This window comes from Notamacropus eugenii, chromosome 1, assembly GCF_028372415.1.
Source record: "Notamacropus eugenii isolate mMacEug1 chromosome 1, mMacEug1.pri_v2, whole genome shotgun sequence".
Lineage (NCBI taxonomy): Eukaryota > Metazoa > Chordata > Mammalia > Diprotodontia > Macropodidae > Notamacropus > Notamacropus eugenii.
This window is the reverse complement of record NC_092872.1, coordinates 749,014,396-749,086,484: the sequence shown is the minus strand read 5'-3', so window position 1 is coordinate 749,086,484 and position 72,089 is coordinate 749,014,396. Positions and strand designations below refer to the sequence as shown.

General features: G+C 36.6%; 3 pseudogenes; 1 reads left to right on the top strand and 2 right to left on the bottom strand.

The window, feature by feature from the left end:
* Positions 1–9,113: 9,113 nt before the first annotated feature.
* On the bottom strand, positions 9,114–16,293 carry LOC140520524 (outer kinetochore KNL1 complex subunit ZWINT-like; annotated as a pseudogene).
* Positions 16,294–38,478: 22,185 nt separating this feature from the next.
* Positions 38,479–39,152, top strand: LOC140520519 (ARL14 effector protein-like pseudogene; annotated as a pseudogene).
* A 338-nt stretch (positions 39,153–39,490) lies between these two features.
* On the bottom strand, positions 39,491–41,428 carry LOC140528815 (heat shock cognate 71 kDa protein-like; annotated as a pseudogene).
* Positions 41,429–72,089: the final 30,661 nt, after the last annotated feature.

The window sequence follows — 72,089 nt, the reverse complement described above, 5'->3', positions numbered from 1 at the left end:
AAATTTAAGGAATGGTTAGGACTTGACATCCTAAGGACCAACGGCAATATTTTTTGTTCTCTAAACACCAGAGAGTTAATTAATCTAATGACATTCATGGAGTACCTACTATACTTGATAGTATTGTGCTAGACAACAGGAAAGAAAATAAAATATTTCTGAACTTGAGTAGTTTACAATCTACAGCAGGAAAGATGAAAGTACAATGAGACTGTCACCTTCCATTTTTCCTTCCCTTTCTTTACTCATTCGATTATGCTCTCCTTGAGGTATGGACTATCTTTTGCCTTTCTATGTGTCACTAGGACTTAGTAAAATGCTGGACACATAGTAGATGCTTAATAAATGTTTCTTGATGGATATTTTTGCTACATATGTTGTTTGAAAATGACGTAACATTACTAACGAATATGCTGGTATTCCCAATTGAAATATTACTAAGCAGAAATTCAGGCACCACTTTTTTGGAAGAATCTTGGAGATCTATAGTTAAATGACCATAGTTTTAAGGGCCTGACTGATTAGACTCTTTGTATAGATGCATCCTCATTCAGTAATAATGAAGGCAAAAATGGAACTTAAACAATGGGAGAAAAGTGCCATTGATACTGTTTCTCTATATCCTTCTCCCTAAGTGGGTGATGTTGCTGAATTACTCAACAACATCATGCTACCAAAGCCTCACTTTCACCAAAGGCAAAGATGAATTGCACATCTAGGGCTGGATGCCCTGGAACCCTTGAAATACTTTGAGGAAACTCAATATGGAAGTATGACTTCGACACAGCCTAGAAGTCTCACTCAGTTTGAAGTCTCACTCAGTTTGAAATCTCAAGATTTCCTTGTTCTGTAAATAGATTCTACCAAGATAGGAGAGGTAGAAGGAATGACTCTAGTAATGAATGAATCCTTCAGGCCAGAGTTCCCTTCAATGGTGTTTTCTCTGAGAATTTTCTATGTCCTAGGCGACTTTTTACCACCTTCCAATTTTGGGGAAATTGGAGATCCCTAAGTAAATGGAAATTGTTGTTGCCCAGTCATTTCAGTTATATCTGATTCTTTGTGAACCCAATTGAGGTTTTTTTGGCAAGGATATGGAATTTGCTATTTCCTTCTCAAAATCATTTTACAGATGAAGAAGCTGAGGCAGGGTTAAGTGACTTCTAGGTCACCCAGTTTTGAATTCAGGTCTTCCTGACTTCATGCCTGGTGTTCTATCCACTGCAGCACCTAGTTGCTTCAAGAGAGGAATAGAGATAATTAACTGTGAATTACACAAAGATTCAGTAATCATGTCACACCAATAAAGCTTAGGGATATAGAGCTAATAGTATCCAGCAAAAAGTCTTGAATGGAGACCTTCCAAGGTCGGCTTTGTTGCCAGAGAACTCAACAGGTATCACATAAGCAGCCCTGAGTGAAACAAAGTTGGCAAATGAAGGCCAGCTTATTGAAGTTGGAGCTGGGTACACCTTTTTCTGGAGTGGGAGCAGTGAAGGGGAATGCCATGAATCTGGTGTGAGTTTTGCAATTAAAACTAACCTAATCAGCAAGCTGGTATGTCTGCCAAAAGGAGTGAATGACAGACTCATGACAATGTGATTGACACTCACAGGAAAACTCCATGCCACCATCATCAGTGCCTATGCTTCCACCATGACAAACACTGATGAAGTCAAAGAAAATTTTGTGAAGACCTAGAGACCCTTATCGTCAATGTGCCAAAAGAGGACAAACTTATGATTCTGGGTGACTTTAATGCTACAGTACGCTCAGACTACCAGACTTGGCAGGGAGTACTGGGGAGGAATGGAGTTGGAAGCAGCAACAGCAATGGTCATTTACTGCTGAAGACTTGAGCATCGCATGGTCTTCTCACCAGCAACACTGCCTTCTGCTTACCTAAATGCAATAAAACTTGCTGGTAATGAAAGTAAGAGCTAAATTCAAGGCTAATTTTTCTAGCTAAAGGAGCTGGATTCAAATGGAGACTCCTCCACCACTTGCTTCTTATTTAACTTTGAGCCTGTTAGTTTACATGTACAGACCTTGGCTTCCTAAATTGTTAAAGGAAGCAATTGGCTTCAATACCCTCTGACATTCCTTTTCACTTTACATTGATGATTCCATCATTTATAATCCCAAATTAAAAATAAAAAAGGAGTTTGAGTACCATTTCCTGAAGGAAAATCATCAGGGATGAGGAGGAACCATTCAATATTATTTCAGTTTAATGGAGGGATATGACTTAAAAATACATTAGTGAAGAATGACACAGAATTTCCTATTTTCTCTTTGAGGATAAAGATTGCCCACACATATGCGCATTCAATAACTTCAACCTTAAGATTGTTTTATTGGATCATTAATGAAACTCGTATTGTCCAACAGTTATTTTTGTGTGTGAAGAAAACACTAACAATCACAGAAGGAATACATTGCCCATCAGATGTGGATAAAAAAATAATAACTTCTTGGAATGGAATATTGCCTATGTAGAGAACATTAATCATATTCTTCAAACAATTTGAATTTTCATCAATTATGATTCAACTTAAGGCAATTATGGAAAAATCGGTGTAAAGAATATGCTATTATAATTCCTTGAAAGGGAAATAAGTGACCTTTGTCAGTTTCACAGGGAAAATTCACCACATATAAATGAATTCCACATGTCAATGCTTTCAAATAAAGCAGAGTCCTCTTGTGATGGTAATTAAGGGAAATTAACAGAATTGGCTGGGGATGGGCAAGGTTGATAGGAAAGGAAGAAGAAAAGGTTAGAGGGATGATCCCAAGGGGAAAAAAAAAGATATCTTTTTGGCAAAGTCATATTTAAGATTCGTGGGAAAGGGTGTAGGAAAGTTTAATTAGACCACGAGTTTGCTTCTGAGTCCTTGGACTGAGTTCGTAAGTCCTTAGTCCTAAAGAGGAATGCACTATCTGTCAAACTCAGGATTATAATACATCATGTTTAATCTAACATTACATGAGACTACATAGTAAACTAATATGCTATCTTGCATGTTGGACCAATGCTGATGCATGACTGAATTTATCTAATGCTTATGTTATAAAATCTTAACCTACAATCTATTATTATTGGAAAAGAATCAAGGAAACAGAGAGCAGCAGAGAACATAATGGAATCATGTACTACAGTGTTAGGACCAATGGACAGCTCATTTATTCTGTCCATCTCTCAGGGATCCTTTCCATGAAAATGTGAAGAGATAGTCAGCAAATATATGAAAAGGGGCAGGAGTTAACTCTTGTGGGCCCATGGCAGAGAATGGAAGTAATAAGGGTTATAAGAGAAAATGTTTAGAAAGCATCATGGGCCACAAGGATCATGACTGAACTTTGAGTCTCAGGACAAATAAAAATTCTAGTTCTCTTTAGTACCTGTCTGATATTGGGCAAATCATTTGGGTCTCAGTTTCTCAATCTGAAAAAGAAGTTGCACTTGATGCATTAAAATCCCTTATAACCATAGGTCTTTGATCTTATGATAGTACGGCAAGGTTATGTTCCCTTTGGAAGGAGAAAGGGAATAATTTATATGTGGTGAATTTTCCCTGTGAAACTGACAAAGGTCACTTATTTCCCTTTCAAGGAATTATAATAGCATATTCTTTACACCGATTTTTCCATAATTGCCTTAAGTTGAATCATAATTGATGAAAATTCAAATTGTTTGAAGAATATGATTAATGTTCTCTACATAGGCAATATTCCATTCCAAGAAGTTATTATTTTTTTATCCACATCTGATGGGCAATGTATTCCTTCTGTGATTGTTAGTGTTTTCTTCACACACAAAAATAACTGTTGGACAATACGAGTTTCATTAATGATCCAATAAAACAATCTTAAGGTTGAAGTTATTGAATGCGCATATGTGTGGGCAATCTTTATCCTCAAAGAGAAAATAGGAAATTCTGTGTCATTCTTCACTAATGTATTTTTAAGTCATATCCCTCCATTAAACTGAAATAATATTGAATGGTTCCTCCTCATCCCTGATGATTTTCCTTCAGGAAATGGTACTCAAACTCCTTTTTTATTTTTAATTTGGGATTATAAATGATGGAATCATCAATGTAAAGTGAAAAGGAATGTCAGAGGGTATTGAAGCCAATTGCTTCCTTTAACAATTTAGGAAGCCAAGGTCTGTACATGTAAACTAACAGGCTCAAAGTTAAATAAGAAGCAAGTGGTGGAGGAGTCTCCATTTGAATCCAGCTCCTTTAGCTAGAAAAATTAGCCTTGAATTTAGCTCTTACTTTCATTACCAGCAAGTTTTATTGCATTTAGGTAAGCAGAAGGCAGTGTTGCTGGTGAGAAGACCATGCGATGCTCAAGTCTTCAGCAGTAAATGACCATTGCTGTTGCTGCTTCCAACTCCATTCCTCCCCAGTACTCCCTGCCAAGTCTGGTAGTCTGAGCGTACTGTAGCATTAAAGTCACCCAGAATCATAAGTTTGTCCTCTTTTGGCACATTGACGATAAGGGTCTCTAGGTCTTCACAAAATTTTCTTTGACTTCATCAGTGTTTGTCATGGTGGAAGCATAGGCACTGATGATGGTGGCATGGAGTTTTCCTGTGAGTGTCAATCACATTGTCATGAGTCTGTCATTCACTCCTTTTGGCAGACATACCAGCTTGCTGATTAGGTTAGTTTTAATTGCAAAACTCACACCAGATTCATGGCATTCCCCTTCACTGCTCCCACTCCAGAAAAAGGTGTACCCAGCTCCAACTTCAATAAGCTGGCCTTCATTTGCCAACTTTGTTTCACTCAGGGCTGCTTATGTGATACCTGTTGAGTTCTCTGGCAACAAAGCCGTCCTTCTTTCAGGTCTACTGGATGTTGTATTGTCTATTAGTGTGCACACGTTCCATGTGCCAATGGTGAGTGGAATCATCTTTGCAGATGTCTTCATACACTTTGCACATTTTTTTGTGTGTGTGTTTTGACCACATAGTGGGATTCCCCACCTGCCACAGTAATCAGGCCAGGGTTGGGTAAGCAGACACTGCTTAGGGCACCTTTTCTAGCTTCTTCCTCATACAAGGAGGTGAACAGTGTGATCCTTAAAAGACTGGTCAGACACCTAAGGGCTTGCAAAGTCCCACTGCTGTTTCCAGTGAGAAAGGACTCTATAACCTGGGTCATCTGTGTTTTTTAGCATGCTGTTTTCAGCCATGTTGACAAATGCTTTTAATGAATATGAGCACAGCATCAAGGTCAACTACCATATTGATTGCAAGTTCTTCAATATGAAAAGGATACAAGAGAAGACCAAAGTGGAGGGAGTGTTGGTGCATGATTTTCTGTTTGCAGATGATTGTGCACTCAAGGAAACCTCTGTAGCTGAGATGCAACAAAGTATGGATCAATTCTCTACTGCCTGTGTGCTAATTTTGGCCTAATAATTTACACCAAAAAAAAAACACAGGTGCTCCCTCAGCCACCACCACACCATCCATACGTGGAACCGTTGGATACAACAAATGGGAGAAGTTTGGAATGCTGTGGATAAGTTCACTTACCTTGGTAGTATACTTTCCAGGGATGTACACATTGACAATGAGGTTGATGCCTTCATTATCAGAGCTAGCTCAGTGTTTGGGAGTCTCCGAGGAAGTTTGGGAGAGAAGAGGTATTAGACTGACTACCAAACTGAAGGTCTACAGGACTGTTGTGCTGACCTCATTATTATATGCTAAAGAAACATGGACAGTCTACAAGTGCCATGCCAAGAAACTGAATTGCTTCCATTTGAACTGTCTTAAGAAGATTCTGAAGATCACCTGACAGGATAAGGTACCAGACACTGAAGTTCTTGCTTGAACTAAACTGCCAAGGATCCAAGCTGTGCTCAGAGAGCACAACTCTGATCGGCTGGCCATGTTATTCAAATGCAAAATGTACAATTGCCAAAAAGACTAAATTCTGAGGATCATCTGGCAGGATAAGGTACCAGACACTGAAGTCCTTGCTGGAGCTGAATTGCCAAGTATTCAAACTATACTTCAGAGAGCACAACTCCAATTGGCTGGCCACATTGTTCGAATGCCAAATGTATGCTTGTCAAAAAGACTATTTTATGGAGAACTCACATGGGGCAGATGATCACATGGTGGCCAGAAGAAATGGCACAAGGACACTCTCAAGGTCTCTCTCAAGAACTTTGGATTTGACTGTGTAAGATGGGAAAGACTGACACAGGACCACTCAGCATGACAAGACCACTCAGCATGGCATGTCCACATCAAAAAGGGTTTTGGGCTCTTTGCGCAAAGCAGAATTGAGACAGCAGAAAGTAAATGCAGGATGTGCAAATTTGGAATATCCACCTCAAATATTCACATGGAGTATCTGCGTTCAACCTGTGGTAGAGCATTCTGAGCTTGTATTGGTCTGATCAGTCACAGCTGGACACAATGAAATTTCATTTTATCATGGTGATGTCATTTTCAAAGATAAAGGATAACAACTAACCAACTTCCATTAGTTCCTTCGACGAGTATTTTATCAAGTGTCTGCTATGTCCTAATCACTGTGCTAAATTCTGATGCTATAAAGTAAGGGAAAAACAAAGAAACAAACAAAACAGTTACTGCTCTAATAAAGTTCAGGATGAAATGAAGAAGAAAACATTCAAACATCTGTGTACAAACAAACTACAGAAAGAATAGATTTGAAATAATCAACGGAAGGCATGCTAAGAGCTAAGGAAACAAAGAGAAATCTGTTTTGTCATTCTGATCAATTCCTTATTTCTGGGATTAAAAACAAGCTTCTTTTCATTGGAAGTCCTCTGTACCTGTCTCCAACCTTCCTTTTGAGGCTTATGATGAATTATTCCCTGGTTCCCATTCACTCTATAGTGCAACCAAATTGAACTTACACCATCGAATTACTCACCGCTGAACCTTTACACAGACTCTGCCCATTGCAGGCATGTACTCACTCTTCCCCTTAATCTCTTAAAAAAATATTCATTTTCCCTAGAAGTTCATCTCAAAGTCTATATCCTACATGGAGGCTTCTTTGATCATTCTCTATACTAATCCATCCTAATTAAAATGACACTTTTTATATCCTTACATTGTACGTATACATGCCTGTGGACTAAAAAGTCCTCAAAGATACTTTTTTAATTTTTGTCTCTGGGGTGTAATATAGTGTTTAGTACACAGAAGGTACTTAATAAGTTTTTATTTTTTAACCCAACCATTCCTCTGATCTTTTCTACTTCTACTAAAAGCACCACCATGTTCTTGGCCACTCATTTTCACGAAGACTCCTTTCTCATGCTTTATACTCAGTCAATTCATTCTGTTAATTCATTGTTTTGTCTTTTTCTATCTGCTAAATAGTTGGTCTTTATATAGCATTGTAAGTTTCATTTAAAAATGAATCACATGCTATTTATTTTTTTTACTCTTACAACAATTCTATGATGTAGATGCATTTATTACTCCCATTTTGTAGAGAAAGAACTTGAGAATCAGAGACATGAAATAACTTCCCTACTGCCACCCAGTTAGTATATAAGGCAGGGTTGGAAATCAGTTTATTTTCTGATCTTAACTCCAGTGCTCTATCCACTATACTAGTGGTTAACATAAAGAAATGCAGTACAGTGACATTTGCTGTTATTAATTGCTTTTCAATGACTATTTACATTATCACAGTCATAACAATTCATAATATGGAAGATTTCTTTAAATAAGAAAAGCTCTTTTTCCTGAAACTTTGGTGAATGCATGACAGGGTGTGCTTGGAAGATAGTGTGTGCATATATGTGTGTATGTTTGTATGTGTGTATTGTTGTTCTGTCCTGTGTGTCCAAAGAGGACCAAAATAATATCTTGATATCAGGGTCAGTGTACAGTGTGTCTGGTTGTGGCTGGTCAGACCAATATAAGCTAAGGAAGCTTTACTACAGGATGGGCATAAATAACCCATATGAACATTAGAGAGGGAGATGTCTGTAAATTTGCCATCTCACCTTTCTATGGAAAGTGGGCTAAGTGACATGCTCATGGTCACATAGGTAGTAACTGCCTGAGTATGATTTAAACTCAGAAAGATGCTTCTGAGTCCAGGCCTGGCACTGTATCTACTATGCCACTTAGCTATCTGTATTTATACACACACACACACATGTTTATATGTAGATATATGTGGTTATATTTTTTCTTTATTCTGTGAACACTATCATCACCATACTGTATATATATATATATATATATATACATATATATATATATATGTGTGTGTGTGTGTGTGTGTGTGTGTGCTTTTTCAATTATTTTGTTTAAATAATTTACACACATAAAACTCCCCATCAAAACCCTGGGACTTAACAGGTACACATTTATATGGCTCTTTACAGTTTATAAAACACGATAAAAATGTTGTTATCAGGGCAGGCACACATGGTTTTAGGGTGACTCTTCCTGTTTCCAGGCAGTGTAGGGACCCTTCTGATGTTCAATGAGAACAGCGCTATGACATCTCCCAGTACCAAGTGACAAACAGCAGCAGAGCCTACCACTCCATGGGGCAGTGCACTGAATCCTTGAAGCTCAAAGTGAGTGGGGTTTCTGGCTGAGGGAACAGGGCAAGGTGGGCAGGGTGCAGGACTGAGGAACAAGCAGATGGTCTCTCTAGGAATGTCATATTCCAAGTCAGCTCCAGGAGGACATCCTGACATGGCAGGTTTGGTGCCGCCTTTGGGGGATACCTTTGCGGGCCTTACTAAGAAAACTGATGGTGACCTCTTCTTTGTGGAACCAGCAGAAATGGGATGGAGGTGGGGGGTTGGAATCTAAGAAAAGAAGAAAGGGAGACACAGTGAGGATCAGAGAGGAAGGGACTGAGACGATGCAATGATGCATCTCAGAGATTCCAGATCAAGCTGGGCTCTATGAACAGACTTGGGGGGGGGGGGGCAGGGAAGGACAGGAACTTGGATAAGAAAAACATGGCATCTTGATTTTTACTCATCTGTAACACTTCCTTCGATTATTTAAAACAATGATCCTAGGAAGGTGAAGAAAGTGTGTTCGAGATGATTCCCTGTAGCCTCTGCTCTCAGGTAGAAGAACTGGAGTGGTCAGGCAGTCTCTTGCTGCCACCAACTTCCCTCTGCAGCCTCCCATGTAAGCCTTTCTCTCCATCCCCCTCAGCACCATGCAGCATCTCCAGAAGTCCTAGAAAGGTTTCAAGGCTCTGGGCATTCTCCTGCTCTTCATGCCTGTGCCCAGCGTTTGTTGGCGTTCTCCAGGTGCTCACTCTGTACCTGGGCCCCAGCCACTAACCTCAGCCTTCACTTTTCCTGCTATTGCCTTGGCTGGGCCTGGGCGACGTTCCTCCACTCCTCCAAAGCCTGCCTCTTGACCTGGGCCTGCCTCAGAGCAGTTGCCAATAAAGCCTGTTTCCTCTTGCTGGCCTCCAGTTGTTCTGGGGCCTTCTCAAAGCAGCCTCAATGGCTTCCACCTGCTTCTGGTGCTCAGCTTTCAGGTCCTTCCAGAGTTGTTGGACCTCAGTGGCTTCTGCCTGAATTTCTTCTTCCATGTTCACAGTCATGTCCACATGCTCCAGGAAGCCCTGAAAAGAATAGAGCACCTGCAACTGGCCCCACAGCAACTTCTCCTTCTTCCTAGGGTCCTTCAAGAACTCTACCAGCAGAGTCGATAAAACCTGCTCCCGCACCCTGGGGCCTGTGAAGGCCCCTGTGGCTGAAGCCAGAGCCTCACCTGCCACTATTGCCACAGCAGCCACTCCATCAGTGTCCTCAGGTGCTCAATACATTTATAGTATTAAATAAATTTTATATTAAAATGGTATCCACAGAAAAATTAGAAACATACTCAAAGGGCTATAAAACTATGCATACTTTTTGACCTAGACATATTCCTACTTGATCTACATCCCAAGTAGATCAAAATAAAGAGAAAATGATCTATTTGTACAAAATATTTATAGCAGCTCTTCTTCTGTTTCTGTTGCTGGCAAAACAGGAAATTGAGGGAATGCCCGTAAATTGGAGAATGGTTGAATAAATTATACTACATTATTGTGCTATAAGAAATGACAGCAAGATGGTTTCAGAAAAATCTGGGAAGGTTTATATGAACTGAGAGAAAGTGAAGTGAGCGGAACTAGGAGAACATTGTACGCAGTAGTCATGCTACTGTAACAATGATCAGCTGTGGAAGACTTAGAAACTCTGATCAACACCATGTTCAGAGATATTCCAAAGCACCCATGAAGAACAACGCTATTCACCTCTAGAGAGAGAAATGCTAAACTTTGAGTAGAGATTGAAACACTGTTTTTTTTTTATTTCTAGCTTTTGAGTGTGTATTTTCTTTTGCAACATGACTAATGGGGAAACAATGTTTGCATAACTTCATCTGCGTATTCAACATCAGTTTACTTGCCTTCTTAAGAGCTGAGGGAAGGTACGAGGAAGGAGAAAATCTGGAACTCAAAGTCGTCTTTTAAATAAATGGTAAAAACTTTACATGTATTTGGGAAATATTTAATGAAATAAAAATATATTCAAAAGAAAAGGGCATGCATAATTTCATGACATATCCTTGGAGGACCACTGTCCATGCTCATACTGCCTTCATCTCTTATTTTTCAGTAACATTGCTATTCCCCTAATATTTCTCCAAAATATATTTTTGATGAATTCTCTAACTGCAGCCCCTAATTCATATCCTGGCTTCCAGGCTTTCTCAACTCCCATCCATTGTCTACACTATGGGCAGATGGTTCTTCCTAACAAGTCTCCGATTAAGCTCCTAAGTCTTCATTGACTTGCCTTACCTATGAAATAAAACTCACCTCTTCTTGTTGAAATGGTTCCACAGGGGCCAAATTCTTCACACCCTCTCTGATTGTCCCAGGAGGACTTATGTTGTGACCCTTTTTTATTTATCTTCCCACTCTATGTTTGCCCTTTTTTTCTCTTTTGCTTTATCTCTTTTGTGGAGGAAAATCTTAGGAACTTGGAATTTTCGGACTTACTCCCCCATCCTCCCAGAATTCTCTCTCTCCCTTCCAGGTGCCCTTCTGAAATTTGCTTTTTTCTACATCGACTCCTCTCTGCTAGTATGGTCTTCTGGAGCCAGAGAGAATTTATGTCTTCAGTCTGACAGCCTTGTGGAGAGTTGTGATGTCTCTGATAAGCCTTCTTTTCACCAGGATAAAAAAAAAAATTCCAGGTCCTTTCTTGATCACTCTGTGGTATGGCTTCCAGTACCCCTGGCTGCAATTCAGCTTGTGAATATACTTCCTAAGATGGGATATTCATCTATATGGGAACTCAAGACATTCTCCAAACTAACTTCAAAGATTTTAAGTGAGTTCTATCAGAAAAGAAAGTTCTCATTGTTCCTGATAAGAAAAAATGGCAGTTCTCAGGTTCAACTAATTTACTGTGGAAGGAAGAATATAGAGTTTACGTGAGTGGAAAGAGAAAAAAAAATGGGAGGGGTAACAGAAACAAAGACAAGAAAGAAACATAGCAAGAGAGAGATCAGAGAGAAACAGTTGGACAAAGAGATGAAATAATAATGCCTTTTCCCACTAAATTCTGGCTATTCTGTTCAATTGTGCTTTTTTCTAGATGCTGTTACAAATTTATAAAGTTTTCTCATATGAGAAATCTGAATAGTTTAGCTACTTACTTAAAATTGGAAAATTGAAAAGAAAGGAGCGTGCAGACTTGCCACTTATCCCTGTTCGTACTGCTGAAGTTATCCTTGTCCATTAAAACACTAACACGAAACTACCTCCATGAAGGCGTCTGCTCAACAAAATAGCATGATTAAATTTATTCTTCAATTCATCGCCATAATGAGGTTGCCCACAATATGTTCTCAAATGGTAATGGACACGGAATTTTCCAAACCATTGAGACTGTCAGATTTCACTGAGAAACACCAGAGAGGAAAAAGCAGGACCGATTTTGATTCCACTGCCGATTATTCAAATGACTGCATCTGCTGTCAGTGTTATTTGATACCCAATCTGCTAAAAATCAACAAAAATTGAGTTGGGTATTTGCTCACTCAATGACAGCAGATGTTTGATGTGAGGGGAAAGTGGATTTTGCATATTTCATTTCTTCCATTTTACTGGAAGGTTTTCCTCTTCATTTAATTATTTCTTTGATTTAAAAAGAAGGTAATTTGTTCATATTCTGTATTTCCTTGCATACTTACTTTTTGGTCTTCATAACAAATTAATCTTAAATAAGGCCAATGATCCTGTTTTTCCTAATCCCAAATCTGCTCCACTAGAATATAAGCTCTTTGAGAACACTGACTTTTTAAATATTTTTTTGTATCTCCAGCACTTAGCACAATGACTGATGCATAATAGCTACTTCATAAATATTTATTGTCAGAATGACAAATGGTCATAGGCAAACATTAATTGATGGGAGCTTAAGATTAAGTTATTTTCTTTGTCTTTTGCGTGATTGTGTGACGTTAGTAGAATATGTAAACTCTATGAGATTTTTCTTATTTTTAAAGTGAATATGTACTAATACTTAAACCATCCACTTCTTAAGGATGTCATAAAGAAAGTGAATTATGAAGCTGAAAATGCCATGCAGCTGTAAATTGTTATTGTTTTGATCATGGAGTCAGTATGAGAAATCATTTTGTAAGCCTTAAAAATACTTTATAAAACTCATCTGATACCATTATTTTCATCATCCTCAATATCATTATTATTATAACCACCACCCTTCTTAAAGTTCTGATCTATTAATTAATATATGTAAATTATAGCTTAGAAAATCCCTCAGCAGTTGCATGTCAGCAACTTCCATGTTTCACATGGTGCTATTGAACGGTCTAGAGCAATGAAGGATACCTACAGTAGTCCCCCAGGCAGCATATATAAGAGAGTGTATGGAAAATTATGACAAAGTTTGGTTGCCTGGGGAAGTTCATCAGTGTTGTGTATTAGTTCATGCTAGCATGCTTGCCTGGGTTCTGGGTAATGGACAATATTCTTGCTCTTTCCCAGTCACCAATGCAGTAAAACAGAGATGTGTGCTTACTCCCATGCTTTTTAGAATGATATTTTCAGTGGTGCTTTCAGATGTCTTCAATGAGGGCAAAAATGGCATAAAAGTGCACTGACAGTAAATTATTTAACTTGAAAAGGCTACAAGCCAAGATAAAAATAAGAATTGGTCTGTGACTTTTTGTTTATAGATGATTGTGTACTTAATGCAGACTCTGAGCCTGAAATGCAATAAAGTATGGATTGATTCTCTGCTGCTTGTGCTAATTTTGTCTTAATAATTAACAGGAAGAAAAAAAGTTCTCCACCGGTGAGCACCAACCCATCTATATATATGAAACCATTAGTTATAGAAAAATCAATAGATTTAGAATGTTGTGGATAAGCTCACTTACCTTGGTGGTTAGTTGCTTGTGGTCCTTTATTTTTGAAGAGGACCGAAATGATACCACTATGTTAGAGTTAAGTTACAGTGCCTGATCTGGTCAATATGAGCATTGAATTCTCCACCACAGTTTGGCAACAAAGAGTCCATGTGAACATATTGAGTAGATTCTCTAAATTTTCATTTCTAACATTTCTTTGGAGCTACTTCAACTACTCATAGAGCACAGCATCTTCTCTGGTGAGGGCATGCCTTGCTGGGTGGTCCTGTGACAGTGTCTATTTTGTCATAAAATCAATTACAAGTTTCTTAAGACAAACCTTGACAGTATCTTCATATCACCTTTTCTTACCATCATGTGAGTGCTTGTCCTATGTGAGTTATCCATAAAGTAGTCTTTTTGGCAAGCATATGTTGTTGTTCAGATTCATTGTTAGTATGCATCCCACGGGTGTACATATAAATGATGAGGTGGACACACTGCCAGAGTTAGCATGGCATTTGGGAGGCTGCAAAGGAAAGTGTGGGAGAAAAGAGGTACTACACTACCTATCAAACTGGTCTACAGAGGTATTGTGCTGACCTCACACTGAATGCCTATGAAAACCAGAGTACCAGTGTCATGCAAGCAAACTGAATCACTTCCATTTGAATTTCCTTGGGGAGATTCTGAAGATCTCCTGGGAAGATAAGGTACAGGAAAATGAAATCCTTTCTTGAGCTGAATGTCCAAGCATTCAAATTCCAAGGCAGAGAGTGCAACTCCAGTGGGCAGATGATGTTGTTTGAATGGCAAACATATATTTGCCTAAAAGATTATTTTACAGAGAACTCACAAAACAAATGTTCACATGGAGGTCAGAAGAAGAAATACAAGGACATTATCAAAGTCTCTTTGAAGAACTTTAGAATCAATTGTGAGACACTGACACATGGTGTCCCAGCATCAAAGAAGGGGTTGTATTAGATAAACAAAGTAGAATTGCAGTAACTCAAAAGAAAAGTGAGATATACAAATTTAGAGCCATCTACACTCCAAATGTTCATATGAACTATTTATGCCTGACTTGCGATAAAACCTTCTGAGATTGTATTGGTCTGGTGAACCACAGGTAGTTACACTGTATCTTGATCCCAACATAGTGATGTCATTTTGATCCTCTTTAATAATGAAAGACAACAACCAACCATTTATAAAAAGTAGGACTTGAACATTTTCTGATTCCAAAATTATATAGTTTTCCACCAAATCATAGTACTTCTCTATTATTAAACGGATTGGAAAAACAACCCCAACCTCAACAACTAGAACTATATGAGGCATCATGTAATAGTGGGTAGAGAACTGGCCTTGGAAACAAAATGACTTGAATTGAAGTCCTCCTTCTGACATATACTTTTTAGGGGAGCCTAAATATGTTGCTCAATACCCTTATCAGTGGTAGACAAGGTAGGGATCTACATTAATAAAGATTGTTTGCTTATTCGGGATTATCAATTCAAAGAAATTAAAGATCAGCCCCAAACCTACTCTATAAAACACATAATGTAAGGACATAAATATTTCTTTGTATTGTTGTTAAACAGAAAGGGATGCATTTCCATCACTTGTTTCATGCTAAATTCTTCTTTTCTAGAAACAAAAAGGCTCATTGAAAAATAAATAGCAATTCATATTTCATTAGTGCTCCACAACTTTAGGGAGTGCTTTTCCTACACATAAGATTTAGTTTCTGTATTCATAAAATGAGTATACTTATATTAGATATTACGCATGATCATCATCAGAAAAATGCTTGGTTAATTGGTATAATATGTAAATTTGAGCTACTGTATTCTCCATCCATTTTGATATAATTTCTTGATATTTTCTAATAATATATAACAGTAATTTCTAGGACTTCTCCCTCCACACAGACTCCCTTTCTATGAAGAAAAAAAAATATATCTAAAAGAGAACACATCTAATAATACATACAATGGTCTGCCCAACCAGGCCCTGAACTCTGTAAAAGGAGCAATGTTTTATTATCTTTTCTCCAAGACTATCCCTAATTGGCTTCTATTTCTTAATATCTTCTTTGACTTTAATGTAGTAATTTTACAAAACAATCTTTCAGTCTTCTGCATGAATTAATAAGAATCTTCCCAACTGTCTCTGAATTCATCATATTTTCCATTTTTCATTAGAATAGCTTGTATTTTTTTTAAGAATCTTCCAATAGTTGAACATCATTTTTTCCCCTCTCTGTTGCTACAAAGAAGGATTCTGTGGATAGTTCAGTATAGATTGGAGCTCTATTTCCGTCTTTTTATTCTTGAATTACATGCCATAATTTAAGATTTCTCAGTCCAAGGATACAGAGATTTTAGCGAATTTTAAAGCAGAATTCATAATGGCCATATCAAATGGAACATCCACAGTGCAGCATCATGACGTATACATGTTTTTTTTCTTATTTGTTACATTCATTCATTTGTAAGATATGGAACAAGACCTCTATAATGTATATTTTGTCTTTGTCTTTCTCTTTGTATTAGTGATTTGGTGTTTGTTTCCAAATGTCCATTTATAACTTACAATTTCCCTTTTCATACTGTTTGTTTCAACCCTTTGATGACTTAGCTATTTGTAAATATCTTGATATATCTATGACATATCACCATAAATAGTTACGTTGCCATGTTGCATAGAAGAATTAAAATATGAGAGAAACCATGAGAAAAACCAAAACAAAACATAACACAAGAGAAAACACTCTGCTTCATTCTGTGATACAGTTCTGTAGTACCTTCTCTGAATGTGGATGGCGTTTTGCCTCCAGAGTCCATTGGGAATGCTTTAGGTTCTTGCATTGCAGTGAAGGGCTAAGTCTACTAGAAAAATTCCACACTATTCTTCTAGTTCTTCCCCTTTCACTCAGCATCAGTTCATATACATCCTTCCAGACTTCTCAGAAGTCTTTCTGCTCATCATTTCTTATAGCACAATAGTATTCCACTGCATTCATATACCACAACTTGTTTAACCATTTCCCAATTGATGAGCATCCCCTCAATTTTCAGTTTTTGCCCACCATAAAGAGAGCTGCTATAAATATTTTTGTACATGTGGGACACTTTCCCTCTTTTATTATCTCTTTTGGATATGGTCCTAGAAGTGATATTGCTGGGTCAAAGGGTATGCACATTTTTGTAGCCCTTTGAGCATAGTTCCAAATTGCTGTCCAGAATGGGTAGATCAGTTCACAGTTCCAACAGCAATGAATTTGTGTTCCAACTCTTCCATATCTTCTCCAACATTTATCATCTTTCTGTTTTGTCATGTTAGCCAATGTGATGGTAATAATGTGGTACCTCAGAGTTGTTATGATTTGCATCTCTCTAATTAATAATGATTTAGAACATTTTTTCATATGACTATAGATAGCTTTAATTTCTCCCTCTGAAAAGTGCCAGTTTCTACCCTTCAACCATTTATCAATTGGGGAAGACTTGTGTTCTTATACATTGGATTCAGTTCTCTATGTATTTTAGAAATGAGGCCTTTATCACACATACTACTTGCAAGTTCTTTCCTTGTTTTCTGCTTCCCTCCTAATCTGGGTTGCATTGAGTATGTTTATGGAAAAACTTTTAAATTTGATGTGATCAAAATTATCCATTTTGTACTTCATAATGCTCTGTTTCTTGTTTGGTCATAAATTTCTCCCTTCTCTATAAATTTGAAAATATTCTAATCCTTTCTCCCATAATTTCTTTATACTATCAGTCTTTATACCTATATCATTTATTTCTTTGGGCTTTTTTTCTTGTGTATGGTGTCAGGCATTGGTCTATGCCCAGTTTCTGCCACACTATTATCAAATTTTCCCACTCGGTTTTGTCAAATGGTAAGTTCTGATTCCAAAAACTGGGGTCCTTGGGTTTGTCAAACAGTAAATAGATAAAAACATTGACTACTTAGTCTTGAGCACCTAACCTGTTCCACTGGTCTATCCCTCTATTTCTTAACCAGTACAAAGTGCCTTTGATGATTGCTGCTTTATAATACAATTTGAGATCTAGTAGGGCTAGGCCACCTTCCCTAGTATTTCTTTTCATTAATTCCCTTGATATCCTTGACCTTTTGCTTTTCCAGATGAATTTTAATATTATTTTTTCTAGTTCTAGAAAGTAATTTTCTGGTAGTTTGATTGGTATGACACTGAAAAAGTAAAATAATTTAAGTATAATTTTGATTTTATTATATTAGTTTGGTCTACCCATGAAAAACTGATGTTTTTCCACTTATTTAGATCTGATTTTATTTGTGCAAAAAGTGTTTTGTAATTGTGTTCATATAATTCCTGGGTTTGTTTTGGCAGGTAGAATCCCAGATATTTTATAGTGTCTAAAATACCTTTAAATGGGATTTTTCTTTCTATCTCTTGCTGTTATGCTTTGTTACTAATATATAGAAATGCAAATGATTTCTATGGGGTTATTTTGTAGCCTTCCACTTTGCCAAAGTTGTTTATTATTTCAAGTAGTATTTTTACTTGATGATCTAGGATTCTCTAAGTATAGTGTCATATTGTCTGCAAAGACAAATAACTTAATTTCTTCTTTGTCTAGTCTAATTTCTTCAATTTCTTTTTCTTCTCTTGTTACTAAAGTTAACATTTCTGTTACCATACTGAATAGCAGTGGTGATAATGGACATCCTTCCTTCTCCTCTGATCTTATTGGAAATGCATCTAGCTTATCCCCATTGCATAATGCTTGCTGATGGTTTTAGATAGATACTGCTTATTATTTTATGGAAAACTCCATTTATTTCTATGCTGTTCAGTGTTTTTGACAGAAATGGATGTTGTATTTTGTGAAGAACTTTTTCTGCATTTATTGAAATAATCATATGGTTTATGTTACTTGTGTTGTTTATATGATCAATAATGCTGATAGTTTTCCTAATATTGAACCAGCCCTTCATTCCTGGTATTAATCCTGCCTCATTATAATATATTATTTTTGTGATAAGTTGCTGTATTCTTTTATTTAAAAGTTTTGTATTTATTTTCATTAGAGAAATTAGTCTATAATTTTTTTCTTTGTTTTGGTTCTTCCTGGTTTAGGTATCATAACCATATTTATATCATAAAAAACATTGGTAGGACTCCAACAATTTTCCCAAATAATCTACATAGTATTGGAATTAACTGTTCTTTTATTATTTGACAGAATTCACTTGTAAATTTATCTGTCCCTGGAGATTTTTTCCTAAGGGGTTCATTGATTCCTTTTTCAATTTATTTTTCTGAGGTGCACTTATTTAAGCATACAAGCTCCTCTTCTGTTAATCTGGGCAATTTATATTTCTTTTAAATATTCATCCATCTCACTTAGATTGTCATATATATGGACATAGAGTTGGGCAAAGTAATTTCTAACTCTTGTTTTAATAACCTCCTTGTTGGAGGTGAGTTCACACTTTTTATTTTTGATAAGGGTAATGTGATTTTCTTTTTTTAATGAAATTGATTAAATGTTTATAAATTTTATTGTTTTATCATAAAAAAACAACCCTTAGTTTTATTTATTAGTTCAATAGTTTTCTTAATTTAGATTTTTTAATCTCTCATTTGGTTGCCCATATTTCTAACTTCATATTTATTTATTTTCAATTTCCTTTTTTTTAGCTTTTTCAACTGCATGCCCATTTCACTGATCTCCCTTTCTCTATTTTATTCATGTAGGAATTCAATGATATAAAACTTCTCTTAAGACTTGATTTTGCAGCATCCCATAAGTTTTGGTAGGTTGACTCATCATTGTCATTCTCTTGAATGAAGTTATTGATTGTTTCTTTGATTTGTTGTTTAACTCACACATTCTTTACGATTACATTATTTAGTTTCCAATTAACTTTTGGTCTATCTTTCCATGATCTTTTATTGCATATAATTTTTATTGATTCATGACCTGAAAAGTGTGCATTGACTATCTCTGCCTTTCTGCTCTGGACTGTGAAGCTTTTATGCCCCAGTACATAGCTAATTTTTGTATATGTGACATGTACTACTTAGAAAAAGGTATATTGCTTTCTATTCCCATTCAGTTTTCTTCAGGGACCTATCATCTACCTTATCCAGAGTTCTATTCACCTCACTTCTTTCTTGTTTATTTTGAGGTTAGATTTATTTAGTTCAGAGAGGGACAGGTTGAGGCTCCCCACTAGCCTTGTTTTGTTGTCTATTTCTTCCTGTAATTTCCTTAAATTCTCTAAGAATTTGGATACTATACACCTTGGTGAGTATATGCTTAGTAATGATATTGCTTCATTGTCTATGATTCTTTTTAGCAGGATATAATTTCCTTCCTTATTTCTTTTGATTAAATCTATTTCTGCTTTGTCTGAGATTAGGATTGCTACCACTGCTTTTTTCTTTTTTTAACATCGGCTAAAGCATAATATCTTCTGCTCCAAACTTTGACCTTTACTTTGTATGTATCACTCTGTTTCTCATGTGTTTCTTGTAAGCAATATATTGTTGAATTACAGTTTTTAATCCATTCTGCGATCTGCCTACTTTTAGGGGGTAGTTCATCCCATTCACACACATACTTATCATTACTATCTGTGTTTTCCTCCATCCTATTCCACCCCCTGTTTGTGCTTTTGGTTCTCCCCTCTCCCTTCCCCTCCACAATGCAGTTTTAATTTTTGAGTACTGCCTCCCTCAGTCTTTCCTCCCTTCTATCCACCCCCCTCCCTTTTACTCCTCCTTGCCCTTATTATTTCTTCATCCCTTTTATCCTCCCTTCACTTTACTTACCCCTTTCCCTTCCTACTGCCTGTAGAGATAGTTAGATTTCTATGCTTAACTGAGTTTGTTGTTCCCTCCTTGAATCAAATCACAAGAGAGTAAATCTCAAATAGTGCTCATCTGCCTTCCTTGTTTCCCTCTACTGTAATATGTTTTTGTGTCTCTTCCTGTGATGTAAATTACTTTAATTTGCCTCTTTCTTTTCACATCTCCCATTATAATTCCTTTGTACCCTTAAAACACATTTTTATCATCATATCATTTAATTTATACCCATTCTCTCTATGCATGTATATTACTTTTAAGTACTATAATATGCCAGGCCTAGAGGCCTGAGGGCTACCCGAGTCTTACCTTACCTCTATCGGAGGTCTTCGGCTGGCCAAACCGGATGCTCGTATGAGAGAAAGGACGTTCCAGAGTCTAACAAGGGTTGAGCTTTATTTCAGGGTCTAGTTACAAGTGCAGGGGAATTCTTCCTTAGGAGGGAGAGAGAAAGATCTCCCAAGGAGGCAAAGATCTTACAATAAGAGATTGGAAGTAGAAGTATAAGTGGGGAGAGAGGAGGAGGGAAGAGAAGAAAGAGGAAATGCGGAGCCTTCTGTCCACACACATGGCCCCTCCACCCAAGAGTGCTTTCAGGCTTTCCTGATCCTACTTAAGCTCTCCAGCCGCATAGTTTGCATCTGAATACCGTGCTGTTAGATAACAATAGTGTGACCAGATCCGGGACAATCTCGAGGGCGGGGAGAGCTCTCTCCCATCACGTTTCTCACGGGAAGAGGTGGAAATACACGAGATAGTTCGGTTCACTTCGATTCCCAGTGGTTTCCTGGGGGGCCTCGTGAGAACTCTAAGATTTAGAAGTTCCCACCTTTACCTGCCCGAGACTGTCCACATGGAATTGAGCTTCCATCCCCAGCATCAATAAATATACAATTCTTAAGGTTAACAAGTATCATCTTACCTTGTAGGGATGTAAACAGTTTGCCCATATTGAATAGTAAGTTTTTTTCCCCCAGTTGTTCTTTTTATGCCTGTCCTGATACTTGTATTTGAAGGTCAAATTTTCTATTGAGCTCTGGCCATGTCATCAGGAAGCTCTGGAAACCCTTTATTTCATTGAACATCCATTTATTTTCTGGAAATATTATTCTCAATTTTGCTGAGAAATTGATTCTTGGTTGTAGTTCAAGCTCCATTGCCTTATGAAATATCATATTCCAATCCCTCCAGTCTTTTAATTTAGAAGCTGCAAGGTCCTGTGTGATCTTGACTGCACTTCCTCAATATTTGCATAGTTTCTTTCTCCATAATTTGATAGTTCTGCAATCTGGCAACAATATTCATTGGTGTTTTCACTTTGGGATGTCTTTCAGGAGGTGTTAGGTGGATTATTTCAAGAACTATTTTGCACTCTGAATCTCAGTCCTCTGGGCACTTTGCCTTGATGATTTCTTAGACGATATGGTCCAGGCTCTTTTTTTTCATCATGACTTTCCAGTAGACCAATAATTCTTAGATTTTCTTTCCTGGATCTACTTTTCAAGTCAGTTGTTTGTCCAATGAGATATTTTACATTTTCTTCTATTTTTTCATTCTTTAGATTCTGTTTGACTGATTCTTGATGTCTCATAGAGTCATTAGCTTCTACTTGCCCAATTCTAATTTTTAAAAAATTGCTTTCTTCAGTTAACTTTTGTATTTCTTTTTTTCATGTGCCCAGTTGTTCCAGTTAGGTTTTGTATCTCTTTATCTATTTGTCCAATTTTCTTTTTAAATTCTTCCATGAATTCTTTTTTCCGTATTTTTAAAATCATTGGCTAATTTTTTCTTCTACCTCTGCAATTTGTCTTCTAAAATTCTTACTGAGCTATACCAACAATGCTCTTTGGACTTGAGGCCAGTTCATATTCCCTTCTGAGGTTTCAGATGGAAGTACAGTGTCAATGCTGATCTCTTCAGTAATTTTGTTTTGGTTCTAGTAGCCACAGTAAGATTCTATGATCTTTTCATTTTCAATTTACTTCCCGCTCATGATAATTGCCTTTTTCCTGGCTTTTAGAGTGGATCTCTGCTTCTGGGGCACAGAGGACTCTGTCTCACAGTTCTTGCACTTGGAACTTGAGGGTTTGTGGATTTTGACCACTGGTTCTTTCAGCTAGAAGCTAAAATGCTGCAGCTTACCTGCTGCTGAGCTGGCTGGTGTGCCAAAGCAGAGGCTAGTTTAAATTTTTCTGAGTTTCACTGGAGTTAAACGGGAGATCACTGCACAAGGTGTGGGGGAGGGGGTGGCCTGGTCACAGGAGGTGTTCTCTCCTGAGCTAGAGCACAGACAAAATCAGCAGTCAGTGAACCCCCATCTATGTTAGTGTCTTCTGGATTTCCCTGTCTGTGATAAGTCATTTCTGTGGTGCTGGTGTTGATGTTTTGAGGCTCCACCCCCTGGGGCTCAGGATCTCCTCCTGGTTCCCTAAGGTGAGGCTATCTGGAACAACTCTGGTCCTGCACTAGTCCCTTTCAGTCACAGCAATAGGGACCCCCCTTTGCAACTTTTCCTCACCTTTTGAGCTAAGGGATTGTTTACCTCTTTGACTGATCACACTATTTTAGTATTTTTTCCTTGGGAAATATTCTCTGGGTTTTTCAAGGTCAACAAGGGAAGTGGGATGGCAGTTAGAGATCACTCCACCCTCTTGGCTCCTGGAAGTTGATGTAGGTCACTTACAGACATTTAATCTGCGGGCTGATAGTCTCAGGAGTGACTGCTGCTGTTACCAGGGGTCCTGGGCTTTTCTCTTACTCAGTTCCACTGGACACCCTTCCTGGGCTGATACTTTTGAGGATCTGCACTGCTGCTTCTGCTTCAGACTGCCTAATTCTTCCTCCTTGGCTTTGTGGGGTCTGTGGTAGTACAGTCTGTGCTCTCTGTAAGAGTTCAAAAAGGATTTTGAAAATCAAGTAAGAGATTTAGAGGAAAAATTGGAAAGAAAAATGAGAGTTATGCAAGAAAATCATGAAAATCAAGTCAACAGCTTGCTAAAGGAGACCCCAAAAATAATGAATAAAATAGGACTTTAAAAAGTAGACTTACCCAAATATCCAAAGAAGTCCAAAAATTCAAGGAGGAGAAGAATGTCTTAAAAAGCAGAACTGGCCAAATGGAAAAGGAGGTCCAAAAGCTCATTGAAGGAAATAATTTCTTAAAAATTAAAATGGAGCAAATGAAAGTTAATGGCTTTATGAGATATCAAGAGATTATAAAACAAAACCAAAAAATGAAAAAAAAAATAGGAGACAATGTGAAATATATCTTTGGAAAAACAACTGATGTGGAAAATAGATGCAGGAGAATTATTTTGAAAATTATTGGGCTTCCTAAAAGTCATGATCAAAATAAGAGCTTAGACATCATATTTCATGAAATCATCAAGGACAACTGGCCTGATATTCTAGAATGAGATGGTAAAATAGAAATTGAAAAAAATCGATCAATCACTTCTGGAAAGAGATCCTGAAAGTAAAACTCCTAGGAATATTTTAGCTAAATTCCAGATATTCCAGGTCTAGGAGAAAATATTGCAAGCAGCCAGAAATAAACAATTTGAATATTGTGGAAATACAATTGGTATAACACAAGATCTAGCAGCTTCTACCTTAAGGGATCAAAGGCCTTGGAATACAATATTTCAGAGTTCAGTGGAGCTGGGATTAAAAGCAAGAAGCACCTATCCAGCAAAACTGAGTATAATCCTTCAGAGGAAAAATGAACATTGAATGAAATAGAGGACTTTCATCATTCTTGATGAAAAGATCAGAGCTGAAGAGAAAATTTGACTTTCCAATACAAGAATAAAGGGAAGCATAAAAAGATAAATAGGAAAGAGAAATCATAAGAGACATTAAAGGTGAAATGTTGACATTCCTACATGGAGTGATGATATTTAAAAGTCATGAGACCTTTGTCAGTATTAAGGTAGTTGAAGGAAATAGATACATAGAGAGAGAGAGGGGGAGAGAGAGAGAGAGAGAGAGAGAGAGAGAGAGAGAGAGAGAGAGAGAGAGAGAGAGAGAGAGAGAGGACATAGGTTGAGTTGAATGTGAAGGGATGATATCTGAAAACAAATTAAGGGGTGAGAGAGGAATATAACTACAGAAGAAGAAATGGAGATATAGAATAGGGTAAGTTATCTCACATAACAGAGGCAAGACAAGGGTTTCACAATGACGGGGAAGAGGGGTGAGGTGTGAAGGAATGAGGGAACCTTACTCTCATCAGATTTGACTTAAGAAAGGAATAGCATTTACATTCAACTGGATAGCTTACCCTACAGGAAAAGGACATAAGAGGATGGGGGGCAGAGTGATAGAAGGGAGGGCAGATTGGAGGAGGGCATAGTTACAAGCAAAGATTTTCAAAAGGGGGCAGTGTCAGAAGGAAATAGAATATTTGGGGGGGCAGGATAGAATGGAGGGAAATATCTTTTACAACATGATCATTATGAAGGTGTTTTGCATAACTACACAAGGATAACCTATACTGAATTGCTTGCCTTCTCAGTGGGGGTGGGGAGGGAGAGAAGGGAGAGAATATGAAACTCAAAGTTCTAAAAATGAACGTTAAAAATCATTTTTACATGCAATTGATAAATAAGATATACGGCAATGTGGTATAGAAATCTTTCTTGCACTTCAAGAAAGTAAAGGGGAAGGGAGTAAGTGGAGTGATGAAAGGGAGGACAGACTAGGAGAAAGGGTAATCAGAATGCATGCCATTTCATGGTGGAGGGAGGGGAAAGATGGGGAGAAAATTTGGAATTCACAATCTTGTGGAAATGAATGTTAAAAACTAAAAATAAATAAATAAATTTAAATCTTAAAAATAAATAAATTAAAAGATAAGTATTTACCAAAAACCTTCAGCAAGCATATCCTATATTGGGGATAAGACAGAAGTCTTTCCAATAAAATCAGGAGGGCAGTAAGGATGCCCATTATCACAGTTATTAAACACTGTATTAAAAATGCTAGCAAAAACAATAAGATAATAACAAGAAATTGACGTAAACAAAATGCGTAATGAGGAAATAAAACTAAGTTATTTTTGCAGATGACACGATGGTATTCTTGGAAAATCCTAGAGTTTCAATTAAAAAGCTACTTGAAACGATTAATGATTTTAGCATAGTATCAGGATATAACATAAACTCACATAAATCATCAACATTTTTATATATTACTAAAAAATTCCTGCAAAAAGAGAAAATATGAAATAGTTCATTTACAATAACCATAAATAATGTAAAATATCTGGGACTATGTCTGTCAAGATAAACCCAGAAACTACATCAACATAATTATAAAACTATTTTTTTAGAAATAAAGTCAGATTTAAATATTTGGAGATATATTAATTGGTTTTGGGTGGGCTATGCTAATATAATAAAATGACAGTCTTAATTAATCTACTTATTCAGTGCCATCCCAATTAAGTTATCAAAACTTTTTTTTTGAGTTAGAAAAATAATAAAATTAATTTAAATGAACAAAAGGGCAAGAATATCAAAGAAATGAATTGCACTGAAAGTAAAAGAAGGATATCTAGTAGTGCCAAATACTAAAATGTATTATAAAACCATAATTATAAAAATAAATCTGGTATGAGATGAAAAAGTGGACCAGTGAATATAGTTGATCATATATAGTAGTAAGTTTTTAAAGTAAAAGTGATAAATATAAAGATTTAGGTTTGGGGAGTTAGCAAACAATTGCTGGGAAAAATGGAAAGTAGTTTGAAAGAAAATAGGTATAAACCAATATTTTACACCATTTACCAAGACAAATCAAAGACCTTGGAATATGACCCAGACAAAAAGAGAGATATCATAAATTAGGAGAATGTGGAACATATCATTTCTCATATTATAGAAAGGAGAAGAAATTACAAATAAGCAAGAGATAGCATTGAGATATGCAAATGGATAATTTTAATCACATTACTTTTGATCACATTAAATCAAAAAGGATTTGTACGTATAAAAATACCTACAAGATTAGAGGAAAATGTATATTTTTTGGAGGTGGTGGAATTGATACACAGTTTCTTGTACAAAAGACTCATTTCAAATTTCTAGAGAACTTTGTCAAATTTATAAAATCTGATTTATTCCCCTCCCGATAAATTTTAAAACAATTTTGAGATACCTCCTCATACCTATCATACTGGCTAAATGATAGAAGGGGAAAATGAGAAATGTCAGAGAGAATGTGGAGAAATTTGAAAATTAGTGCACTCTTGATGGAATTGTGAACTGATCCAATTATTCTGCAGAGGACCTTTAAGAAGGGTGTGAGGAGTAGGAAGGTAGTGGATAGAACTAAATTAATACACACAGAATGACACACATATGCCCTTATGTTTGAGTAGTCAAGGTTTCTTACTCATTTTTTTGATTTTATTTTCCTTGCTTTTGTATTTGCACAAGTTTTACTTAAACAAAATAATCTTTTAAAAATTAATCATGCTCTTGTTTCATTAATAATTTTACTTTAGCCATAGTTATGAAAAATTTTTACTATTTTTCCTTACATATTTTTGAGTGTTATTATATTACATGAGTAGGGTAGTGTCACAATGGATGAGCACTAGACTTGGAATCATAATGATTTGAGATTCAGTTCTGCCTTAGACACTTAATAACTATATCACCTTGGGAATGTCACTTAAGCTTCCTGAGTTCAAATCTGGCTTCAGACATTAGAAGTTACATTACCTGGACAAATTACTTTATTCTCTTTGCCTCAGTTCCCTCATATGTAAAATGATCTAGAGAAGTAAATGGTGCTATCTTTCACTCCAGTACCAAGATTACTCCAAATGAGGTCATGAGGAGTCAGACATGACTGAATCAACTGCATGATAATGACAACAACACTTGGAACATTATATAAGTGTAATACGTTTAAAGTATGACAGAATGTGATAAAATATGATCATGGTATGCATCTCTATAAATTGTACTTTTTCTTGCTAGTTATTTCAAAATTCTAGACTTTGACTGTTTTCCCAAATGAGTTTAAAATTTATTTCATCAAGGTGTATAAAGTATTCCTTGACAATTTTCATTGGAATAACAATAATCTATGAAAGACAAAGCATAGGCAGTAGCAGAATTTTTATTGTATGTAAGTAGTCCAACCATGAACAATGAATAATTCTCCAATGGTTTGTCTTTGTTTTTGAAAAATATATTTTTGCAGATGAAATTATACAAATCTTTCATCTTCCATGGTAGGTAAACTTTGGAATACTTCATTAGCTTTATAGTTATTTTGAATTTAACTGGTGATCTCAGATTTTATCAATTCTCCAATGAAATGCTTAAACCTTTGTATGGATATATTTGGTTTCCTGCTACTCTGCTGAAGTTATTAATCAGCTAAGTGAAATTCTTTCCTAATTTTATTGAGTTTTCTAATGCACCACTATATCATTTGCAAACAGAGATGTTTTTCCTCCTTCTTTTCCAATGCTTATGTCTTTCATTTTGTTATCATCTTGAATTTACAACTTGCATTTTTATAAGTATGTGAAATAAGAGTTAGAAGAAGAGGCCTCTTTGCTTTTTCATCATTTGGGAAATAAATCCACTTACAAAATGATAGCCCTTCATATTAGATATCTGCTTTTGATTATTATTTTTAAGGGAGTATACTCATGTTCATTCTTTTATTTTAAGCTCATGTCACTGCTACATTTCATTGGATGGTTTTATTTCATCTATTGGAATAATTTTATCATTTTTATTATTCATATTCTTATGTAACTACCTTTCTAAGGTTGAAAAATCCTTCCATCTTTGGTGTGAATCCTGTATGACTCCAGCAAGTTTCTCGCTCTTGGTATATCATTTTAGACTGATAGCAAGGATTTTGTTTAAAAAAATCACCCCAATATATTCATTTGCAAAATTTGTCCATAGTACTCTTTATCTCCTCTATTTCTCCTTGGTTGAGAAATAATGGTCACGTGTGTTTTACAAAAATGCTTTCCATGAGTACTTTTCAAACCCTAAAATGCTTGATAAATCTGAGCTACTTTTTAATATTTTACTATTTATTTTATTCATTCATTTTTTGCATATTTATCTAGTTATTTAGTTTTTATATGACATCAATTTCCAAATGAGTACCTTCCCCCACACCAAGTCTTCTACCCTCCTTGATGTTGTTTGAACAAGACGCTCCATATCTCAGCTCCATTTTCCCTAGCAGTCCACTATGCCTGGAATTCTTCCCTCATCTCCATCTTGTGTACAACCCAACTTTCTTCAAACTACACTTAAAGTTCCACTTTCTGAAGGAGATCTTTTCCCAATAACACTTCCTTGAATGGACTTCTCCTCTCAAGTTAACCTTAATTTATCATGTACACATTTAAAATATTTTCTTTCTCATCAGGTTTGTAAGATCTCTGAGGACAGGGGCTGCTTTCTGCCTCTCTTTATATGGTTAACTCTTAGCACAGTGTTTCACATATGGCAAGTGCTTAATGAATACTTGTGAACTGATCCATCAAACTAATCTTTATAATAAAAAAATTAAAACAATGAAAGCTCTTCAGAAAAATACACACCTACTGTGTCTGATAATCTAAGAATTATTTTCCACTCATAGTCCTTGACTTTTGTAATGAAGGAAAGGAGGTTTGTTTTTTCAATTGTTCTCTTCCATCAAAAGTCATCATTATAAAGTACAATGTACAGTTTTGACTCTCTTTTTATTAGTTGTCTTTCATTTGTAAATGGCATAATAATTGTATCATTTTTCTGATTTTGTTTATTTTATATTATAGAAAAATTATCATGCTTCACTGCATTCTTCCTATTGGTCATTTCTCAAGGAACAGCAATATTTATTTGATAACTCTCATATGTCACAGTATGTTCAATGGTGTTTAGTCATGTCATCCTCTTTTTGATCCCATTTGGGGTTTTCTTGGTAAAGATACTAGAGTTGTTTGCCATTTCCTTTTCCAGATCATTTTACAGATGAGGAGTTGAGGCAAACAGTATGAAGTGACATGCCCAGGGTCATATGGCTAGTAAATGTCTGAAGCTAGATTTAAACTCAGGAAAATGAGTCTTCCTGACTTCAGATCCAACACTCGTCCACTAAGCCATCTAAGCTGCTCCCATAATATGTTCAGTTATACTCTAAGCAATTCACTGTATTTCTTTCTTTGTTACCACAAAATTCTTTTATGAGTATTACATTTCTATATGACCTCTTTGTTTTTGTTTTATAAATAGTTACAGGTTCATACTTTTCAATAGGATCTTGAGGTCAAAGGATATGAGAAGCTTAGTCACATTTTATAATTTCAAATTGCTTTCCAGAATAGTTGGAACAATTCACAACTGCACCAAAAAATGAGCATTATTAATGATGGCTTATCTCAGACCTTCTAACATGCTTTCCATGTCTTTTTCTCATTTACAGCTTTCTGCTTATGAAGTGAAACCTAACAACTGCTTTGATTTGAAATTCTCTTATTAAAAGTGACAGATTATTCTTCATATTAAAAATAATTAAATATATAGAGGTTATTACTATGTACTATATATTTATAGTAAAGGTTCTGATTTATATGTTACCTCCCCCAGAAGAGTGTAAACTCTGAGGGAAGAGAGAAAATATATTTTCTTTATGATCTCCCGGTTCTTTATAGACTCTGGCACACAATAATCCTTACTAAATATTTTTGATTTAATTCTAAACTCTTTCCTCCAAAATCTGTATTAAAACTGATTTCTGATCTAATTTAACTCCTAATATTTCTTCTAATAATTTTAAGCCTCTTTAAAACAATTCCGGATTCCCCCATTGTTTCCTTTTCTTTGGGGAATTCACATGCTTCTTTTAGTGATTTGGGAATTTTGGTTCATTTTTCTTTTGGGAAAAACTGATAATACTTATTCACAAGGTTTTGGTTTCTGTATGGTTTTGTCCCCAAAACAAACAAAAAACCTCTTCATAAGATACTCTCTTAGCTTAACTACTAGTACCACTCCATTTTTCTCTTCATCTTTTGATTTTTTTTTCTAGTATCTCCTAGCTTTTTTTTCAGATTTCTTTTCTCACTCTTTGCCCCCTCTCCTTTTATCTGTAGGAGGAAGTATCACATGGTGAGCTCTGTTTTACTAATTATGTGGTAAAAATAGCTTTTTTGAATCATTTATGAACTTTAAATCATGTATCATTTCAATGGAACTGACCAGACGTAGTGTTTCCTTCCATTTGCTTTCTTTGTGTCTGTCTTTCACGGAAGAAAAGTTGTGAGACTTCAAGTTACACAGAAGTTCCAGGCTCACTCATTTGGAGCTAGGAGGAATCTGTGAGAGCATAGCTTTGCCCTGAATTCTGTTTCAATTGTATCTACTCTGTCCTGAATTTAGGTAGAGTACCTGAGATAACTATGACCCTGAAAGGTCAGAAGAGGGCTAAGTACAAAATATCCATCTCCTCTAGTTGGGAAAAGGGTAGTTTTAGGACAGAGGTGAGCAATCTGTGGCTTCAAGGCCACATGTGACTCTCTAGGTCCTCAAGTGTGGCCCTTTGAATCCAAACCTCTGTGTGAAGTCTGGATCCTGTTAAAGGTAGCACTTGAGGGCCTAATAGGCTACATGTGACCTTGAGAACACAGGTTCTCTCCCCCTGGCCTGGAGTGTTTCATTTTCTTTGGAAATTTGATCAGAAGATCCCAAAGAAGGGCCATAAGATGCAAACCTGAAAGACTGTTTTTCCCCAATGTACCTGGCATATAAAATGGGCTAAGCAGGATGGGGCCAAGGAGTTAAATTTCTTGGCATGTGAGTTCTTTGGTACCATTTTATAAAATTATTTTACCTTGTGCAGTGTTTCTATTTTCTTCTCTTTTGATTATTTTAGTTCCTCTATATCAAATATATTTTTAAGAGATGAGAAAGGTTGAGATAAAGAGTGAAAAATATCATTCTTAATACATTTAGAACTGTAAGGGATCTTTGAGGCCATTTAGTCCAACTTTCTCATTTACAGATGGAGAAACTGAGACTCTGAGACTTGACTTGGAGAGATCAAAGCCACACAAGTAGTATCTGTTGGAGGTGGGATTTGAACTCAAGTCCTCTGACTTCAGAGCCAGCGTCCTTTCCGTTGTACTTGTCCAAGTACATTATTTTGTCCTCTATGCCAAGCTGCCTTTATTGAAGAAGTCTTTATTGAAGAAGTCTGCTTTTCATACTCAAAGCAATTCACAACCAAGGAAAAAAGTTATCCTGACAGCCTCATGCTCTGATACCTTCGTTGCTGCATTTCATCCCTGGTACGTCTTTGTGAACAAGGATCATCACATATTAATATACATCTGAGTCTTGTTTTTACTGAGTTCTCCTATCAAGGTTAAGGATGGATTGAAGAAATCCCAGGCTATAAACAGAACATTGAGAAGAGTTAAGCTTTTCTTTTCCCTGGATAATATTTTATTTTTTCTAGTTACATAAAAAAATAACATTCCTTTAAAAAAAATGATTCCCAGATTTTTTCTCTCATTTCCTCCCCTCCCACATCCTTGAGACCATCAGCAATTTGTTGTAGATTATACATGTGCAATCATGCCAACATATTTTCATATTAGTCATGTTGTGAAAGTAAACACAGACCAAAAAAAAAAAAGAGAAAAAAGTGAAAAATAATGTGCCTTGATCTGCATTCATACAGCATCACTTCTTTCCCAGGATGTGGATAACATTTTTCATCATGAGTCTTCGGAATAGCTATATTTTTGAGAATAACTATGTCATTCACAGTTGATTGTTGTACAACATTGTTGTTACTGTGTATAACGTTCTCCTGGTTCTGCTGAATTTACTTCACTTCAGTTCGTATCTTTCCAGGTTTTGCTGAAATAATCCTGCTCATCGATTCTTATACCAAAATAGTAGTCCATTATAATCATATACCACAACTTGTTCAGCCATTCTCCAATTGATGGACATTCTCCTAAATTTCCAATTCTTTGACACCACAAAAAGAACTGCTATAACCATTTTTGTACAAATAGGTCATTTTCTCTTTTAAAAAAAAATCTTTGTGATACAGACTTTAGTAGTGGTATGGCTAGGTGAAAGGATATGGAGGATTTTATAACCCTTTGAGCACAGTTCCAAATTGCTCTCCAGAAAAGTTGGATCAGTTCACAACTCCACCAACAGTGCATTCATGTGTCAATTTTTCCACATCCTTCCCACATTTGTCATTTCCCTTTTTTGTCATATTAGCCAATCTGATAAGTATGAGGTACTTTCTCAGAGTTGTTTTAATTTGCATTTCTCTAATCCATAGAGACAGCATGTTAATATGATTATACATATCTTTGATTTCACCATCTGAAAACTTCCTGTCAAAATCCTTGGACCATTTATCAATTGAGGAGTGCATTATATTTTAATAATTTTGACTCAGTTCTCTATATATTTGAGAAATGAGGCCACTATGACACTTGTCATGAAAACTTCCTATAGCTTTCTGTTTTCCTTCTAACCTCAGTTGCATTAGTTTTGTTTGTTTTAAAAGAAAATTTTTAATGTAATCAAAATTATCCCTTTTACATTTCATAATCTTTTCTATCTCTTGTTCAGTCATAGCTTCCCTTAACGATAGATCTGATCACTAATCTGAGTTCTTTTTTGGCTTGCATTGTCTCTATTTCACAGTATAGGCTTGCTGTTATTGTTTTTTAAAAAGACCGAAGAGAATACAAAAACACACCCCTGTGGGAGCATCTTACCTGCACGTTGAGAGACATCCTTGGACTTCGAGCACTTTGCTCCTTGCTGTTCTCTAGGGGCTCAAGCTTAATAGTTTGTACTACTCATCAAACATCAGACTCCTTTAGAAATGGTTTTCCTCCATTGGCTTCATTTGCATCTTCAGTGTTAAAAGTTGACTACACACACAAACACACACACAGCATTAGGATACAGGAAATTACAATAATGAAATTATGCTGATTATCCAAATAGCCCCCATGCTTCACAAGTTCCAATTCACTGTATATTTCTTTATTTGCAAGAGGGAGGGAAGGGGCACAGATGTCCTTCAAAATTCAATTACATGCTCTTTTAAGGATAACAACAAGCTTTGAAAAGCATAAACTAGTGAGCAAGTTTATTCAATCAAATGACTTCCTTTTCCATCTCACTTAATCCACTCCACAATTCGAGAGGAGATGCATTCTATAGGGAAGAAGCTGATTAGGTTGGAGGGAGACTATATACAAATTCTGGAGAGAGGTAAAAGGGTAATTGTTTGGAGATTTCTGCCTCTTTCCAGGGTTAAACCATGTTCTGCACCTCAGTAAAAGCTTAATTCTGCTAAGAGAGAAGGATGGTCAGATAGCAGGTCATGTGAAATGAAATAAGTCATCTCCAAACTCAATAGGATTCGAAAGGGGCATGTGGTAAACTAACTCTATTGGGAGAGGAATAATGTTAAGAATTTGAGGGATAATAGTTGGGCCATGACTGGAAGATTGTGTTCAGTACTGATAAATGTTGCCTCATTTCACTACGTGCTTTCTCACCAATTTCCATGTCTTGCAGAACAGAAATCATGTTCTAGAAAACTTCAATCTTTAATTTTTGAAACTCCCTTGTTTCCCAAAATACTTATTGGTGAGTGCCTTAGACACACTCTACATCTAAGTCTGAACTTCCACTCTGCTTCCCATAATCCCTCATTATTTCCACACTAGCTGTCATAGCAAACGTCATTTACCCTTCACACCTACTTCATGTATATATTATGTGTGGTGTTTTACCAACTTTTAACGCCAGATGTTATAGAGGCAGCCACTATATTTACCACTATATCACCAACACAGACACCATAGCAGAGCCAAGCAGGAAACACCTGGTGATCTGAAACAGGAGAGGCAGAGCAAATTCTAAAACATATCAGTCCAGGATAGGAATCCAGTGGAACTGAATGAGAGAGAGAGAGATGTAGAATCCCCGATAATAGCAGCAGCTACTCTTGAGACTATCAGCCTGCAGATCAAATGTTCGTAAGTCGCCTACTTGAGTTTCTAGGAGCCAAGGTGGCAGAGTGATCTGTAAATGTTCTCTGCCTCCACTTGTTGATCTTGAAAAACCCAGAGAATATTTCTCCAGAAAAAAATCCTGGAATGTTGGGATCAGCCAAAGGGCTAAACAGTCTCTTAGCTTGAGAGGTCAGGAAAATCGCAAAGGCAATTCCCTCTTGCTGTGGCTAAAGGGGACCAGTGCAGGACCTGAGCTATCCCAGATAGCCCCACCTCAGAGAACTAGCATGAGGTCCTGAGCCCCAGGGGTATGGAGCCTGTAAGCTCCAACAGCAGTACCCTAGGCTTGCCTCAGCACAGCCGGGGAATTGGGAAGACACCAGCACAAATAGGGGTTCACCAACTGCTGAGTCTGCCTGTGTTCTAGCTCAGGAGAGCATACTTCCTGTGGCCACTCCACCCCTCCCCCATGCCTTGCGCATTGGTCTCCAGGGTAACTCTGGTGAAACCCAGAAAGACTTCACCTAACCTTTGTTTTCTAACACCAGACACCTCAGCACCAGGTAAGGTGCAGCATTCTAGTTTCTAGCTGAAAGAACCAGTGACCACAATACACAAAGCCTCAAGTAATAAGCACAAAAATTGTGATCTATCTAAAAGTCAGGAACAAGGCAGTCATCATGAGCAGGAAGCAAAGTTGAAAAGACCATAGAATCTTACTATGGGGACAAGGACCAAAACATGAATATCAAAGAGGTTGGTATTGAGACTGTACACCCATCTGAAACCTCAGAAGGGAATATGAACTGGTCTCAAGTCCAAAGAGCATTCTTGGAAGAGCTCAAGAAGGATTAGAGAGGTGGAAGAAAAATTGGCCAATGACTTTAAAAATGTGAAAAAAGACTATTTTTACCACTATATATTCATAAAAACAAAAATAGTAATGAATATCTACTGAATAATTTAAAGTTTTTATATCAGTTTATATTTAACATCTGATCTAATTTAAAGAAGAAATTTGAGAGGTAGATATTAGAGGTAATTTTATCTCCATTTTAAAAATTAGTGAACTGAGACAGAGAGGAGAATTCACATAGCTATTATCAGAGGCATGTGTTCCACCTAGACCTTCCTTTCTCCAAACATACCAGTACATCCATTTGACCAAATATGGCTTATTTTTAGTCCTGCCATCCTCCAATCCAGATAATTTTATTTCAGAACTCAATAACTAGTTCTGTCTTTCTATTTCCTTGCCCAAACTCTTATCTTGTTTCTTCCCCAGATGAAGATGAACAAATACTTAAGAGGAAAATTATATCTTAACTGGGCTCTGAAATGCTTTTGCTGAGTTCTCACAAAACAGCAAGATCCCAGACTCTAAGACTGGTGTTAAATGAGAGGTTCCTGCCTGCTGAAGACCTAGCAAAATGTCTGGTGCTCATTTGATAGCTGACTAACAAAATTCATTTCAGCTTGACTTCACAAGAACAGGGAACATTTTTTAAAATTACATATCTTATCTAAGCAAAGGGCATAGACATTCTAGGTAGTACTCCATCAACAACCAATTAATGTCACACTATAAATCCATGCTTTTCTTTGTATTTTCTTGCAAAACAAACACCTTTAAATTCTGTGGGATTTTTAAAAAATCATTACTAATCTCTGTTTCTATATCACTTTCAATCTTACGATGAATGAATGAATGAATCAAAGACAAAACAAACGTATTAAGTAACTACAATGTGTTAGGCACTAAGCTAGTTTCAGAGGATGCAAATACAAAATAGAAACCACTCCTACCTTTGAAGGGATCTATTTGATAAGAGGAGACAATGGATATAGGATAGTGTTTGCCAAAGAAGAGAGCTTTGTTCTAGGCAGTTATGGATTGAGCTATGTGCTTATCTATATGAATTCATCTATAGCTTAGTAGACTGTCATAGCTTTTTAAGCATCAGTGGTGTCTTCACCTTATTTATTGTATTCTGAACAAGAGCAGGAAGTAGAAAGGAAAGAATAGGGGACAAAAGAATGTTGGTAGGAGAGATGGGAAGGTCATTGGTAGATGACACAGAAATAACAAGGCTCTAAAGAATATCAAACTTATACTGGCTTTATTGACTTTAACAGCAAGGGAACCCAATCTGCATGGGCAGAGGTTTCCCACAGTGAGTTTACATGGAGTTTGTATAAGCTTAAATGACAAAGGAGGGGGAAGGCTTCAGTCAAAAAGGAATTGAAAAGGAATGTTGTAAGAGCTAGGTGATTAGATAAAATACTGGTGATGCAGTGGTCAACGTAGTTACTGGAATCAGAGAAACTTCCCAGTCTCCCAGAAGAGATGGTATCACAAAAGGATATTATTGTGGAGGGTTTCCTAGGATGAGGAGTGTGGCAAGGAGGGTTTCTAATTGGTGAGTTAAAACTTAACGCAAGACAAAGGGAGTTGTGCTCAAATAGTGATCTACATGTTAGAATGGAGAGACCTGGGTTTCATGATAGATGACTACAGATGAAAAATAAGCTCTATAAAATGTATTAGGTGAGTTTTCATGAGGTGATCTAAGAGTCAAGATAACTCAAGCCTGGGATCTTCCTTATTACCAGCCAGTGAGGCACAGAGTACAAGAAATAGCAAGCCTATTTAGATGAGAAAATTGAGAAGTGATGTAACATTGATCACATAATTAAGAATCTTTAGGCAGTGTGTCAGTTATCAAGCATTGATGAAATCCTTATATATTCTAGTCACTGGGGATAAAAAAAAAGGTGGTGGTGGTAAAACGTGGTCACTTCCCTGAGGGAGCTGACATTTTCATGGGGTTCTCAGTTCATGACTATAGATGTACAAGATAAATGCAGTAGAAAATATCAGTAAGTAACCTCAGAATGGAAAGCACTAGGAACAGGATGTTGGAGGAGGGGTGTCAAGGAAAACTCCTGTAGAAGTTGGAATTTGAGTGGAACTTTAAGGAAGCCAAGAAAATCAGGATATGATATTAAGATGAGAGAACATTCCAGGGATGTGATGAAGTTTAGTGAAAATTCATGGAGTCAGGGGATGGAGCATCACATGTGATAAAGCAATAGATCAGTGTAGTTGGACAAAAGAATGGATGGGCACAGAATGTTCAGAAGCTGGAAAGACAGGAAGTGGCCAGATCATTAAGGGCTTCAAGTTAAAAAGCACTTATATCTGATTCTGGACATGGCAGGACATCACTACAGCATAATGAAGAGGGTGGGATGAGAGGTGGTCACACCTGCTTTTTTAGAAAATCACTTTGGCAGCTGAGTGGAGATGGGACTGAAATGGGGAAGGACTTGTTTGTTGTCCTGTCCTCTCAAAGAGGACCAGAATGGCATTGCTATGCTGGGATCAAGGTACATTGTATCTGACTGACAGGTCAGACCAATATGAGCTTGGAAGGTTTTACCAAAGGTCAGGCACAAATAGTCCATAGGAACATTTGGAGTGTAGATGACTCTAAATTTATGTATCTCACTTTTCTTTTGAATTATTGCAATTTTGCTTTGCTCATAGAGCACAGTGCTTTCTTTGAGGTGGACACGCCTCATCATGGTCCTCTGCCAGTGTCTCCCATGTCTTACAGTTGGTTCCAAAGTTCTTCAGAGAGACTCTGAGACTATGCTTGTATTATTTTTTGTGATCACCCTGTAATGTTGTATGGGTCCTCCATAAAATTGTCTTTTAGACAGACATTCATTTGTGTCCAGCCCATCAGAGTCACACTGTCTACTGTAGAGTTTGAATGCTTGTCAGTTCAGCTGGAGAAATGACCCCAGTGCCTGTTACCTTATCTTGTCAGGTTTTCTTCAGAATCTTCCTAAGAAAATTCAAATGGCACAACAGTTAGGTTATACAGTGTATAGAGCATTGGACCTGGAGTAAGGAAGACTCAAGTTCAAATCAGTTCTCAGATAAGTAATAGCTTTGTGACCCTGGAGAGGTCACTTAACCCTTTTGCCTCAGTTTCCTCATCTGTAAAATGAGCTGGAGAAGGAAATGGCAAACTACTCAAGTGTCTTTGTCTAGAAAACCCAAAATAACATCACAAAGAGTTAGACTTGAGTGAAAAAGAACACTACTCCCAACCTATGGCAAGAGTGAAGGAGGGGTATGGAAGCATTTCCCCCCATCCAGTCCTGGAGGCTGCAGTTGCTGTGACTTGTTAGGTATTGCAGCCTTTTTCTCTTCTGCATACAGATTCTTTTGAATCAGACTTAAAGTGATCAGAAATGAGGAACCATCTGAACTCAATGATAAAAGCAGTTCTACTCAAGAACATGCAAATCCAAGTTTTCCTGAGAGAGATTCTCCAATTGGATAGAGGCAACTGCAACAAATAGAATGACAGCTAAAATCCCTAGCATTTCAAAACCCAGCACCTCAGGTTGCAGACTTCAATCCTGAAACCAGGGAGGAGAAAAAAAAAGCCCACAAGTCAAAGATGAATGGGTATTTTTCTGTGAACTATAGTACTCCATTTATCTGGAAGTCAGGCCTATGGAATCCTCAACCATCTGGAAAACAACCAAGAAGCAGGAAAGTAATGAAGAAATATGACAAGAATGGCCAGCTGATTTGTAATGAGGTGGACCTATGCAAATGCCTGGAGGAGAGCTGCCTAGGTTGCTTCTATTCATGTCCCAAGTGTAACTCAAACAAATGAGGACCAGAGTGCCACTGTAATAGAAAATGGGTCTACGATGATATTGTAACTGAGAGTGGTGATGCTATTAGCACATTACCATTTTATGTTTCTGACTAAGATCTTTGTGAGAAGATTTGTGCATTTTTTACACAATAACTAAGCACAGAATGGGTAGTGATTGCCTAAACTTTTTTCATTTTGCTTTTTTCTTTTTTTATGGTGCCAATTTTAAGTAGTTTTTATTGTCTAGGACAAGAATTGCATTTCCTCTTGTTTATAGTACTGATACAGTGCAAAGTTGTTCATTTCTCTCTCTCTGCACACATGCCAGTATTCAGAATGCCCAGATTTACACAATAGCTTAAATGTTACTTTTAAACTGCTACTGCTTTGGCTACAGATTTTGAGTCCTTCAATTTTGGGGAAGCTGTGTGGAATCCTCCTTCTACTGTTCTTTAGTCCACCTCTTCAATGGTGGGTCCAGATGGGGCTGCTGCACCCCCTGGGCACCCACTGGGCGTGCATTTTGGTATGCCCCCTGCACTCTAGTACAGATGTAATGCATTGTTAGTTATGATGGTGTTAGAGACTTTCTCCAGTTCTTTCTGCTGATGCTCAGGGTCTTCCTTCTCAGCAGTCTGGTTCTTATCCAACCTGTTGATTATTTCATTATATTTGTCAAGGATCTTCTGTTTGTCTTCATCACCCATTTTGACTTGCAGTTTTTCATCCTCCATGGTAGCCTTCATGTTGAAAGCATAAGGTTCAAGAGAATTCTTGGAAGACCTCTTGTTTCTCTGCTTCTCATCCTCAGTCTTGTATTTCTCAGCCTCCTGGACCATACACTCAATGTCTTCCTTGTTCAGACGTCCTTTGTCATTGGTGATGGTGATCTTGTTCTCCTTTCTTGTGCTTTTATTCACAGAAGAAACATTGATAATACCATTTGCATCAATGTCAAATGTGACTTCAACCTGAGGAACACCTCTGGGTGCTGGGGAGAATCCTGTGAGGTCAGATTTGCCAAGCAGGTTGTGATTCTTTGTCATTGCTCTCTCACCTTCATAAACCTGAATAAGCACACCAGGCTGGTTGTCCAAATATGTAGTAAAGATCTGTGTCTTGCTTGGTGGGGATGGTGGTATTACGTCTGATCAGAACATCCATAGCTCCACCAGCAGTTTCAATTCCAAGGGAAAGAGGAATGACATCCAACAGCAAGAAGTCCTGCACATTTTCAGATTTATCTTCAGACAAAATGGCAGTCTGGACAGATGCACCATAAGCAACAGCCTCATCAGTGTTGATACTCTTGTTGAGCTCCTTGCCATTGAAGAAGTCTTGCAAAAGCTTCTGGATTTTGCGGGTTCGAGTGGAACAACCCACTAGGACGATGTCATGAATCTGTGATTTATCTAACTAAGCATTTCTTAAGGTCTTTTCCACAGGTTCGAGTGTTCCATGGAAGAGATCAGTATTCAGCTCTTCGAAATGGGCTCAAGTGGCTGATATATAGAAGTCGATATCTTCATAGAGGGAGCCAGTCTCAATACTGGCCTGGGTACTAGAAGAGAGGGTGTATTTTGCATGTTCTCAAATGGTGTGACGACGGTGAACAGCCCTCTTGTTCTCACTGATGTCTTTCTTGGGCTTTCTCTTGAACTTGGCAATGAAAAGGTTGACCATTCGGTTGTCAAAGTCCTCCCCACCCAAACTGATTTCCCTAGCTGTGAACTTGACTTCAAAGATGCCATCTGCAATGGTAAGCATGGAGACATCAAAAGTATCACCTCCAAGGTCAAAGATCAAAACATTTCTCTCAGCACCAACCTTTTTGTCCAAGCCATAAGCAATAGCAGCAGCTGTTGGCTCATTGATGATTCAGAGCACGTTGAGACCAGCGATGGTTCCAGCATCTTTAGTGGCCTAAAGTTGGAAATCATTGAAATAGTCTGGTACTGTGACTACGGCATTGGGACAGTCTTCTCAAGGTAAGCTTCAGCAATTTCTTTCAACTTGGTCAAGACCATAGAAGATACTTCTTCTGGATAGAAACTTTTTGTCTCCCCTTTGTACTCCACTCGGACCTTAGGCCTGCCTGAGTCATTCACCACCATTAAAGGCTAGTGTTTCATGTCTGATTGTACAACTGCATCATCAAATCTGTGACCAGTCAGACATTTGGCATCAAAAACTGTATTGGTGAAGTTCATTGGAATTTGGTTCTTTGCAGCATCGCCAATTAAATGTTCTGTGTTGGTGAAGGTGACATAGCTGGGGGTTGTCCTGTTTCCTTGGTCATTAGCAATGGTTTCCATTTTCCCATGTTAGAAGACTCCCACACAGGACTAAGTGGTGCCAAGATCAATGCCAACTGTGGGTCCCTTCGACATGGTTGCTGGGGAGTGCAGGGTTATAGTTGACCACTGTGAAGAAAGAAGGGCTACTGTTGCACTGAGTAGACCCATCTTGCTTTTTCAAAAGTGCTGATAAATATGAAAAAATAATTTCATTGTTGTGGACAACAAAATAACTACCTCTCTTTAGAAGTGCTAATTCAGATTTTCCTCAGAGTTTTCTAAACTTTAGGATTTCTCAGATGCCAACAAGGAAACATTTTCTCATGCATAATGGAATGAAATTGCTTCATTTTTTCTCATTTTCTTTATAGTTCTATTTGTCATAAGACTCAGTTCAAAAATTGTCTTACAATTTTAATATTTGCATATTATTTTGACTTTCTCATAAACAAAAATTTATGTTTTATTCATATAGACTAAGAAGTAGTAACTCTTAGTTTCTAAAGCCAAGAGTCCAATGCCTTTCATTTTACAATTACTGCTTGTAAATGAAAACACGAACAAAAACAAGAAAGTGTGAGTTGTGTTTTAAGAGAATGTTGCTTTATGTGTTTCAAACTACATAAGTAGTTTCTTATAAGACATAGAGTAACTTGGCTGAAAAACATTTTCCCCTCAAGTCGTTGCAGGCATTGTGGAAATTTTTTTGAGTTTCTTTTGTATTTTAGATCAACATCTTCTGTGTGTTGTGATTTATAGGAGAGTTAAGGTTGCAAGAAATAGAAGTGGTGTGAAGAGATAGAAACTATTAAAGTTGTGATATTTAGACTAAATAAATTATATTTATAAAAAAGAGTGAAGGAGGTGATTATGTGTATGGAGACTAGGGAGAATACACAAAAGATGTCAAGGTAGAAACCATTCAATTTCACAGCATATTGGATACATGAGGTAAATGCAAGTGAGAAGGTGTGGATGAAACCAAGGCTGCAAGTCAGGGTGACTTGGAATCTGAGGGTGTTCTTATCTGTAATGGAGAAGTTGAGAAAAGGGGAAATTTTTAGGATAAAGAATCTCTATTTTTGGATATGTTGAATTGGAGATTTCTATAGACCATCTAATTTATGTTGTCCAGAACTCAATTGGTGATATTGTATTGGAAAACAGGTGAGAAATTAGAGTTGTATTTGTAGACCTGGTAATCATATACATAGAATTATAGTTTAATCCACAGGAACTGATGAAAACAATTGAAATAAAATAGAAGGAAAAAAGAAAGGAGCATCCCAGAAGAAGCTTTGGGGAATCAAGGTTAGTGATTGTGACCTGGATGTAGTTCCTGTAAAGAATCCAAGAACTGAAAATAAAATTGATAAAATAGGTAGGAGAAACATCAGCAGAGAATAGTATTACAAAAAAAAATGAGAGATGTGGGATCACAATGGCAAGGGTTACTGATGATGTTAGAGACTGCAGATAGAGCAAGAAGGATTCAAACTGAGAAAAGGGCATTCAGTTTTGTAATTAAGAGATCACTGGTAACTTTGCAAATAACATTTTCAGTTGACTGATGATGCCACATGTTCATACTTTGGCCAAAGCCCTATTTGTCTTGCAGTAGTTACACTGACTGACTTCGGAAGTCTTTCTAAAGGTAGGGAACAGCTACTAAAATCAGTTTGCGGAAGCCATCACCTTGCCCCTACCTCCATATTCATCCTTCCCAAAAATATCCAGACAGTACAATTTAATATTTCTGAAGGCACTCCTTGGTTTGGGGATTGATTTTGGGATCACTGTACTCTTACTCTCCACATTGATCTAACACCTTATTTTCCATACTTACCACATTTGACCAAAATTTTTTAGAGTGAGGAACATGGCTCCAGCTACTCCGCTCTTCCACTTCCTCCTATTGTTTGGGTTCCAGCTCCTCTTTACCTTTTATTCTCAAATAGCTAACTATTCTGGTAAGCCCTACAACTACCAGTCACTATATGCTCCAGTCCTTTCTTTTAGCTACAATCTGGTATGCTAGAGTATCTGCCTGATAATTGGTTAGCTAACTTATCCTGCTTGTAGGAAATTTCTAGAGATGTCAGTATAATCAAGTCCACTTCACTTCCTCAATTTGAAAGTGTATAAGAAAAAAAAAAGCACTCTTTTGAACCAATGTAAAATCATATTCCTCAGAGAACCTTTGCATGTGTGTGTGTGTTTGTATATTCTACAGTTTAGCTCAGTGTCTGGATCCGAATAGGTGCTTAATAAATACTGGTTGAATTACATTCTCTCATTTTTTACTTATTCTCTCTCTCTCCAATAACTTTGTGTAATGTCAAACCTTTTCTTTTTATTATAAATTAATATATTTCTACCCTGAAATAAGGTAACTTCAAGGGCATGGACTTTTTCAGTATTGTTCCTCCATCCTCAAGGCCTTGCACAGAGCCTGGCACATAGTAGGTACTGAATAATACTTATTAGATTGAATTTATGTTTTCAAAAACCCTACAAAATATCCACATAGTGATTCTTATCCCTTCCATTCAATGAATGGTTGTCTCCTTGACAACTAATACTATCATTTTTTTTTCTTTATACTGTCTTAGAAACTCTCTAGGTCCTAGCACAGTGGCTGGCATATAGTTAGCACTTAAGATATTCTTGTTGATTGGTTGATGAAGGGAGAAAAATTATTTTAAATAAAAATTCAATGTATTATTTCATTATTTTAGGAAATTTGGGAAATTAATCCATTATTTCCTTTAAAGAAAATTAAGCTTCATCCTTTATATGTTTGGGGACATAACTAAGCTAAGGTTATTAGATGATAAGAGAAGGTTACACAAATAGCCTCCCCAAATTTTTTTTCCTTATTCATAGTAGGAACTTATTTATTTTATCATTAAAATGAATTAGGAAAATGAACTATACTTGCAAGATCTCCACAGGACTAAAATAGGAAGCTTGAGGAAAAAAAAATGAGGAATAAAAATAAGGCATTGCCAAAGATAAGCCTATGACTCATACTATTTTATTTTGTTTCAAAGTTCCATATATCTCATAAAATTTGACATTCATATTATGCCTTATATCTATCCCCAAATTAGTGACTATCTGATGCAGATATTTAAAAAACTCATAAGTTTATATATATATATGTGTATATATATATATACACATATATATGTATATATATACACACACATATATATATGTATATATATATATATATATATATATATATATATATATATATATATATATATATATATATAATGTCTTTTTTCTAATGTAAGGGAAGCATCAGAAAGGTTAGCTAGATTTTCAAAAGCAATGATAAATTAAAAGACCTGCCTATGATGACATAGATACTCTTTGACAAAGTCAGGATTATTCAAGCTGATAGCTAACCATGTAGTTTTCCCATGTCTTGCTGTGAAAAACAGAGCTACAGTGTTGGGCAACTGGATTCTAAGAAAGCAAGATATGAAGTCTAAATATAGGTGAGAGCTGAACTTGGAGTACTTGAAATAACTAGGCCTCAAATTTCCTCATCTGGAAAATGAAGGCAATCCCCTCTAAGACTCCTTCATTCTCTAAAGACAGTGAGGCTTCTCAGTCTCAATGGCATGAATCAAGTGACCAAAGATTAGAAAATAAACTTTAGATAAATGGTCCCAAGCTCTCTTTGGAGTGGGGAGCAGTCTTTAACGTCATGTAGTACAACATGTGGCAGTCGGGTGGTACTATGCAGAGTGCTTGGAGTCAGCAGCACTTGAGTTCAAGTGATGCTCACAACTAGCTGCTTGACTATAGGAGGGGCAATTAACCCCTCTCAGCCTCAGTTTTCTTGATTTAAAAAAATTCGTAATAGTAGCTACCTCAGAGGAGTTCTTTGAGGCACAAATAGGAGAGCATATGAAAACTATTTTGTCAAACTTAAAATGTTATTTAAATGCTTTTATTAAAATGTTCTTTTCGTAGGAAAGGATACTGAGGCACAGAGAAAAGGTGATACATATTAAATGGCAGATCTAAAATTCAAACATCAGTCTTTTTAAATTCACTTTTCCTTTTCCCTATCCTGCAATAGTTAGGTTGGGAACTTGAGTCTCCCAAAGTTTTGGAATGGCTCTAGATCCGCCATTTTGCTGTGGGCAGAAGAGGATGGTAGAGGGAACTATGTGTGATGGAGAAGGTTCCATCTTGCCCAGAGCAGAAGCAGGCAGTGAATTTAGCTCTACAGGGCACTCCCATGATCCTGGAAGCAACTCCATCCCCCAGGATTAGAGAGAATGAGAAAGGAAAGACAAGAGCGGAAAAGGCTTCTCACTGCAAACAGGATTAGCATTCTACAGCACACCCCCAGCAACTCCACATTAGCTCTACTATTAAAATTCTATGTTAATTACAGTGTTAATTATATAACTGCTTAGCAGTTCCTCCTCTTTTAATGAGCACAGCTGTTTTCTGTCCAGCTTCAACAGGGAAAAATTTTCCCCATCTCTAATTTCAAAGTAATATACTTGAGGAAAACTCCTGAGGCCTCTTAGACTGTACTGCTTAATACATGATCATGCTGATTCTCTGGGACAACCAAGTTCAGGCTGACACTTTCTCTCTCTGCACCTGCTCAGCCCCATTGTGGAATCCACAGAATCACAGAGTGCCCATGGGGAGGGCCATGGAACTTATCTAGATCAGCCCAGTCTCAACAGAAAACCACTTCTATCATATACCCAGCCAGTGCTCATCGCTCCTTACTTACCTTAAAGAAATTTCTTCAGGCATCTGTTTGTTTTTTCCAGTAGCATATAGTTTCTCTGAGGGAAGATGGTCTCTTGTTGTTTATTGTCTGTTTCTGTTTCATTGGCACCTCCCAAAGGGTCTGATATGTAGTAGGTACTTGGTAACTGCTTGTTAAATTGCAAGTCCTGAAAGTACTCCCTCCTTAACTCTGCTTCACAGAATCTTTTCTCTTCCTTCAAGACATTGCAAATATTGCTTTTTAGTGGAAAAGAAAGGTAATAAGTATTTACAAATGTCTACTATGTTTTAGTCATGGTGCTAAGCACTTTAAAAATATCATGTTATTTGATCCTCACATAACCTGTGAAGTGACTGTTAAAATTATCATCATTTTACAGTTGAGGTAGACGGTGGTTAAGTGACTTGCCCAGGATCATGGAAGTGATCAATGTCTGAGTCTAAATTTGAATTCAGGTCTTCCTGAGTCTGGGCCAAACCCTCTACCCACAGGGCCACCAACCTCCCTTCCTGACCTCTCCCCGATCAATGCAAGGTCTTCCCTTTCAAGCTGTCTTGATTCAAATACTTTGTATTTATTTATGATCATAGACAGTGAGTCCCAAAAGCATTAGTGCAGTTCTAAACTTTACTGTCTTAAATGAATAGATTTAATAACTTAAATTAATAGTTTTCTTTGCTTAATATTGCATCAAGTTTTAAGAACACCCTTGATATGTGTGTTTCTGTATATGCACATATATTTATAATGCATGTGTATGAATATGCATATGCATTCATAAAATATGAATATAGATATATTCTCATCCATTTATATGAATATTAATAGACATATTTACATAAACTAAGATACATGTATATATTATATAGACACGTGTCTGTGCATGTGTACATATATACACATGCATGCTCATATATAATATGTAAAACAAAATTAATGCAAGATGACATACAAAACTCTACATAATATACAATGTACATAACAGTATTATATATATGTATGTATATTTATATGTATTTACATTGTGTGTGTTTTATAAATTTGTCCTCTATAACAGTGTGCTTTTGAAATCCAGGATGAAGTGACTTTAAGGAAAATGGAATATCCTTAGAACGCATAACTCAGGTGTGCCAGAGATCAGTAGTCTCATTGTATCTTTCCTAATTTTGGTGGTGTTCTAGTCTTTTGCGCAGAAGCTGACTTTGCACATGGGTTGGCTAAATAAGTGGTTTTTTGCAGATGATCTTCAAGACCACCTGTCTCTCCAGCCAAGGAAGAGGAAACTGGGACAGAAAATACTGTAGCAGGCTCAAAGTACTGTTTGCTTATCTTTAAAATGTTCCAGCTCATTTATTGTTTTAACTAAAGACCAGCCTTTGGTGCTTCCTGTGTAAACACACATCAAGGCTTGTTTCCTCCTAGATTCCCTTTGGGGCTCCTTACTGCACAGATGTAGGGCTTACTCTAACCAGGAGCAGGACTGTGGCAGCCCAGGAAAATTGCATGTGACAGGGAACTGGCCCAATTCTCATCTCAAGCTCCCTACCCCTTGCCTTGGGGAAAATAATGAAATGGTCAGTCAGCAGGAGGGGAGCAGAGACTGCCTCAGAGAGTATGCTGGCCCAGTATTTGGAACATAGTTTGGACGCTAGAATGGGGGAGGAAGCACTCTGTGTGGGGAATTCAGCTCAATCCAGTACACCAGCAGTTCTCACCTGCCTACTGAGTGTCAGGCCCTGTGCTCGATCTGGAGATAGACAGGCTGAGACACAAGCATACACAGACACAGACCCGCATATACACATACACATACATATAGAGATAGAGAGAGACAAAGAGAAAGAGAGAAACAGACAAAAACAGAGACAGAGAGAGAAAGAAATTGCAGGTAAGATGGAAGCTCCTTAGGATGAACAGTTTTGTTTTTTTTCACGTCAAACATTATTGTCTGTTTTATGAACTGTCTCATTTATCCAGGCCGAATGGGCGACACATGAAGTGTTGGACTTGGAGTCAGGAAGACCCAAGTTAAAACCCTGCCTTGACACTTACCAAGTATGGGAACATGGGCAAGGGAGTTAACCTTTCATAGTGCCAGTTTCCAATTTTTGAAAAAGGTGATTATACTCATAGTACCCCTCCCTCGCTGGGCTGTGGTTAGGCCAAAGGGAGACAACGTATGTAAAGTACTGATCACACTACTACTACCCCTAAGTCGGACAGTATATGTAAAGCGCTTTGGAAATATTCAAGTGCCATAAATACATAAATAGTAATTAGAGACAGTGAAACAATGAATAGAATTCTTGACTTGGACAAAGGAAGGACAGAAGGAAGGAAGGAAAGAAGGAAGGAAGGAAGGAAGGAAGGAAGGAAGGAAGGAAGGAAGGAAGGAAGGAAGGAAGGAAGGATGGAAGGAAGGAAGGAAGGAAGGAAGGGAGGAAGGAAGGAAGGAAGGAAGGAAGGAAGGAAGGAAGGAAGGATGGAAGGATGGAAGGATGGAAGGAAGGAAGGAAGGGAGGGAGGAAGGAAGGAAGAAAGGAAGGAAGGAAGGAGGTAGGAAGAGAAGAAGAAAGGAAAATAAAAGAATGATGGAAAAAGCATTTATTAAAAATCTACTATGTTACAGACACTGTGCGAAACATTTTATAAATATTATCTTAGTTAACCAAAAAAGTATTGAAATACTGTTTCTGCTAATTAGTAGCTAAGAGGTTCTGGGTAAGTAATTTATCAATCTGCTTCTCTAAAGTGGAGACAGGAAATAAATTAGTCAGTAAGTATTAAGTGATCAAATTACAAATATAAAACTGAAAGAATTCTTGCTTTCAAGGAGGTTGCATTCTAAACAGGACATATGTACACATATGAAGGCATATAGACTATATTTTAACAAGATAACTTTGGTAGGGGAAGGTCTCAAAGCATGGATGTAGAAACAATGAAGAATCTTGGAAGTATTTCAGCTTGGTTTCAAAGGAAACCAGGTGCTCCAAGAAGTAAAGGTTACCCTTTTGAAGGGAATTAATGTCTCTGAGTCTTGTTTCTCTAATCTGTAAAGTAGCTGACTTTCTACCTATCATATCTTCCACAAGGAGGTGCTCTGAGATCCAAGTAATATACTTTACGTAGAACTGTTTGTGTACATTCAACATTGGATACGTCTCAGTCATCAGCACAATGGTATTATGGATGTGTGCTGGGTTTGGAATCTGTGAGATGTAGTTTCCTGTCCGGCTTCAGAACATGGCCCAGACAGGTGATCCTGGGGAAGTCACTTAAGCTCTATATTAAGTAACAAAACAAAACTCTGCATCAAATTCCCCAAAGCTGCAATCAGCTTTGGGAGTGTATGAATTTGCACATCAAAAGTTGCCGTTCTGTATTTCAGCTCCTGTACTTTGCATTTTTACCATGACCTACTTGTACCTATGTAGGGAAAGTTAGTTCCTAATATAAAGGAAGTTGTATGGGATTCTACATACCTCCCATCCTTCCAAGAAGAATTTGCAATTGGGGTGATAGTTTTTTTGGAGGTGCTCTTTGGCATCATAATATTTGGAGCTAAAAGGAAGTTATAATATTATATACTTCAACTATATTTGTAAAGTATATATAATATGAGGAAAATGAGGTCCACAAAGAAGCTACTTTATTATAGAGCTAGCAAATAGGGCAGGTGGGTGGCATAGTGGCTAAAGCATTCTGCTTAGAGTTCTGAGTACCTGAGTTCAAGTCTCACCTCAGACGCTAGCTGTGTAACCCTAGGCAAGTCACATAATTATGTTTGCCTCAGTTTCCTCATCTGTCAAATGAGCTGGATAAGGAAAGGACAAACTACTTCAGTATCTTTCTCAAGAAAACCCAAACAGGGTCATGAAAAGTTAGGGATGACTGAATAGAAGAAGCTAGCAAATAAATGAGGCAAGATTTGAACTCATGTCTTCCTTATTCCAAATCCTTGATCCATCAGGTTATGGTAGGAGAGATGTCAATAAAGTGGAAAGCATATTTTCCATTTAAAACAGATGATAGTTGAAGGGACCTCAGATGCTATACCATCCTAGCCTGTTTTATTTCTTTTTTTTTAGAAGAGGAACCTAAAGTCCAAGATGTTAAGGGATTTGTTCAAGGTCGTACAACTTGTAAAAACTTTGTAATTAGAATTTAAGTCTGAATTATCAGACAATCAGTTCTGAGTGAGCCAGACCAAGGGTCAGAGCTACCCTGTTTCTGGGTTTTTGCTTTTTTGTTTTGTTTCTGTTTGAGGAAAATGCAAAGGTCGGCTCTGCCTCTGGACCGGGCATACCATTTGGTCTTCTGTGGCTAGACTAGGATGGGTGGAGGGTGGGGTAGGAGATTGTGGAGATATTTCTGTGATCATCTGCACCCAATGAAGTGAAAAAATCTTGTGAAAAGGCTCAGGAGCCCTGATGAGCAGAAAAGAGCAGAATCAATTGTGACCGTGGAGGGTATTGTGTATCCTGCTTATGAGAAATGCCACCAGCTGGGAAGTCTGACAGTTACTCAATGTCCTGAGCTAAGTCAATGGCAAGTAGCTATAGGTGAATGTCTTGTAGCATTTGACTAGACTAGCAGATATTGGCAAAATCAATGGGATATAAAACCCCAAAGGGATGCTGCTAAGACCACCCAAAAGACCCATTCCATATCACTTAAGGAATTACCTTTTACATTAATCTTCTACAATACAGCGATTTAAAGATCCAGTAATTCAAGGTTCGGAATTAATATCTGTTGGATTGGATAAGTAATAGCTCATACTTACACTGTGGCTTTTTAGAAGTTTGCAAATTTTCTACACGCAAACACACACACACACACACACACACACACAAGCTGAATTTCATTTAATCCTCACAGTGACCCTGTGAGGGTAAATAATGTTATGCCAATTTTCCAAATGAAGACATAACCTCAGAGAAGCAACCTAATTTTCTCAGGGTTCTCCAGCTACTGTTTGAGGCAGGATTTGAAGACACATCTTTCAGACCACTCCATAAAGAGTAAATTATATATCATGGAATGGCAGATGGAGACATTAAGCCTGTCAACATTCATTCATTGTTTCATTATGTGCCAAACACTGTGCTAATCACTGGAGATATCGAAAAAGAAAAAAAACAAAAATAAACTGTTCCTGCTCTCAAGGATCTCACCATCTAATGGGGGAGATACCACGCAACATCTATGTACACAGAAGATATGTACAGCTTCAAGTGTATTTAATCTCAGAGGGAGGGATCTAGCATGAAGAGGGACCAGGGAAGGTTTCATATAAACAGTAGAATTTCAGGTGAAACTTAAAGGACGCAAGAGAATAGGTTAAGGATAGGGTTTGGGGGTTGAGTTTAAGTTCTGACTTTAACACATACTAACTGTACGACCCTGGGCAAATGTTTAATGTTCTTGCTGCCTCAGACCACTAACTGAGAGTAACGGATACAGATGAGATGTTAACCTCTTTTGGTGGAGGAATTTCATATTTAGTCAAGGCCTCTGTTTTCACTGTTTTAGGGAACTCCCAGTGAGGAAACTCTTTATCAAAACATTTCATAGACAGTTCCCTGAGTTAGTCAAAGGTTAAGCACAATGTGCAGGACCTGAGGGCCAAGGAAACTTGAAGTTTATTTTCTATTTCTGTTTGTACTTCAGTGACACATGTAGTAGATTTGGAAGACAGAGTGATGTGCTCAGTGTCTGAAAAACAAACAAATCTGAATTGATATATTCCTTCTAGCACTTGCTAACTATAAAGTCCTGACTTCCCTCTGATTGTTCCCACTCAGCATTTCTTACAGTGTGATAACATTCTTTTAAATTCAGGTACAATCATATGTTTCATTTTTTCCCTCAGCTTATGTGCTTCTACTTGTTGTTAGTTCTTTGCTGTTACAAAAAGCACTACCACAGGTTTTTAGTGTACATAGGAACTTTCTTTTGGGCTTTGACCATCATCGTGTGCATCCTATTCTTCAGAGAGTGCCACTGTGACGGGCTGGTCATGTTGTTCATATGAAAAATATACACTTGCCAAAAAGACTATTTTATGGAGAACTCACATAGGTCACACGGTGGTCAGAAACAGTGATACAAAGACACTATCAAGATCTCTCTTAATAACTTTAGAATTGTATGACATGGGAAACACTGGCACAAGACCACTTAGCATAGCATGCCCACATCTGAAAAGGTGTTGTGCTCTAGAAGCAAAGCAGAATTGAAATAGCTCAAAGGAAATGCAGAATGCACAAATTTAGAGACATCTACACCAACTATTTGTGCCCAACCTGTTGTAGAGCATTCTAAGCTTGTATTGTTCCGATCAGTCACAGTTGAACATATTGAAACTTGACTCTAACGTAGTGATGTCATTTTGGTCCTCTTTGAGAAAGAAGGACAATAACCAACTAATCAACCTTGTCATGATATGTCTGGCCCAAAATACATGGAAATTTTCATGATTTTTAAGTGTTATTCCAGATTTTGTTTGGAAAATGAGTTGATCAATTTCCAGATCTGCCTATAATACATTAATGTCGCCATTTTCCCCCAAATTCCTACAACATCAATGATTCCTATAGTTTATCATCTCTGTCATGTTGCTGGGTATAAAGCAAAAGCCCTAGGCTGTTTGAATTTTTATTATTCTATCTTGCATATAGTTGCTTATAATTTTAATTCTTCTTTGAAACCTCATCTAGATGGACGGATGGATGAATGGATAGATAGATAGATAGATAGATAGATAGATAGATAGATAGATAGATAGATAGATAGATAGATAGATAAAGCTATGGGACAATTAGCTTCCTTTTCCCTTTCACATAATCTAGTAATCCACAGTCATTTTGAAATTAGGAATAACCTCTATGTTTGCATGCAACTTTCCTTGAACAGTAAACTCATTGTTTATATAGTATTTATAAAATGTTTAACTGATATAGACTGGCAACTCATCCATAATTTACAGTTGGGGAATGGGTAACAGAGAGGTAAGGAACAGAGAGATATTCTGTCAGATGCAGAATTTAAGCCCAGTTTTTCCAGACTTTATGGACAGCCCCATTTCCACTATACCTCATTCCTTCTTTAACTTTAATGAAAAAAAATCACTTGTAAGGAATTTTACATTAATATAAACAGAAAAGTAAACAATGAACAATACATATATGACAGTGTGCTGACATACGAACCTTGAGGCAAATGACAGAGGAATTGTTTTCTCAGAACATTGTATAGGCAGCAAACTATGAGGAAACGTCTTTCCTCTCAGGAATGGAGAGCGACTGTTTACTATAAGGAAAATAAGGAAGCAAAATAAATGATCTCTCTACCAATCTTTTAAAAAGTTGATTTAAAGGAGGAATGGTCTGCTAAAAATCATGACAGCACTATCAATTTCAAAAATGAGCCATAAAATAGGAATTTTTTAAATGTTTGTGTTCTACCCTGTTTTCCATCACAACTACAATGCCTGCCTTCCTGCCTTCCTTACTTCTTCTTGTCTTCCTTCCTTCCTTCTTTCCTTCCTGTCCTTTGCTCCTTCCTCCCTACCTCCTTTCTTTCCTTCCTTCAACCCTTCCTTTCTATTTTGGTCCTCCTTCACTTCCTGTTTCCTTTCTTCTTTCATTCATTCCTCCTTCCCTTCCATACTCTTTTTCTTTTTTCCTTTCTTTTCTTTTCTCCTTCTTTTCTCTCTTCCTTTCTCTTTCCCTCACTTCTTCCTTTCTCCCATCTCCTTGTTCATCCTCAAAATTGCCATTTTTAACAATATATTCTTTAAGCTTCTCTGAAGATATATCAAGAAGAATCAGAATCCAGAGACAAAACTGCTGAAATCGTAACAGAAAACTAACAGATGACAGGTCTTTGAGGGAAAGTGGCCAAGCTTGAGTCATTCATTCTTGTTCTCTTATTTTTCTTTCCAGATATTAGGAAACAAAAGCATTTGAATGATATAAACCGGCATTTCCTTTCTCCTTACTGAAGAAGGAACCTTGTGTGATATTATATTTCTCATAAGCAAAACTGAAGCTTCGATCAATTTATTTGGACCTTATCTAATTTCATGGTTCACATTGAATGCAAAGGGTAGTGGAAGCACATTTTTGGGTTTTACCCATGGGTCATATCTTGACAGGAAGCAGAAGAGCATTTACGTACACTGTTGTTCTACAATCATCAACCCATGTAGGAGTTATCTTCCAACAGAAGCAGCCTACCATGTTATTGATTTTTCATTTTTTTAATGTTTTAGTTTTTTCTACTTCATTTATTTGTAGTTTTCAATACTCACTTCCATAAGTTTTAAATTTTCTACTCCTCCATCCCCCTCTCTCGCTGAGATGGCATGCAATCTGATACAAGCTCAAAACATACATACATTCCTATTAAACACATTTTTCACATTAGTCATGTTGCATATAAAAATTTTAACAAAGTGGAGAAACCATGAGAAAGAAAAAAAAATAAAACAAAAAAGAAAATTGTCTGCTTTGCTCTGTGTTCCACCTCCATAGTAATTTCTGTGGATATGGATGGTACTTTCCATCATTTTTTTAGGTCCTTCGATTGCTGAGAAGGGCTAAGTCTATCAAAATCAGTCATCACACACTGTGGCTATTTCTGTGAACAATGTTCTCCTACAAGGTTCTGCTCACTTCACTTAACATCAGTTCATATAAGTCTTTCCTGGATTTTCTGAAGTCCACCTGTTCATCATTTCTTGTAGCACAATAGCATTCCATTCCATTCACATACCACAACTTATTCAGCCATTCCACAATGGATGGGCATGCCTTCAGTTTCCAGTAATTGACCACCACCAAAAGAGCTGCTATACATGTTGTACGTCTGTCCTTTTCCCATTTTTAGGATCTCTTTAGGATACAGCCATAGAAGTGGTATTGTTGTGTCAAAGGGTATGCAAATTTTTGTGGTCCTTTAGTCACAGTTCACACTACCATCTTAATGATTAGGTTGACGTTGAGTTATTTGCTGGGGAAAGGAGAATAAAGAAAAAAATCTTCTATTACTCTTCAAAGTCTGTTGTGATTTTAAGGAATTCTACAATTTTTAACCATTCTTCTTCTTAATAGACCAACCAAGCCTTCTTCTGTTGTGGTATCCTACTGTTGAAGGTGACTGAGGCCTTGAAATCTGTGCCACTGGAAGCTTCCTACTGGCTAGCATCAATTCTAGGACTACTGATGCTCTGAATGTCTGTCCACCAGAGCCATTCCTGGCCTCAGGTCAGAGAAGTTGACTGTGAGGTAAAGGAAATTTTTTTTATATACAGAAATTTCCAAAGACCATCTAAGAGATCACAAAGAAATGGTAATTAAAGCAGGTGTTGGAGTCCCTGGCTATGCCAACAGAGAGTGGCAGATTTAAGCAAGATGGATAGAATCAAGACCAGTTGTGGCATGAAGGTCGTTCCTAATGTATTTTTTCCTAATGTCAACAAATGCTGTTGACTTCTGTTCCAAACCACTTTGTACTTAACATTTGTATGTATTATATCTATTTTTTTTTACTTTGTTATGCTTTAAATGTACTTTTCCTTCCCATTAGATTGTAAGCTACTGCTGAGTAAGGACTAGTACATTTCTTGGACTTGTAGCCCCATTGCCCAGCATGATATCTGGTGCTTATTAGGTCCCTACTATGGTTTTCTTAATGTTGCTAAGATTCACTCATTTTTTTCAGTCATGTCTGACTCTCCATGACCCCATTTGAGATTTTCTTGGCAAAGATGCTGGAGGGGTTTGTCATTCCTTTTCCCAGCTTATTTTACAGATAAGGAAATTTAGGCAAATTGGGTTAATGACTTGCCCAGGGTCACACAACTAGTAAGTGTCTGAGGTCAGACTTGAACTCAGGAAGATGAATCTTCCTGACTCCATCCAGGCTTGAAACTCCATTCACTCCATGATCTTTTCAATAAACGGTTGTTGAGTAATTGATTGATTAAATGTGAGCTGTTGTCTTAGCTTTAGCCTTGCTGAGGAAAAAAGTCCATCATATCTCTGCTAGTCTGACTATCAGATAATAATGGAATGATTTTACATAACAATAATTCAGGGAAAACTTCTCTTAAGCCTTAGAGGTGTTGCTATCTGCATAGGTACAATGAATAGTCACAAAAGCTATCATATATTCTTTTTTTTTTTTATTGACATTGTGCTGATTGCATCATATCTTATTTGTTTTTTTTTTTGTTTTTTTTTATTATTAAATTTATTTATTTAACTTTTAACATTCATTTTCACAAAATTTTGGATTACAAATTTTCTCCCCTTTTATCCCCTCCCCCCCCAAACACCAAGCATTCTAATTGCCCCTATGACCAATCTGCTCTCTCTTCTATCATCCCTCTCTGCCCTTGTCTCCATCTTCTCTTTTGTCCTGTAGGGGCAGATAGCTTTCTATACCCCTTTACCTGTTTTTCTTATTTCCTAGTGGCAAGAACATTACTCGACAGTTGATCCTAACACTTTGAGTTCCAACTTCTCTTCCTCCCTCCCTCCCCACCCCTTCCCTTTGGAAGGCAAGCAATTCAATATAGGCCATATCTGTGTAGTTTTGCAAATGACTTCCATAATAGTTGTGTTGTATAGGACTAACTATATTTCCCTCCATCCTATCCTGTCCCCCATTACTTCTATTCTCTTTTGATCCTATCCCTCCCGATGAGTGTCGACCTCGAATTGCACTCTCCTCCTCATGCCCTCCCTTCTATCATCCCCCCCACCCTGCTTGTCCCCTTATCCCCCACTTTCCTGTATTGTGAGATAGGTTTTCCTACCAAAATGAGTGTGCACTTTATTCTTTTCTTTAGTGGAATGTGATGAGAGTAGACTTCATGTTTTTCTCTCACCTCCCCTCTTTATCCCTCCACTAGTGAGTCTTTTGATTGCCTCTTTTATGAGAGATAATTTGCCCCATTCAATTTCTCCCTTTCTCTTCCCAATATATTTCTCTCTCACTGCTTGATTTCATTTTGTTTTAAAGATATGATCCCATCCTCTTCAATTCACTCTGTGCACTCTGTCTCTATGTATGTGAGCGTGTGTGCATGTGTAATCCCACCCAGTACCCAGATACTGAAATGTTTCAAGAGTTACAAATATTGTCTTTCCATGTAGGAATGTAAACAGTTCAGCTTTAGTAAGTCCCTTATGACTTCACTTTGCTGTTCACCTTTTCATGGTTCTCTTCATTCTTGTGTTTGAAAGTCAAATTTTCTTTTCAGCTCTGGTCTTTTCATCAAGAATGCTTGAAAATCCTCTATTTCATTGAAAGACCAATTTTTCCCCTGAAGTATTATACTTAGTTTTGCTGGGTAGGTGATTCTTGGTTTTAGTCCTAGTTCCTTTGACTTCTGGAATATACTGTTCCATGCCCTTCGATCTCTTAATGTAGAGGCTGCTAGATCTTGTGTTATCCTGATTGTATTTCCACAATACTTGAATTGTTTCTTTCCAGCTGCCTGCAGTATTTTCTCCTTGACCTGGGAACTCTGGAATTTGGCCACAATGTTCCTAGGAGTTTCTCTTTTTGGATCTCTTTCAGGTGGTGTTCTGTGGATTCCTTGAATATTTATTTTGCCCTCTGGTTCTAGAATCTCAGGGCAGTTTTCCTTGATAATTTCATGAAAGATGATGTCTAGGCTCTTCTTTTGATCATGGCTTTCAGGTAGTCCCATAATTTTTAAATTGTCTCTCCTGGATCTATTTTCAAGGTCTGTTGTTTTTCCAATGAGATATTTCACATTATCTTCCATTTTTCCATTCTTCTCTCTTTGTTCTGTGATTTCTTGGTTTTGCATAAAGTCATTAGCCTCCATCTGTGCCATTCTAATTTTGAAAGAACTATTTTCTTCAGTGAGCTTTTGAATCTCCTTTTCCATTTGGCTAATTCTGCTTTTGAAAGCATTCTTCTCCTCATTGGCTTTTTGAACCTCTTTTGCCAATTGAGTTAGGCTAGTTTTCAAGGTGTTAATTTCTTCAACATTTTTTTGGGTCTCCCTTAGCAGGGAGCTGATTTGCTGTTCATGCTTTGACTTCATGTCTCTCATTTCTCTTCCCAGCTTTTCCTCCACCTCTCTAACTTGATTTTCAAAATTCTTTTTGAGCTCTTCCATGGCCTGAGCCCATTGGGTGGGCTGGGACACAGAAGCCTTGATTTCTGTGTCTTTGCCTGATGGTAAGCATTGTTCTTCCTCATCAGAAAGGAAGGGAGGAAATGCCTGTTCTCCAAGAAAGTAACCTTCTATAGTCTTATTTCTTTTCCCTTTTCTGGGCATTTTCCCAGCCAGTGACTTGACCTCTGAATATTTTTCCAGCTATCATATATTCTTGATATATCTATGGTTTACAAAGAATTGTCCTCACAAAATATTTCTCTGAAATTCTATTTATTCTGGTTGTTATTGCCCCCAACTGAAAAGATGAGAAACATGCATCTTAAAGAGGTTGCTGCTGATCAAATGGTTTATGAGAAGAAGATCTGGAGGTTATACAGATGTCTTGGTCTCCCCTTTCCCATACACCCAACTCTTCTGTAGGTGATCTACTAAGCTCATAGGAGCTCTTCTTTTTATTCATTCTGTACTCCAGCAATACCAGTGGGATATATAAGCTCTGTATTTTATTTATGTGACCAGTGATGTATATTTTTGTGAACCTTTGACCTAATTCAGATTAAAGAAGAGTCTTCAAGATTTGATAGAGCAATATATTACTGACAGAATGAGAGATAATGGGTCTAATATTTTGCAGATGAATGGCCCCTCTTGGGGACTTTAAAAAAAATTATAGATAGTTGTCTATTTCACTTTAGGAAAAGCTAAGAAATTCTCGTTAGAAGAGACTGTGCCAGGATGACCAGTCAAGACTTCTAAATTATCCTACAAGGTTTGAATCAGAAATAAAAAATCCTAAATGATTGCTTTGAGTTTTTAAATCCAATGCTATTTTCCTTTAGACATGTGGTCATACATAAGAATAGACAATTTTTCAAGGAAAAAAATCCCAACTATCAACAGCCAAATTAGGGAGTGCTCTAAACCACCAATAATCAGGGAAATGCAAATTAAATAAACTTTTAGTATTTTACCTTGTACCTGTGAGAATAGAAGGATTAAACATAAAGGAAAGGAGCAAATGTTGAAGAGACTTCGGGAAAACAGGCATGCTAGTTCACTGTTGATGGAACTAGGAATTTGTCTAGTCCTTCTGGAAAGCGATTTGTAACTATATTCTCAAAGTTAGTAAACTATGTATATTTTATTATAGTTATGCTAGTATCCTACAACTGTACCATTATTAATTTACAAATAAATTGAATAAATGTGTGTGTATGTGTGTGTGTGTGTGTGTGTGTGTGTGTGTGTGTGTAAAATTCATAGCAGCTCTTCTCATAGTAGCCCCAAATAGGAAAACTAAGGGGATATCATCTGATTGTGGAAGAGATAAACAGATTGTGGTAAATGAATGAAAAATATTAGTATTATATTACAAGAAATGACAAAATGGACAGTGTCAGAGGAACCCAGGAAGATCTGCACTAACTGATGCAGAGTGAACAAAATTAGAAGGAAAATGATATGTTCTCATTGACATTATAGAGAAAAAATAAGTTTGAAAGGTTCTGGAACTTTGATCAATGCAATTATAAATAAGTTCCCAAAACTGAAAAAGAAACATGTTACTGACATCCAACTACAGAAGTGATGAAGTTCAAAAATCTATATACATTTGTGTGTATGTGTATACATGTACACATACACACATACACCCTGTGTGTACATACTATATATATATATATATATATATACACATATATATGTGTGTGTGTGTGTGTGTGTGTGTTGTACATGGCCAAAGTAAGAATTTGTTTTGTTGGACTATACATGTTTTATATGAGTTTTTATTTGCTTGTGTTTCTTTTTAGGGAAATTCATTTGAACAGTGGTGGATACAGATTATAAATTAATAAAATATTCATAAATTCAATTGAAATTAAGTCTGTAGAGTTTTTTAATGGAAAATACACATTTTTTAAAAAGACTGTAAGGGACCACAGATATCATATGAATGAGAAAACTGAGTTGCAAATTTTCTTAAATAGATCCAGCTATCGAGTTATAAATATCCACCCTCTATTGTTATTTCTACCAATTTCTTTTTCTCCCTTCTCCATCCTCAGCCCCATAATTTGTTAGCAAAATCTGATTAACGTTATCTAATCTCGTAGAAATAGTGCAATAAAACAAATCAGAACTTGGAATCAGGAAAGATAGATAATAAAATTCAAAATTTGTTTTTGAATCCTACCTTTGAAATTCTTCAATTTTTGGGCCATGTTTAAGTCATGTAACTTCTATGAGACGAATTTTCTTCAACTGTTAAATGGAGGAAATACTATCAGAATTATGTTTCAGAACAGTATTTTTTTTGAAGAGGGGTCATCAAATTATCATCACTATAAATTCATTTGTCAAATGATAAATCTTTTTGTTTAAAAAATATTTGACAGAAAAATGGTATGACAGTATCGATGAACCACAAATTTATAAGGAAGAGAGCTTGATTTTCAAAGAAAACTCTGTTTCCATTAATATGACTGAGGTCTTCATTAATCCACATTGTAACCTACCCATACTCTCCCATCTTATTATATTCTTCACTATTTCTTCTTTTAAGTTAGTAGTGGGCTTCTCATAGCAACATATATACTGGTGCTCCTCTTTTCTTTTCATTCTTTCTGCTTTTTTTTCTTTTTTGGATATCGAATTCATTACTGGAGAACACATAAACTATCTCTAGATTTTTTTTCACTCTCACCACATATCAAAATGTTAGTTAAAAAGATTGATGTGATATTAGGCTACATACCAAGTGGATCTTGGGATACATGCCAAGTGCACGCATTCCAGGAATCAGGATGCAGTGTTCCTCTGATGTCTTTTTCCAACTACATCAGGAATGTTGAATTAATTTCTGAGGACTATAATTTCTCAGTTGCTTTCTTTGCTCATTCTCTAGAGTTTTCTAAATAATTTAGCATGGGTTCAACAAAGACAAACACTTTTATCTCTTCTTTACCTGTTTTATGCCTTTAATATATTAATTTTTCTTATTGCCATTGCTAATATTTCTAGAAATATATCAACCAACATTGAGGGGAGATGACCATGCTTATATTATTCTAATATTTATTGAACAGCTCTCTGTGTAATACATATATTTATATGATGTATATGTATGTGAATGTGTAAATATTCTAATGTATATGTGTACATGGTGTCTGTATGTATATAAATGTATATATTTAATATGACATACATATTTTATACTTGTATGATATATGTGTGTGTGTATATATATATATATCACATTCAGGTTTACAGTTAGAAATTAATCAAACCACATTGTTTATTTTTTTTTGCTTATGTTTAGTAGGGATTTTTAGGATAAATGAATATTAAAATTTGTCAGACATTTTCTCTACACTTGTTGATATTCCCATATATACACATACTCAACAGTTTTTGATGCTTTTACTTTGAATAAAATGAATTATATTAATTATTTTCCTAATATTGAGGGTTAGATTCCTGGCATGAAGACATTTTGTTCATGCTGTTGATTTTTGAATATAATTTATCCTTTTTTACCAGTAATTTATATATTAAATTGTTATTCATAAGTACTACTGGTTTACATTTACCTTTATTCTTCCTTGGTTTGGTTGTTAGCACTACTGTTTTTTTTCTCAGAAAAGCAATTTTGGTAGTTTATTTTCTTAATGTTGGATAACAATGTGTATATTACATATATTAATTATTCTTTAAATGTTTGAAACAATTCAACTGTAAATTCACATGGAACAGATTTTCTATTCCTTTATCCATACTCCCCCTCTGTACTTTGTTAATTCTTTCATAATTACATTTATTTTGTTTTCCTGAAATTGCGTTATTTCAGATTTTATTTGGTGGTATGCTAATTGGAATTTTAAAAAATCACCTGTTCATTTAAATTTTGTTTTGCTGCTATATAAGTATGCAAAGTATGTTTCAAGAATACATTTTTATGTTTGCAATTTCACTATATTCATTTTTTCAATGACTTTCTTCTCATTAAATTAATTTGACTAGGGATTATTTTTCCTTTTCTTAATGATTTTTGATTAAATGACTTAATAATATATGAACAGATTTAAACACAGAGACATTTATACTTAGAAACAAGAATGTGTAAAATACATATGTGAATATTTAAATATATTTATGTACATTTACTTAAATGAATATATATTTCTGTATATTTATTATGTGCAAATATGATTCCATAGATGAACATGTTTTGGCTGCTTCCCAGCAGTGTTATGCTATTTTGTCATCATTATTTTTGTCTTTGACATAGTTATTATTTCCATGATTCAATCTTTCATTGACTTTCAAGATGTCATGACAAAGTCTCCACTGCAGTATATATATATATATATATATATATGTATATATGTATGTATATATACATATATGTATGTATGTATATATATACATATATGTGTGTGTGCATGTATTTTGTTTATATTCCTATTTTAGTTTTACCTTTAATTGTGTTATAGTTTACAGAGGATATATCTAATATTTTTAACAGTTTATATTTATTTATAATTTCTGTGCTAGGTTTGATTGGTGGTTGTCCTTCTTTCTCAAAGAGGACCAAAACGACATCACTAAGGTAGAGTCAAGTTTCATTGTGTCTGACTGTAGCTAATCAGAGCAGTACATGCTTGGAATGCTCTACCACAGTTCAGGCACAAATAATCCATGTGAACGTTTGTTGTAGATTCCCTAAATTTGCACCTCCTGCATTTCATTTGCTTATTTCAATTCCACTTTGCTCATGGAACACAGCACCTTCTCTGATGTGGGCACATTAGCTGAGTGGTCTTGTTCCAGGGTCTCCCATGTCACACAATCAATTCCAAAGTTCTCAAGAGAGGCCTTGAGAGTGTCCTTGTATTGCTTCTTCTGACCACTATGTGAGTTGCTTGCCTTGAGCGTATTCTTCATAAAATAGTCTTTTTGGCAATGTATTTTGTATTTGAACATCATGGATAGCCCATTAGAGTTATGCTCTCTGAAGCAGTTTGAATACTTGGCAGTTTAGTCTTAGTAAGGACCCCAGTGTCTGGTACCTTATCTTGCCAGGTGATCTTCAAAATCTTCCTAAGACAGTTCAACTGGGAGTGATTCAGTCTCCTGGCTAGGCACTGGGTATACTGTCCAGGTTTCATAGGCATACGACAATGAGGTCAGCACAATGGCTTCAGTTTGGTAGTCAGTCTAATACCTCTTCTCTCTCATACTTTCCTCTGGAGCTTCCTAAACACTGAGCTAGCTCTGGCAGTGTGTGTATCAACCTTATTATCAGTATGTACTACCAAGATCTAACTACGACATTCCAAACTTCTCTATTTGCTGTAACAGATAGTTCCATGTATGGATGGAGTGGTGGTGACTGACAGAGTGCCTGTGCTTTCTTGGTGTTGATTGTTAGGCCAAAAGTAGCAGAGAATTGATCCATACTTTGCTGCATCTTAGTCTCAAAGGCTACATTGAGTGCACAATCATCTGCAAACAGAAAATCACGCACCAACACTCCTGCCACTTTGGTCTTGGCTTGTAGTCATTTTGAGTTGAACAATTTGCCATCCGTGCACTAGCTGATCTTGATACAGTGTTTATCCTCATTGAAAGCATTTGATAACGTGGCTGAAAACAGGCGCCACATTTTGGGAAGGACATTGTTAATCTGGGGAATGTTCAGAGGAGGGCAGTCAGAGTAATGAAGGGTTTTAAGTTCATGCCATCACATAAAGAGTCTGTGTATGTTTATTTGGAGAAGAAAAAACTGAAGTGTTGAGAGAACGTAAAAGCTGCCTTTAACTTCTTCAAAGATTTTCATGAGGACAAGGGATAAGAATTATTCAGTTTTGTTTGGTACCAGAGAGCAGCATCAGGAGTAATGTCTGAAATTTGAAAGGAGGATAATTTAGGACTGACTAAGTGAAAAGTTTATTTCCTAAATGTTACTTCTATATTAAAGTAGGATGGCTTCAAGAGCTGAAATCTTCCTCACTGGAAGTCTACAGAAAATGGATGGTTATGAGACCAGAGATTTAATATTCATAACCAGAGATTGGTTATATATATTAAAGTAAACACTTGCGGTGAGATGGGCTGGACTGGCCATCGTGGTTTTGATCAGTTTAAAATTCTCTCATTCTGTATGTACTAACATTTAAATCTGGCCTATCACTTTGTGAAATAAAAAGTGTGACCATTTGACGTAAATTCCGTCTTCTTCCCTTCTGTTTATTCTCAGACACCGTACATTATCTCCCACTCCTTCTTCCTTTCCGAAGTTTCTAACAATAATGTAGCCCTTCCTCCTGTCAAGGTCAAGCCCTTTACATGTGCCCTTGATCCCGGCTGTTCTTAGTCATTTTCACCAGTAGATTTCTTACACTTTAAAAATAATTTATTATATTCACATGTGATTTTATGTAATGATGTCTAACACATGGGATACACATATGTATACATGTGTACATAAGTACAGATATTTGTTACTCAAGTATACATGTGTGTACATGTACATACATGCACATATTTAAATATATCTACACGAATATTTACATGTGTATATATACACACACATACACATATAATCTTTTGACCTCCTTGGGACATATCCTAATAATGATATTACCATGACCTTTGGTCTCAAAAGTTACTCCTTGAGACAGTAAGTGCTACAGGAATTTATATAATTGAAAAGAATTTGACTGTATATTACATCATGAACTGTGTCAATTGTAAGATTATCTCCCTAGCAAAGTCCAGAAAATCACATTACTGGAGGATGACAACCAGATCTCTCTCTCTGTCTCTCTCTGTCTCTCTCTGTCTCTGTGTGTGTGTCTCTCTTTGTCTATTTCTATGTTTCTCTATCTCTGTCTCTCTGTGTGTTGCCAGCTCTTTCTGTTTCTTTTTATATCTCTTGGTCTCTCTGTATCTTTCTGTCCGTTTCTCTCTCCCTCTGTCTCTGTCTTTGCCTCTGAGTCTCTGTCTCTTTGTGTCTCTATCTCTCTCTCTGTGTCTCTCTGTGTCTCACTGTATGTATCCTTCTGTGTCTGTCTCTGTCTGTCTCTCTGCCTTTTTCTTTCTTACCGTCTTTGTCTCTCTCTGTCTCTGTGTGTCTGTCTCTGTCCCTTTGCCTCCGTGTTGCTCTCTGCCACAACAGTCCAAACCATGAAGACAAAAACAGTTAAAACAGACAAGGGAGAGACAGAATGAATGCCAAGAAAATACTGAAGGATGTAGTCAGCATTCACAAGTTTCTTTAACTCTACTTTTCTCTAAATATCCTTCATAATTATAACAGTTAATTATCACATTGCCCTAATGAGTTCAGAAGATTTATGGATACTTTTCTCATTGGTAACTTTTTTCTTACGAAAGTTTGATCTTCCAGGATCATAAATGTTACCTCAAAGTAGTATAAATATTAAAAAAAAAAAAAACCACAAAGTAGACATTGTTTTATAAATCCAGCTGGGGCTCAGAGGCTAATGACTGCTATCACAGCGTTCACTGCCCTCGAAATTAAGGTAATAAATTCAGGGCACAGGCTAAAATTGGAGAGTCACCTGCCCCTGTCCCTGTTTTAGCATCCCTGGTGCAATGAAAGAAAAGATTGAATATAACAATATCAGATTTAATAGGGATTAAATTTAAAGTGGTTTATTTGGTTCAACAAATTAACAGACTAAGTATAAGATGGAGGGATGGTATAGTTAGATAGTATTTTGCTTGGTTAAAAAAATTGGAATTTTAATACATTGTACACATAATATGAACTAATGGGGTGATAGGGCAGTCAAGGAGGTTAATGTGACCTTAAGAGAGACATAATTTCCGCGTTTAAGAACATAGTCTGGTTTATTCTACTCCAGTCAAATAATACCTGGGTTGCTAAATTCAACTCTGAGTCCCACATTTTCTGGCAATGACACTCTGGACTCAGGCTTGCCATGAAGTTCTGGTTACGTCTTTCCCTCAAGACTTTAGAAAGCGTTGGAGGTATCTTTAATGCTGTCCTCTTTAGCCCCCATTTCAGTGAATGCTTCCCACTGTTGACAATTAGTGATTAATACCTGTGTCATTTAACTAATTAACCTCAATTAGCTTATAGAAAGGTATAGAAAATCTAAAGACAGAGAAAAGCAAATGGCACAAAGTATTTTCCCCAAACTGTGGATCAACTCCGTTCTCTGAATTATCCGCTCTCTGAGAAGACTGGGTTCACTCTTGAAGAACTTTCTTCACTAGCATTCAGCCTGTTAAATTTATTTCTGCATTCACTATAATCAATGTATGGATTGCTGTACCTCCCTCTTAGCTGGCTTCCATCGATGCTGACTCAATAGGCTCATTCTGTACCTTGCTGTCTGATTTCTGCCATATCTTAGCCGAGAAGATTGGCTCCTGCATTTATCATGCTAGTTCTCCTAATCCTTCAAAACTCATAAGGCCATAGCCATATCAAATAGCTCCATCAATCAAAGTAGTAAGGACCCAACATGAAGAGGTAAAGAACAAGTCTGCCTCAGTAGGGAAAGCTAGTAACTTCTCTGCTTCCTGAGGATGGTATCATGTTTCTCTCCCTTAAAGACCAGTAAGGTCAGAAAATTAAAGATCAAAATCTCACTTTAGACAATTAGTGCTTTTTGAATGCAACCATGTTCTGGTTCAGTAGCCAATTAACAGTCCTTCTTCCCTCTATGTTGTTAGTGGAATAGAACCATTTCTAGAATGTTCCATGTGTTATCCACCATGAATTTGGTGAACCAGGTTCCCTAGCCTCTTCCAAGTGGACTGGCAGCAGACAGAGCAAAGTGGCCATACCCTGATATGGAGCACCATTGACCAAAACCTTGTTATAAAGGGGAGCACATTGATAAGCTGGAAAGTGGCCAGAGATGGAGGTGGATTATATGAGGAAAAGGCAAAAAAAAGTAAGATATTTAGGACAAAGGAAAGAAGACTGAGGATAGAGATGGGCAAAGGGATGCTATCTTCATGGAAGAGATATTAGCCTTGTTTTGCTTAACTCAATTGACCAGAATCAGGAGCACTGGTAGAACATACCAAAGGGACCAACTCAGACTTGATATCAAGAGAAATGGTTTAAAAATATAAGTCAATAAGCTTTTGATAAGAGACTAATACATCCCGGCTAATGGTTCCTTGACTTTGTTTCCCCTCCCCCACCTCCTCTAATAAAGGTTAGATAAAATCTTGCTGGGTTATACCATGGATTTCTCTTCAGATAGGTAATGAATTAAAGGGCAATTGGTGGTCCAAATTCATGTTTCTGTGATTCTGGACATATCTCTGTATCACATAGAAGCCCATTCTGTATAAATTGTGCAATCTGATACTCTTAACAGAAAATGTTTTAGTTTCAGGATAAATTTGGAGATGATTAATTGATGTAAAAATGCTTAATTAACACAAAACTTGCCACAAATTACATAAACCATTACTTTCATATGACTTCAAGTAAAAACATCTTCCTTTCATCAAAATCTTTCCCATGAGTCTAAATGTTTTTCAAATCAACCTTTTTAATGTACCTCCCATTAATATTTCAGGAATTTTCCATTGCATGTTCTTGTCAGTAATAATAATCCAAATTGGGAAATTTATAAAAAGTTTTCATTCTTTCCCCACTACCCTCAACACCTCAACTGGATCTATAGCTATGGATTGGTGATTGTAATTCATTTTTTATTATTTCCATTTAATGACCTGGCAAATAAATTACAAGGAAGCTTTTTGTAACTCAAAATCTTATTAATTCTTTGTTTTCTACAATGGGTGCAAAAAGTCATTAAGTTAATGATTCAAGGAAACAGAAGTGTTGACTAATTTAATTGTGTGATTACCAAAGGCGTTTGTTTTAGGTACATACACTCACAAAAGAAAGAAAACAAAATGCCTCCTGACAAACTTGTATGAAATTTGTTTTCCTTGTGGATGCTAGGTTTTCTTCTTAATTTATTTTCTAATTTTGTTTGAGACCTGAAAAGGAGGGAGACTGTGGAAATAATGGCTTCAGCTTTCTTAGACTTTAAGTTGCATAATTAAAATTTGCATTTGTAAATTAAATTCATAGCAACAACTTCCCAAACCTTATTCTCTGATAATGGAAGGGAATTTGGAATCTTATCTTTGAAACACTTAGCTCTCATTTTTTTTCTGATCTTTATGCATTAGTACTAATCTCCACTTTTATTTAATATTGAGAGAGAAAACATTTCTCAGTTATATTGACTCTTCTGTCAAACTGGGCTACATGTTCTTCCCTAGACAAACATTTCAGACTCCCTCTCTGGGCCTTTGTATAGAACATAAGCCAATTTTGAAATGCATTCCTTCTTTATTTTACAATTATGCTTATTCAAAGGACAGCTGACTTGATGCTTCCTGAAAGAAAACTTACTAGATTACTATCTTCACTTAGGGCTTATCTTTAGGATTAAGATGAGGTAGGTGGTCCCAAAAAACATTCTGGTGCTGAGAAGTTGAGATTCTTTATTTGTTTCATCCATATTATTAAAATCCCACAGTTTTTGGTTGAGTTAACTCTCTGATGTCCAATTTGTTCACATTTGCTGTACCATGTACGCAGTATTTTTTTTTCAGTTTGATGCTCTAGTACCAACGCTCATTGATAACTCAAGAAGCAAAAAGCAAACCTAAACATTTGAGTGCCCTTATAGAATAATGAGTCTTTCAACAATAACCTTGCTATGCCATTGTGAGGCAAGCAGGTGATATAATCATTAGAACACTGAACATGAAGTCAGAAACACATGGGTTCATATTTTGTCTCAGATAGTTGTATTACTGTGAGAAAGCATTTATCCCATTTTCATCTCAATCTTCTCTTCTGTAAAATAGGAATAATTAATAGTACCTACCTCAGAGGGTTGTTGTGAAGATAAAATCAGAAAAAGAAGGAAAGAAATAAGCATTTATCACATAAATATATATATATAGTATATACATATATATGTGCTAACCACTGTGCTAAGTGATTCACAAATATTACGCTAAATTAATGACTACAATAACCCTACCTTAGAGGTAGACATATTTTTATTACTCATTTTATAGATGAAGAAATTGTGGCAGACAGAGATTAAGTGATTTTCCCAGAGTCATTTTGATAACAAGGATGAGAGGTAGGATTTGAACTGCTCAGAAGCTCGGAACCCTATCAACTGTGTCATTCCCTGCCAAAATAAAGAACTCCCAAGCCTTAAAGCACTGCATAAAGGCTAGTTATTTTCATCATCATACTCTAATATCCTCCTGATCCAGCTTTTAAATGACTATAAGAAATAAATTACATCCAAACCTCTGCCATTCGCCGAATATTGTTAAGTGCTTAGTATGTGCCAGTCACTGTGCTAAGTGCTAGAGATACAAAGTAAAAGTGGAATCATCCCTGCTTTCCAGAATCTTCCATTTAGCCTGGGGAAAACATCTTTGGAAATCATTAGATGCTCATCATACGCAAAGTAATTTTAGATATGGAATAACAAAATCAGGGGTTGAAGTAAGTATGTGGGCTTTGAAAAATCTTATTGTCTACAGAGAGGCAGTGTGGTATTTCTGGCTGCAGTATTAGGCTTGGAATCAAGAAAACCTTTCATCGACTCCCCCTTGTGATACTTACTGTCTCTGTGAAGGTGAGCAAGACTCTCAAATGCTCTGTGACTCAGTTTCTTCATCTGTAGAATGGGTGGTTATAAGATCCCTTCCATCTCTAAATCCAAGAACAAATAATCTTTATCTATACTATGTGTAGATTGAAGTAGAATCCCTGCTATTATCCCCAGCTCTGATGATGTAGAAAGGTAGAATACCAAGGTGTGGCACAAAACAGGTCACAAGAAAAAAATAATGTTGTTGTTTTATTTACTTCATAAAGGGCAAAACAAAAAGAGCAAAAAGATGTAGGAAAGGTGTAGTGGAAGTACCATGACCTTACAGTCAAAGACCTTGAGTTCAACGTCCAGCTACGTCCCTTACCTTGCATTATCTGAATTCCTGTTCTTTAGAGTAAGAGGGCTGAAATTGATTGATCACATGTATGGTCCTTTTTCAATTCCAGACCTGTGATCCAATGATTTGGGTCCACTTCACTCCTCTGTCCCTCTGTTTCTTCATTTGTCAAATTAAATTGGGTTGGAAGGTCTCAGAGAATTCAATTCAGCTCTAACTCTTAGGATGCTATGATCTTTTTACTGAAAATCAACCACCAACTCTATTCCTCATTTCAAAGAACACATCAATTTCTAGATGTATCTAGAAATTCCTAGATTTTTCCAGAAAATTTTCTAGAAATTTCTAGAAATCTCTAATTCTACTGCAGAGAGGCACATGAAGGGCACTTTGCAGTATAAAGAGCCACATTTGGAAGTATTGATGTTGTAAGGTCCTCATTGTACTAAACAGTAGATACACAGCATTAAAAATTTCTCCTGAATCTCACATCAGATTTATTTCTGACATGCTTTATCTAACATGCTTGTTATAACTGTCATCTATCAAATACTTCATTTTAATTTACCTTGTTGACCTTTAGGAAGTTTTATGTTTGTTGTTTTGTTTGGGACTGAGCACGTGTGACTTGGATCATCTTTGTCACTTTAGAAATTTTTTTCCAAGCTTATATGAAGTGATCCCCATAAAAGAAAGCAGGATCTGAAGAACAAGAGATACCATTTCTACAAGAATGGGAATTAAAAGGAGAAAAAGAATTCCACTTCTGAGAAATTATAGTCACCAATTATCATATCGTTAGTTGAGATCGGGAAGCACCTCGATCTTTTCTAGAGACAAATAGGGAATTATGGGTAGGCAACAGTACGTATAATATTGGACACATACATTGAGTTGGTTTGCTCTAATTATTTTCTTTGTGGTTGGAAGGGTGTGTATTTTACATGGAAATAACTGATATAAAAGTAAAAACATCAATTAAACTTTATAAGAAGGAAAATTATTAAAGTAAGAAAGGAAGGAAAGAATGAGGGATGGAGGGAGGAGTGGGAGGAGAATGAAGAGGAGTGAATAAGGAAAGAAGGTAAAGGAAAAAAAGGAAGAAAAGAAGAAAGGAAGGAAGGAAAAGAGGGAGAGAGGAAGGCAGAAAATGAGGGAAGAAAAAAGGAGGAAAGAAGGGAGAGAGGGAAGAAGGAAGAAAACAAAGAAAGGAAGAATACAATGAAGGAAAAGAAAAAGGAAGGGAGAGAGAAAATGAGGGAGGAGACAGAAAGGCTGGAAGGAAGGGAAGAAGGAAGGGAAAGAGGGAGAGAGGAAGGATAGGAAAAAGGGAGAATGAGAGGGAAAGAGAAAGGAGAGGGTCTTTCAGTCATTGAATGGTTTTGTCTTCTCTTCATATATTTTTAAATAGTAAATGATGCAAGGAGTAGATCTAAGTCCCTGTCTTTTTTCTCTCTTCATAATGATGCAATTTTCCCAACATTAACAAAAAATGTCCATTTTCCAGGGTATCTTTTTTTAGCCTTAGATATTAAGTTCTAATTTATAGAAGTATATTCCGAGTGTATCTTTAACATGAAAAACCATTTGTGCAAAATATTAATAGCTGCTTTTTTATATTAGAGAAAACTGGAACTAAATTGTACACTCAAGGATTGAGAAATAGCTAAATAATTTATGGAATATTGATGAAATCAGACATTATTGTGCTATGAAAAAGATGAATCTGAGGGGAGGAAACAGATTTGGAAGAAGACAGGTCATTACTGATTTCTGTGGCTTATTTTGGTCTTCTG